General features: G+C 36.6%; 2 protein-coding genes across 2 annotated transcripts; both read right to left on the bottom strand.

The window, feature by feature from the left end:
* Window positions 1-33494: 33494 nt before the first annotated feature.
* Window positions 33495-37071, bottom strand: LOC128639686 (trypsin-like). The gene is made up of 5 exons (XM_053691808.1): window positions 36994-37071; window positions 34751-34904; window positions 34356-34609; window positions 34125-34261; window positions 33495-33771 (listed from the first exon to the last, which is right to left on the bottom strand). Exons 1-5 carry the CDS (start codon window positions 37031-37033, stop codon window positions 33622-33624), a joined length of 735 nt encoding a protein of 244 aa, XP_053547783.1. The 5' UTR covers window positions 37034-37071; the 3' UTR covers window positions 33495-33621.
* Window positions 37072-50090: 13019 nt separating this feature from the next.
* On the bottom strand, window positions 50091-54013 carry LOC128639685 (trypsin-like). The gene is made up of 5 exons (XM_053691807.1): window positions 53968-54013; window positions 51354-51507; window positions 50957-51210; window positions 50726-50862; window positions 50091-50372 (listed from the first exon to the last, which is right to left on the bottom strand). The coding sequence occupies exons 1-5, from the start codon at window positions 54005-54007 to the stop codon at window positions 50223-50225; spliced, it is 735 nt and encodes a 244-aa protein (XP_053547782.1). The 5' UTR covers window positions 54008-54013; the 3' UTR covers window positions 50091-50222.
* Window positions 54014-58726: the final 4713 nt, after the last annotated feature.

Below are 58726 nucleotides of genomic sequence, written 5' to 3'. Positions count from 1 at the left end.
AACAGTCTATGGTAGATGTAATGTATGGTAAGGTCTGAACATGTAAAAAGTTTTATAAAATAAAATATTTTTAATTCCTTTTCATCCATTTGATGCCAGAAAGAGATACAGGGCTCCATGTATGAAGCAGCGCAAGCTTTTTCAGAGCCCTTGCTGGGTAGCTTTGCACATGCGAGCCTGCTTCCCGCAATGTAAGAAGCTGCGGTCATTAGACCACTGTTTCTTACACTTTTTGCCACCTCTGAGGTGGCGAAGACAAATCACAGAGAGCTTGCTCACTTTCTGTGATTGACAGTCCTTTCTCTCACACGATTGGTCGCGAGAGTGAAGGGGCGGGCATTACACACTCAGAGGAGTGTGTAATGCTGCATATGGGCCAGCGGATGATAATATCAAGTTAAGAAGCCACACACCTTATAATACATGGGGCCCACAGTACAATGGTCTAGGACCATTAAGCACAGGAGAATAGCATAATAACAAGACAATGCAAAAGCACTTATTATACATTTTAAATGAATACTAGATTTTTTTCTAACTAATGTCAATGGCTAGATTATGAGTTGAGCGCTATGGTTTTAAAGCTGAAAAAATGTCAATTTCAGTGTAAAAACAGTAACACAGCCATTACGAGTCTTGTCGGTATAGCTATACCGCAAGCATTTTAGCCTGTAACGCAACGTCAATCCCGCACATTTAAAAAAATTAGGTTTTTGTGTGGGATTTCCATAGCACCAGTATTACAAGTTGTGCGGTGAGGCTAAAATGCTTGTGTTGGCTTAATTGTGAGAAAAGGTTTTAGTGCGCAAATCTTACCCCTGCATAAACACTACTCTGTTCCCAAAAAATACAGTGTAGAAAGGATATATTGATAGAAAAATGTGTAAATGTGCATAAACAGCCAGGGATGATTATAAATGTATTAACATACTATGTATGAATATAAATTAAAACCTTCCTAAATAGCTGTGAATTATATCTCCAAAAAGATGTACTATGTGCGAATATAATGATTTAGGCAAACCGAATTGGTTTAAATATATATTCTATGTTGGATATAAAGCTGAATTTCGCTATAGTGAACAATACAGACTGAGCATACTATGTATAAATATACTAGTAGCAAACACTTTCATAAAAATGACAATAAAGATAAAAATAAAAATAAAAATAAAAATAAGAATAGCGTACTTTGTATGCAAAATGTTTTTATCAAGCCTTAAATGGGTAGTTGAAACTACAAAGTCCTGCGTATCTATGATTTGAGTTCAGGCTGGATTCTAAATGGTGATATGTTATAACATAAGAAATAGCATACACTATATAATTGTTTGCTGGGTTAAATATGAAACAAAGTATAGCTATATCAATCGATGTATACTTATCATACTCTGTAGAAATACTCTGTAAGAATAAACTGTTGCGCTGTTCTAATTGAAATATATACTTTAAAATTATAAAAAGGTGGAAAATAAACACAATATTAAGCAGCTATATTAATACAATTTATTGCACATATACTCTGATGACATATAAATAAAACACTATGGTGACCGGTCACTTATTAAAAATATGTGTAGTTAAAAAATCTTTAAAAAATCTTAGAAAAAATTCCTTTTTGAACCTATATGACTAATTTCTATAAATGTTCCAATAAGAGAAGTGCTTGGGTTCTGCAGGAAGTATACTTTCGTTCCTGTTTGATAAAGTTATCGTAGGACTTTGGTGAGACTTTTTTCTTTCAATATGTGCCCAGTTCTTTAAATATTGTGATGAGCGTTAGATTTCTTGAAATGACTTAAAAATCTGATTTTCAGACCGTGTTAGTCTAACCACACTGCCGGACTGATACACTCTGGAGTGCTTACCTGTTCTTTGATTGTAACTTACTGTGGTAGCACTAGTGTCTCTACAGCTTGCGGCTAGTTGGTGATATCACACGCTACGTCTGAGGTTAGATGAAGTAGATCCGTCCGATATCCTTTGCTTCTTGCTTCTTAACTCTGCGCAGAGTGCTCAGCTTGTGGAAGTAGTCCCACTTGTATCCTTCGCAATCCTCCGTACCCGTTGGTATTAAAAACTGGGAATATCTGTTATTTTTTCTTTTGTATCACCATCAATGCGTTTCGCCACTCTTGGTGGCTTTATCAAGATGGTTTAGTAATGATGAATTACTTCTTTATAAATGCATTGGTAGATTTTCATTGGTTAGTGAAAAAAGCCTCATTTTCAACTCCTCTTTATTTAAGGTGGAATTTATAGGTGACTCTTAAGGTGGAATTATCATTGTTACACATCTTCCTCATAGTCCACATCTTTAAGGATAGCATGCAAATTAACGCATCTCTCTTATAACTAAAGAAAATTTAAGCATAAAATATAAAACATTGGTGTGTCTAATGTGCAACAGTCTATATTTAACATATTTAACTTTTTTTTTATCCCCAACATTTACCTAAAGCAATCTCAAGTTTTCCAATTGTAGATTGCTAATGGTAAAGGTAAATTCAAACGCTAACGATATAATGATACTCCATGTACCTGTGTTCTATACAACTTTTGGAAATACATAATGATACATATTAATTATGTGTAATAGAGGGGAATGATAACAGTATTATTATTAGTACAGTGATTTCCTGGATATAAGATTTAGTTCACATATTTAAAGGATCAAAAATTATACAACTTGGTTGTTAAATTGTTATTGGTCCTAAATAATATTCCTTATTATTTTATAACATAATCAAGTTGATAATTTCAACTTTCAAAACCAGGAGATTTTAATCTAAAATGAATGGACCTAGGTCTAGCTCTGAATTTAGACCTTTTGGGTATAACGTCTGCATTTCATATATGTATTCAACTTCTTTTCTTAGTAGTAGACGTTCATAGTCACCACCTCGCCATGGTTTTTTAATTTTACAAATCCCCCAATATCTTAGATCTTTTATATTATTTTTATGTTTTAGCCTGAGGTGTTCATACAATCTAGTATCCTGATCCCCTTTTTCAATTAGATTTAGATGTTCTCTAATCCTCGTTCTTAAGGTCCTGGTAGTCTCTCCTATGTATTGCTTCCCACAGGTGTACTGGATTAGATATATAATCCCCTTATCACTACACCTAATGGTGTCCCTTATATGGTACTTCCTATCTGTATTGGTAGATATGTATTCCTTGCATTTAGTGCTATGTTTGCAAGCTTTACAGCTATAGCAAGGATAATAGCCTCTTAATCTATTACCCATCAAATCTTGATCTTTTATTTTAAGTTGTTGTGTCTTCTTAGTGAAGTCACTTGGGGCTAAGATGTTCTTAATGTTTGTCGTTTTCCTAAAAATAATTTCTGGACCATCTGGGATTATATCTCCTATAATTGTATCTGATCTAATAAGATCCCAATATTTGTATATTATTTTCCTTAAGAGATTATGATGACAGCTATAATTGGTCACCAATGGTACTATTGAATTATCATTTTTGTTGACTTTGTTCTTTAATTTCTTTGAGAGAAGATCTTTTCTCTCTATATTTCTAACTTTAGATATATCAATCTCCAATTTTTCTAGTTCATAACCTTTCTCCAAAAATCTACTTTCCAATATCTTAACCTGTTGATCGTAATCTGAAATCTTTGAACAATTACGCCTAATTCTTAAAAATTGTCCCTTAGGGATATTGTCGATCCAACGTTTGAGGTGACAACTATGTGTGGGAATATAATTATTAGCGTCTATTGGCTTGAAATGATTTTTGGTTGCTATTTGTCCATTCTCTACATAGATGTCCAAGTCTAGGAAAGTGATCAATTCTTTACTTATAGTATAAGTAAATTTCAAATTTACCTCATTTTTATTCATATCCTCTAAAAAAGAAATTAGGGTTTCCTCTGTTCCCCTCCATACAATCAAAATGTCGTCGATGTATCTTTTGTAGAGCACGAGGTTTGCTCCCAGCTCATGCCCCTGGATATAGTGGTATTCCCACTTACCCATGAAGAGGTTGGCATAGCTGGGAGCAAACCTCGTGCCCATTGCAGTACCCTGTACCTGGATATAGATATTCTCATTGAAAGCAAATACATTATTCTTTAAGATAAACTCTATGCACTCTAAAATGAAGTTCTTTTGTCTTAACTGTTTCTCATTGTTACTCTTTAAGAACCAGTCTATCGCAGCCAGACCTTTGTCATGTTGAATACTGGTGTACAATGAACTGACATCACTTGTAGCTAAAACATAATTGTCTTGCCACTCTATATTTTTCAGGAGATTGAGAACCTCTGTTGTGTCTTTTAGATAAGATGGTAGTTTTTGTACATAATCCTGTAGGTGAGTGTCTACATAGAGAGAAAGGTTGGAAGAAATGGAAGATATCCCTGAGATTATAGGGCGTCCCGGGGGGTCTATTAGAGTCTTGTGAATTTTAGGTAAAAAATACAGCATCGACATTTTGGGATGTTTTTGATAAATGAAATTTAGTTCTTTGATATTAATTAATTCATTATCTTTTGCTTTTATTAATAATTCTTGTAAATTTTTATTGAGGGAAATGGAAGGGGAAAGAAATGCACAGTCCAAAGAGAAAATGAAATAGAACACATTGGCATATTTAATCTGAGTAAAAAGAAACTTAGCGAACAGGAACAGAAAGTATTGAAATTAGGTTTAACCTTTGCACCCACATCCAAATTAAACAAATTCGAAACTCATATTCACATAAAAAAAATTGTGAGAAATTTAACAATTAAAAGACACTTTATAAAAAATCCAATAGAGATACCACTATTACAAGGTGCCAGTTCCATTCAAGATATTACTCATACACAACTCAAACCTAGATCTTCCTTTTACCACTATCAGAGTAAAGGAAGTAATTTAGAAGTGTTCGAAAGATCAGTCTTATGTGATTTAGTGAAATTAAAAGTGGATGATAAAAGTAAAACTAAGTTTAACATGATAAAAAAAGAAAGAGAGACCCTAACCCATCTACAAAAAGATAAAAACATCACCATTAAACCGGCGGATAAGGGCGGGGGGTTGTCATTATGGACACATCAAAATATATTATTGAAGCGAACCGCCTATTAAATGATACAGACACATACAAAAAGTTAAAATTAAATCCAATGACCAAAATTAATAAAAAATTACAAGATTTATTAATAAAAGCAAAAGATAATGAATTAATTAATATCAAAGAACTAAATTTCATTTATCAAAAACATCCCAAAATGTCAATGCTGTATTTTTACCTAAAATTCACAAGACTCTAATAGACCCCCCGGGACGCCCTATAATCTCGGGGATATCTTCCATTTCTTCCAACCTTTCTCTCTACGTAGACACTCACCTACAGGATTATGTACAAAAACTACCATCTTATCTAAAAGACACAACAGAGGTTCTCAATCTCCTGAAAAATATAGAGTGGCAAGACAATTATGTTTTAGCTACAAGTGATGTCAGTTCATGGTACACCAGTATTCAACATGACAAAGGTCTGGCTGCGATAGACTGGTTCTTAAAGAGTAACAATGAGAAACAGTTAAGACAAAAGAACTTCATTTTAGAGTGCATAGAGTTTATCTTAAAGAATAATGTATTTGCTTTCAATGAGAATATCTATATCCAGGTACAGGGTACTGCAATGGGCACGAGGTTTGCTCCCAGCTATGCCAACCTCTTCATGGGTAAGTGGGAATACCACAATATCCAGGGGCATGAGCTGGGAGCAAACCTCGTGCTCTACAAAAGATACATCGACGACATTTTGATTGTATGGAGGGGAACAGAGGAAACCCTAATTTCTTTTTTAGAGGATATGAATAAAAATGAAGTAAATTTGAAATTTACTTATACTATAAGTAAAGAATTGATCACTTTCCTAGACTTGGACATCTATGTAGAGAATGGACAAATAGCAACCAAAAATCATTTCAAGCCAATAGACGCTAATAATTATATTCCCACACATAGTTGTCACCTCAAACGTTGGATCGACAATATCCCTAAGGGACAATTTTTAAGAATTAGGCGTAATTGTTAAAAGATTTCAGATTACGATCAACAGGTTAAGATGTTGGAAAGTAGATTTTTGGAGAAAGGTTATGAACCAGAAAAATTGGAGATTGATATATCTAAAGTTAGAAATATAGAGAGACAAGATCTTCTCTCAAAGAAATTAAAGAACAAAGTCAACAAAAATGATAATTCAATAGTACCATTGGTGACCAATTATAGCTGTCATCATAATCTCTTAAGGAAAATAATATACAAATATTGGGATCTTATTAGATCAGATACAATTATAGGAGATATAATCCCAGATGGTCCAGAAATTATTTTTAGGAAAACGACAAACATTAAGAACATCTTAGCCCCAAGTGACTTCACTAAGAAGACACAACAACTTAAAATAAAAGATCAAGACTTGATGGGTAATAGATTAAGAGGCTATTATCCTTGCTATAGCTGTAAAGCTTGCAAACATAGCACTAAATGCAAGGAATACATATCTACCAATACAGATAGGAAGTACCATATAAGGGACACCATTAGGTGTAGTGATAAGGGGATTATATATCTAATCCAGTGCACCTGTGGGAAGCAATACATAGGAGAGACTACCAGGACCTTAAGAACGAGGATTAGAGAACATCTAAATCTAATTGAAAAAGGGGATCAGGATACTAGATTGTATGAACACTTCAGGCTAAAACATAAAAATAATATAAAAGATCTAAGATGTTGGGGGATTTGTAAAATTAAAAAACCATGGCGAGGTGGTGACTATGAACGTCTACTACTAAGAAAAGAAGCTGAATACATATATGAAATGCAGACGTTATACCCAAAAGGTCTAAATTCAGAGCTAGACCTAGGTCCATTCATTTTAGATTAAAATCTCCTGGTTTTGAAAGTTGAAATTATCAACTAGATTATGTTATAAGATAATAAGGAATATTATTTAGGACCAATAACAATTTAACAACCAAGTTGTATAATTTTTGATCCTTTAAATATGTGAACTAAATCTTATATCCAGGAAATCACTATACTAATAATAATACTGTTATCATTCCCCTCTTTTACACATAATTAATATGTATCATTATGTGTTTCCAAAAGTTGTACAGAACACAGGTACATGGAGTATCATTATATCGTTAGCGTTTGAATTTACCTTTACCATTAGCAATCTACAATTGGAAAATCTGAGATTGCTTTAGGTAAATGTTGGGGATAAAAAAAAGTTAAATATGTTAAATATAGACTGTTGGGGGGGCGGAGCAAGCCTGGGCTCGGAACGGTCGCACTTCACTTCAGCTCTGCTGAAAATGATCATAATTTTCCTCTACAATGACCGTTAGCCCACTACAAGTTTGTATTATGGACACCACCAGTTACCAAGTAGAGGTAGAGAACCAGTGGGAAGCCTAATTATAATTGTGCAGCACAGAAAATAACTGTACAGAGCCCTGTCTAACGGCTAACCTGCAAAGAGGCTGCAGTCTTTTCTCCCACGTGGAAGCCCAGGAACATGGCGACTGATTGGGAAAAGGAGGTTAAAGACTTGCTAAATGCTCACTTTCAGAGATTGGAGTGTGAGTTAACCCTAGCATTTTCATCTCTGTGTGGAAGTCTATCTCCTGAAAAATCTCATCACACATCCCAGGCACACAGGCCCTCACAAACTATAACTAAGGAGCCCCAGATTGCCGCAAGACGACCGCTGCACCCGACACAAGCACCTAGAGTTTTTGGCTGGCCCAATATAGATGCAGACAGCGGTACAAGAGATGCGAAATTCTCGCATATTACATTGGCGTGTGGCGCGGTGGTGCATGGTGGAATCCAGCAAGAGTGGTCATGGCCTGATCGCATGACAGGAGGAAAGGTGCCTAAATGCTTACCGGCTAGCAGTCCGTGTTCTGAGACGCGGGCGAGCTTACTGATGTCAGGATTGAACAGAGTCTCCAGGTTACTGCCTCCACATACATACCTCCACACTCCGGAGCTGTCCCTGCGCGGATTCATCTGCAGCAGCGATCTGATCGCACTCCAGGTCACTCACTCAGAGCTCATTATCGCACTTCAGCCTAGCAGGAGGGTAACATGCAGCTGGCCGTCGCAGCCAGCCCAAGGAGCCTATCCAGCCCCACGATCTGGCATGGGATGAGTGTCTGTGTTTGGGCATGGGTTCAGAGACTCAGACGCTACACAATTTATTTCAAGTTTGCTTACACCTGGGGCTCACTAGCAGGTTCTTTAGAGGTTATAGTTGACACGTTGTCTATTGTTATTTGTTCTAGGCCTTATATATAGAGACTCTCTGTTACTATTGTTGGACTGTTAATAGATGTATACATGAACCAGGAATGTCTGCAAATGTTCCCATGATGGCTCGCTGTCACAGTAGGAAGGCTGGCAATAGATGGCTTTTAAGTCTACATATCTTTCCATAGCCCTTACCATGCTTTTCACATTATATACAGCGATTGATGTAAAACTGACTCAAAACTATGGAGTAATAGTCTCACTTTATAGACTTGGAGAAGCCTGTACAGGTCAATGTATTTTCATTCCAGGTCCATTGGTTGCTGAGTATATGGCACCTTGCTGATGTTCCCTAATCTCCAAATGTTATCCATATTAATACTTTTATATTTTTGAAAGTCAGCTTCTACACATGTTTCCCTCTCTCTGTATTATAGGTTTTCATCAATCAAGTATTTGTAGGCCTCTAAACACAACAACACCCATATGATATAGTTTGGTTTACTCAGACCATGCCATATTTATAGCTTAACCACGCTTCTGCATCACATTCCTGTAATCTACGACATAGGGCTATGAATCTTATATTTATACATGCATTTTTTGTTATCCTATAATAACATATACAGAAATGTAACTACTGTTATGCTCATGTGGATGCTCCCGTCCTGCATGTTTGAGGACCTTGTTTGTTAAAGTTCTTATATGTTATACTCCCCAGTAAGCCCGGGTATCATTACTATATATATATATATTTTGTAACTAAAGGCTGGGTTTAGGATCTAATTGGATGTTAGACTTATTATACCTTATATCTTTCTATAAGTGTGAGGGCCTATGCTCTTATCTAACTACTATGTGCGTATACATGATAATATTTATTATGACCCATCTATGGAGCAATCTTTGTCACAGGTTTGGATCTGTTATTAATACAATTTGAATACTTGAGTGGTATAGTTACTTCTATCCTTTAATCAGCCTAGGGAAGTCATGTATAACTCTCACACATTTTCACAATATGCTTTTGGATGGCAGGATCTGTCAGCGGCCGAGGCAGAGTTCTGTACGTCATTCCATTTCTCAATCTCTAGAATATATTATGCTGGCTCCCCAAACATCTGGCTAACATTTACCCTCTTTTCATATTTAAAATATCTGCCGTTAACCATTCGTCATTTGCTCCCCAGTTACTTTTCCAAACTGTTTTATAACTTAACGCCCACTATACATTTCCATAGACCCAGTACCTGTTTACTAATGTTGATTATTTATGAGCACTTGATGTGAGATGTAACTTTGATATACATCCAGTAGTCTATATGTTCTTGTGAAGGTATACATGTCTCTGCTACCCTGTAATACTGAAGCCAGTCTACTTAGTACACTAAGCACCTGTCACCTATTATATATGTTTGCCTGCCCTCCTTTTCATTCGCAACAAACCTCTAAGTCCTTAAGTTACTTACTTCATTTATATTACTTTTATTACCACCTCCTCCCCCCCCCCACCACCATAATGAACCTCCTTTTTCAGGAGTACTAACTACGCGGCTTGTCTTGTCTATGCCGCATCTCAATCATAGTTCTTTCCCAACAGCACCATATGTCTCTACTCAACAACAACCCTTAGCATACCGCACCCTAACTACCTTCTTTATGAGTATATCTTTCAATATAATATTACAGCAATCATTTTCCCACAGATAAATTGTCTTGAATGACAGCTAGGAGGGATTAAGCCTGGTTATTGCCTGTATGTTTTTCTTTTGATATAGTCCCTAACAGTGTGTTGATATAAAAATAACTTTAAAAATCTGAGGTAAACAGAATAAGATCCATGAGTGTTCTCCCACATTGCAGGTAGCCTCCTACTTTGGCAAAACTCTCACTTATTCAGGGGTCCAAGAGTGACCCTTTTAAGTAAGGAGGAAGGCTTAAATCATCATTGGCACGACTGTATTGTGTTCTTATAAAACTTCTTTAACTTTATTTCCCTTGTTAATTTGTTAGTTGATATCGCCGATAACACTTTGTAGCATACCTACTGTATGATGGACTTTGTACTATGTTGTTTGTGATGACGCTGGTGGAATGTTTTACATATCTTGTTTGTATGCCAAACTTTACCTCAATAAAAATATTTAAAAAAAAAAAAAAAAATATAGACTGTTGCACATTAGACACACCAATGTTTTATATTTTATGCTTAAATTTTCTTTAGTTATAAGAGAGATGCATTAATTTGCATGCTATCCTTAAAGATGTGGACTATGAGGAAGATGTGTAACAATGATAATTCCACCTTAAGAGTCACCTATAAATTCCACCTTAAATAAAGAGGAGTTGAAAATGAGGCTTTTTTCACTAACCAATGAAAATCTACCAATGCATTTATTAAGAAGTAATTCATCATAACTAAACCATCTTGATAAAGCCACCAAGAGTGGCGAAACGCGTTGATGGTGATACAAAAGAAAGAATAACAGATATTCCCAGTTTTTAATACCAACGGTTACAGAGGATTGCAAAGGATACAAGTGGGACTACTTCCACAAGCTGAGCACTCTGCGCAGAGTTTAGAAGCAAGAAGCAAGGATATCGGACGGATCTACTTCATCTAACCTCAGACGTAGCGTGTGATGTCACCAACTAGCCGCAAGGTGTAGAGACACTAGTGCTACCACAGTAAGTTACAATCAAAGAACAGGTAAGCACTCCAGAGTGTATCAGCCCGGCAGTGTGGTTAGACTAACACGGTCTGAAAATCAGACTTTTAAGTCATTTCAAGAAATCTAACGCTCATCACGATATTTAAAGAACTGGGCACATATAGAAAGAAAAAAGTCTCACCAAAGTCCTATGATAACTTTATCAAACAGGAACGAAAGTTTACTTCCTGCAGAACCCAAGCACTTCTCTTATTGGAACATTTATAGAAATTAGTCATATAGGTTCAAAAAGGAATTTTTTCTAAGATTTTTTAAAGATTTTTTAACTACACATATTTTTAATAAGTGACTGGTCACCATAGTGTTTTATTTATATGTCATCAGAGTATATGTGCAATAAATTGTATTAATATAGCTGCTTAATATTGTGTTTATTTTCCACCTTTTTATAATTTTAAAGTATATATTTCAATTAGAACAGCGCAACCGTTTATTCTTACAGAGTTTTTCTACAGAGTATGATAAGTATACATCGATTGATATAGCTATACTTTGTTTCATATTTAACCCAGCAAACAATTATATAGTGTATGCTATTTCTTATGTTATAACATATCACCATTTAGAATCCAGCCTGAACTCAAATCATAGATACCAGGACTTTGTAGTTTCAACTACCCATTTAAGGCTTGATAAAAACATTTTGCATACAAAGTACGCTATTCTTATTTTTATTTTTATTTTTATCTTTATTGTCATTTTTATGAAAGTGTTTGCTACTAGTATATTTATACATAGTATGCTCAGTCTGTATTGTTCACTATAGCGAAATTCAGCTTTATATCCAACATAGAATATATATTTAAACCAATTCGGTTTGCCTAAATCATTATATTCGCACATAGTACATCTTTTTGGAGATATAATTCACAGCTATTTAGGAAGGTTTTAATTTATATTCATACATAGTATGTTAATACATTTATAATCATCCCTGTGCTGTTTATGCCCATTTACACATTTTTCTATCAATATAAAATGCTTGTGTTGCAGCCTATACCCACACGATCCGTTCCGCTATCTGAGACCAGTAGTTATGAGTTTAGCGCAACAAAAATGTTTCATAAAATTCACAACTAAAGTGTTACAAAGTACACCCATAAACTACCTATTAACCTCTATTCCACCGCCCTCCCACATTGCAAACACTATTTAAAACAAGTTAACCCCAAACCTGCCGCTCCCGACATCACTGCCACTAATAAAAGTTATTAACCACTATTCCGCCGCTCCTCGACATCGCCGCCACTAAATAAAGTTATTAACCCCTAAACCTCTGGCCTCCCACTAAATAAACCTATTAATCCCTAAACAGCCAGCCCCCCACATCGCAAAATACTAAATTAAACTATTAACTCCTAAACCTAACAACCCTATAACTTTAAATTAAAATGACAATATCCCTATCTTAAAATAAATAAAAACTTACCTGTGAAATTAAAAAATCCTAAATTTAAACTAACAATTAACCTAACATAACTTTTATACTAAAATTAAAATAACTAACAATTAAATAAACTAAATTACACATTTAAAGGGACACTGAACCCAAATTATTTATTTTGTGATTCAGATAGAGCATGACATTTTAAGCAACTTTCTAATTTACTCCTATTATCAACATTTCTTCATTCTCTTGATATCTTTATTTGAAATGCAAGAATATGTTTAGATGCCGGCCCATTTTTGGTGAACAACCTGGGTTGTTCTTGCTGATTGGTGGATAAATTCATCCACCAATAAAAAAAGTGCTGTCCAGAGTCTGAAGCAAAAAAGTTTTGATGCCTTCTTTTTCAAATAAAGATAGCAAGAGAACAAAGAAAAATTGATAATATTAGTAAATTAGAAAGTTGCTTAAAATTGCATGCTCTATCTGAATCCCGAAAGAAAAAAAATCGGGTTCAGTGTCCCTTTAAAAAAATATTAACACTACTTAGAAAATTATAGTCTAAAATTACAAAAAATAAAATATACTAAATTAAAAAAATAACAAACACTAAATTACAAAAAATAACAAACACTAAATTATGAAAAATAACAAACGAAATTATCCAAAATAAAAACAATTACACCTAATCTAACAGCCCTATAAAAATAAAAAAGCCCCCCCCAAATAAAAAAAACTAGCCTACAATAAACTACCAATAGCCCTTAAAAGGGCCTTTTGTAGGGCGTTGCCCTATAGAAATCAGCTCTTTTACTTGTAAAAAAAATACAAAGATCCCCCAACAGTAAAACCCACCACCCAACCAACCCCCCAAACTCAAAAAACTAACTTTTAAAAAAATCTAAGCGACCCATTGCCCTGAAAAGGGCATTTGTATGGGCTTTATTAGTGTTAGGTTTTTTTTAATGTGTAATTTAGTTTATTTAATTTTAGTATAATAGTTTTCTGTTAATTGTTAGTTTAAACTTAGTTTTTTTTTTATTTCACAGGTAAGTTTTTATTTATTTTAAGATAGGGATATTGTAATTGTAATTTAAAGTTAGGGGTTTGTTAGGTTTAGGGGTTAATAGTTTAATTTAGTTTTTTTGTGATGTGGGGGACTGGCGGTTTATGGGTTAATAGGTTAATTTAGTGGCGGTGATGTGGGAGGCCAGAGGTTTAGGGGTTAATAACTTTATTTAGTGGCAGAGATGTCGGGGAGCAGCGGAATAGGGGTTAATAGCTTTATTATAGTGGCAGCAATGTTGGGGTTCGGGGGTATAGGGGTTAATAACTTTATTATAGTGGCAACAATGTCAGGGAGCGGTGGAATAGGGGTTAATAACTTTTATTAGTGGTGGCGATGTCGGGAGAGGAAGATTAGGGGTTAATAAAAAAATTCCGGTGTCGGCAATGTCGAGGGCTGCAGATTAGGTGTGACGTGCGGTTTATGTCAGGGTGTTAAGTTTAAAACGTAACTTTTTTCCCCATAGACATCAATGAGGTTGTGTTACGGCGATCGCCATTCCGGGCTTCAGGTGTTAGTTTTTTTTTTCTAACATGCTCTCTCTATTGTTGTCTATGGGGAAAGCGTGCACAAGCACGTATTCTCAGCCCTTGGCTTTTGTACGGTATGGAGCTTATCACCACCATATCGCACGCACAAGGCGACTTTTTAGAAACTTGTAATGGCAGCGCTACGGATGGTAGAATTACGCAACTTTTGTTGTGTTCGTTTCACACCCTCTATAGCGTAAAACTTGTAATCTAGGCGTAAGTTAGTTCGCATTTACTTCCCCTAAATCAGCCAATCACAAAATTCATACACGTTTCTACTGTGAATTCTGGCACATGCTCAGTAGGAACTTGTGCCTCAGTTCATTACACTTTAAAATGTTATTCTTTCTAACTTTGCTTGTAACAAAGGAGCATTTTCTTAATTCTAAAGCAGAAATGACACTTGATTTTGTTAAAAAATATATTTTTTAGCAATTCTGACGCAAGCTTTTTATGGTTCCCATTCTCTAAAGCAATCTGGTCTGGTGTAAGTTTCCCACCTGGCCGGTATTTTACAGACACAACCACTATTTTGATGTTTCCAGCCAGTGCCAGTATGGTGTTTATTCCGGCAATGTTAGGACCGATATATTTCAGGTAGCACACAGGTCAGTAGAAGTCTAGTGACACTTTTGGTGTGTTTAGCCAATCACAGCAGCCTAAAGAAGCAGAATGGAGGGACATTACTCACAAAGCAATCAGAAAAGCAGGAAGACTACAGGGGACCAAGACAACCATGATGTCAGGAATTTGGAAGATCTTTGAGCTGACTGAAAGCTGCACTGTCAAATTAGCGTAGCAGATAAACACACCCAAGTGCAAGGCACCTTGGAACCACAGCGTCTCTATCATGGAGTCTCACTGAGCTGACAGTTTACATCAATACCTCCCTGACAGGCAGTGTAGCTGTAGCACTCAGGGAAATAAATTAGAGAGGTAATTTGCCCCTTACTTTCACAGCAGCTGTGAGTACAGAGAATGAGTAATGCCTCTACTGCTTGTGTATTATTCTAAATATCTAGATATGTATAAGCTTTTTTCAGATTTTCTGAATTAAAGAAAAAACAAACAAAACAAATATTTATTTATATATTCATAACATTTTACTGATTTTGTATGTTAGACTTGTGCATTTATTTTGTTACGAATGCAAATTTATAATGAAAATGGATATTAATTTCCTTTTCACAAAACGAATATCTGAACAAAACGCAAAATGTGATCAAACTGGCATTATGTCTCATATTTCTGTTCGGGGAAACACCTTAAGCAACGTGGTGCCCACTGTCTGCAGTGTTAAATTATAGTGAATGAAAGTAGATTTTTAGATTGTTGAAAACTCCAACCTAGGCATCTAGAATAGGAGTAAAATGTTTCTTTGTTTAGTAACTACCCTGACTTTTTGCAATATCTTGATGCACCAACTCTAACTTGCAATGAATGCAGTTACTCTTATCCAGGGAGGTCCACCAACATCATGATTTGTGTGGGATATCTGGAAGGTGACAAAGACTCCTGCAAGGTAAATACTGATGGATTTTCTCAATATTTTTTTTTTGTTTTCTTTAAATTTTAAATCCATCAGTATTCAGTATTTACCTTGCAGGAGTCTTTGTCACCTTCCAGATAACCCACACAGATCATGATGTTGGTGGACCTCCCTGGATAAGAGTAACTGCATTCATTGCAAGTTAGAGTTGGTGCATCAAGATATTGCAAAAAGTCAGGGTAGTTACTAAACAAAGAAACATTTTACTCCTATTCTAGATGCCTAGGTTGGAGTTTTCAACAATCTACAAATCTACTTTCATTCACTATAATTTAACACTGCAGACAGTGGGCACCAGGTGTTTCCCCAGAACAGAAATATGACACATGGTGCCAGCTTGATCACATTTGGTGGGCAGGCTGATGGACTGGACTCACCAACTCAGTTTGGCTGACTGAGATAGTTTGATCAGCAAGATATCATTGTTAAAGAGAGACATGAAACCGAAAAATTTATTTTATAATTCAGATAGAGCATGGATTTTTAAACAACATTTTAATTTACTTCTATTATCAAATTTGCTTCATTCTCTTGGATTCCTTTGTTGAAAAAACTGCTATGCGCTACTGGGAGCTAGCTGAACACATCCGGTGAACTAATAAAAAGAGGCATTTGTGTGCAGCCACCAATCAGCAGCTAGCTCCCAGTAATGCTTTTCTGCTCCTCAGCCTACCTAGATATTCTTTTTATGTAAGAATACCAAGAGAATAAAGCAAGTTAGATAATATAAGTAAATATATAAGTAAATATAAGTAAATAGGAAAGTTGTTTAACCCTTTGAGTGCTAAGCACTTTCCCACTTGGGTGCTAGGCTGATTTGAGGGTTTTTTAATTTTTTAAAATATTTTTTTAACTTTTTTACTTCTTTCAGATCCCAAAGATCTATTGGAAAGGTTAGGCCATTACCTTTCCAATGGTAGGTCTTGGGTGTCTGTAGCTGCTTAGATGCCTGAGATACAGGCTTTTTAGCAGCATGCCCCCTTTCCCCTATACTTATTGTATTTGTTAATAAATTTGCGCGGTGACATCATCACGTGAAGCCCCGGCTATGCCTGTCACTGTACAGGCAAAATCTCCACGGTAGGAGTGGGTGGGAGCCCCCAGATCTCCCTTAAGGTGGGAGAGTGCTAGCGATGGCTCTGAGCCGTCGTTAGCACCAGAGTGGGAAACTCTGAGACAGCTCAGAGCCGTCGTTAGCACTCAAGGGGTTAAAATCACATGGTGGTCTGATGTTTGAAAAACAAATCAAGTTTCATATACCTTTCAGAAGATATGACATATACTTTGGGTGACATATTATTTTTACAAAGTCAATTAACTGCTCTTTTTCCACATTAAAGGGCCACTGTAAATATTTTCTATGCCTGTTACTAACTAACTACCCCAAATACGCTTTTTATCAATAGCATTTCATTAACATATCTCTACCGTATATCAGAAATCTTGTCTGCAAATTTAATTGTTTTCCAAACCCACTCCGTGGGTATCCTTTGCTCTGTACCAATCCGTTTACAATACCTAGGTTTCAAGGTGGCGCTTTAAACACAAAGTTATTGGTTTAAGTATTTTGAACACGCAGTGCTGAAAATAGTGGGCAGGATAACGTGACATCATCGGTGAATAAATGATATAACTTTTAGAACGTTATGAAACTTCGTTTTGGAGAAAATATAGGTCAGTAGGTTTTAATTAATGTTTATTAACGTTAATATGTTAGTTGTTTAGCTTAAAAATTATAACAGAAAGTAATCCTTTAATGTTATATTCTCCCTGTCTGACTTGGATTCTCCTAAAGTACATTGAAGAAAAAATATAAGATTAATTTGAATAGTGCAAAATGTGTTCTTCAAAGTTACACAGGATTAGACAATAATAAGTAATACATCGAATCCAGTGTTCATGACTTTGTTCTTATTTCTATAGGTAAAATATTGTAATTTAGCATGTATCACCATTCTTCAAAACACTCACGATTTGTAACAGTGAACAGCAGAGACCCACAAAATGTTAATCAGGGACCCTCCACAGAAATGGTAACCAGAGTTCAGGAACACGGTGTAAGGTACAGAGTTAACCGGTCACTACCTACGATTTTATCATCATCAATGTAGTATGCTGCTAAAAAAGAAAACAGCAATTAATAGTAACATAGTAGATGAGGTTGAAAAAAGACAGAAGTCCATCGAGTTCAACTTATACAAATTTAATATACTTACAAAAAGCTCCAGTCGATCATAAATTAATCCCATTAAAAAGGTGACCCATTTAACACAAGCTATCATATGCATGAATTCTGTTTCTAGCCAGAAATGTATCTAAACCATTTTTAAATGTATCTTAGGTATTGGCATTTGCTACCTCCTTAGGTAATGAGTTCCACAATTTTATTGCTCTTAAAGTGAAAAAACGTTTAGGTTGCAGGAGATTAAATCTCCTTTCCTCCATTCTTAAATTGTGACCTCTTGTCACAAAAATTTTCTTGAAAAAATAGAGTTTTTGCCCTCCCTATATATGGGCCTTGAGTATATTTATATACATTAATCATGTCACCTCTCAAGCGCCTTTTTTCTATTGAAAACAGAACCATTTTGGCTAACCTCTCCTCATATTCACCATTCCCCTTATATGCCTTTTGGTCCTTCTCTAAACTATTTCTAAGTCAGAATTTTTTTTCTTTTAGATCTGTCCCCAGAACTGCACTTCATACTCAAGTTGAGGCCTTACCAGAGATTTATATAGTGATGAGAATTATGCTTTCTTTCCTTGCATCAATGCCTCTTTTAATACATACTGCTATCTTAGCCTTAGAAGCCACTGCCCTGCATTGTGCACAAATATTTAGCTTGATTTCTACTACTCCCAAATCCTTTTTCTCCTCTGTTTTGATAATTCTAGTCACATTTAAAGTTAGGTTGCCTGCTTATTTTTGCTTCCTAACTGTAGAATCTTGCATTTTCCTGTATTAAATCTTATTTTCAATTTACCTACCCATTCTTCTAGTTTTTGTAGATCCCCTGGTAAAGCAAGTTCATCCTGCCCTGACCTAATGACCTCACACAACTTTATATCATCTGCAAAAATAGAGATATTGCTTTTTAATCCTTGCTCCAAGTCATTAATGAAAATATTAAAAAGAACAGGGCCCAGTACTAATCCCTAGGGGACTGCACTAATTACTTTTGTCCAATCTGAGTATGATTTGTTTACTGCTACTTATTGTTCCCTGTCTTTTATCCAGTTATTTATCCATAAGATAACATTTTCAGATATTTCTAGTCCCTTAATTTTGTACATTAATCTCTCATGTGGCACAGTAAAAAATGTGTTGCAAAATCCAAGTATTTCACATCAACTGATTCCCTTTTATCTATATTTTTACTTGCTTCCTCATAGAATCTATTTAGATTAGTTTGACATGAAACCATGCTAATTTGAACTGATAATCTGGTTTACAAGAATATACTCTTCACTATAATCCCTTCAAGTATCTTCTCCACTATTGATGTCAGACTAACTGGTCTATAGCTCCCTGGGCCAGTCCTTCTTCCCTTTTTGAACAGTGGCACTACATGAGCTTTACACCAGTGCTGGGGTTCTATGCCTGAGGATAATGATTCTTGAAAAATTAAGTAAATGTTTGACATAAACTGTGCTAAATTTCCATAAAACCCTTGGGTGTATTCCATCTGAGACTAGAATTTTATTTACCTTAATATTATCCAGTTTTGTTCATGATATCATCTAGAGATAACTCAGTTAATGGTATGGGCTGGCATGTTCTAGTTGGCTTCAAAGTATCTCCCTTTGGTTCCTCTCTTGTGTATACTGAAGAAAAGAACTGGTTTAGTACATCAACCTTCTCCCTGTCAGTGTTAATCATGCTACCCTTGAGACATTTTAATGTACCTATTATTGCCTTCTTTAGATTTTTTGCCATTCATTTATGTAATCTTTAAGGGTTTGACTTACAATTATTTGCACCACAAAAGGACTGTTTAATCTTAACACACATATTGTGGGAGTGCTACCAAAGTGACCAAAACAATTACAAAACAAAAAATATTGGTGCACATCCAACCACTTAAGTCCACTCTTTCATTGAGTATATTTATCAGGAACACACCTGGGCTGGGTGGCGTGCAGTAACCAAAAGGGGAGCGATTTTTTTTTTTTTTTTTTTTTTTTAAAGCAAAAAAAAAAAAAATTTTTTGCAGCATAAATATAAGTCAATATTATTGCAAGATGTTAATCCCAATTTTATTTGAACTATGTAAGTATATTTGGCAGACAGAAGCATATACAAATATGCCATGAAAGAGTGGACTTAAGTGGTTGGATGTCGCCAATATTTTTTGTTTTGTAATTGTTTTGGTCACTTTGGTAGCACTCCCACAATATGTGTGTTAAGATTAAACAGATTAAACAGTCCTTTTGTGGTGTGCGTAACCAAAAAAAACCTTTGTTGTATTTCTTAAATAGGGAGCTGACCAAATCCCTCCCCTTTTGGTTACTGCACGCCACCCAGCCCAGGTGTGTTCCTGATAAATATACTCAATAAGCTAGAAAGCTTCACACTGTGTAGACATGACTTGCTGCAGTGTGGAAACTTGTTAGTATAGGACCAGTCTTTATGGGACACCTTGTAAGTGGTGACTGGCTTAGCAGAATATGATCATATTGTGTGACTAAGATCCCATTTCATTTAAAGGCATTTTTTTAAAGCAAAAAAATTTTTTTGCAGCATAAATATAAGTCAATATTATTGCAAGATGTTAATCCCAATTTTATTTGACCTATGTAAGTATATTTAGCAGATAGAAGTATATTTGTTTTTGCAGCACAAATATAAGCTCATATTATTGCGAGATGTTTATCCCAATCTTATTAGAAGCTATGTAAGTATATTTGGCAGACAGAAGCATATACAAATATGCCATGAAAGAGTGGACTTAAGTGGTTGGATGTGCACCAATATTTTTTGTTTTTTTACAATTATTTGCAACTGATCTTTTATTTTTCACTTTGGCTAATTTTATCATTTTTTGCATGCTTTGTTACATTCCTTATATATTTTGTATGTTGAATCTGTAATATTTTTTTTTTTAATAATTTAAATGTGATACGTTTTTTCCTAATTTCTTTTAGCACATTTTTATTCAGCCACATTGGCTTGGATTTATTTATTTTACTTTTATAACCATTGATGATGCACACCAGTCTGGCCATAAAAGGAAGTGCAGGAAATGAGCAGCATCCCCCACAATGCACCAGAGTCAGGAAGAGAGGTGAGTAAAATTGCTGCCAGCAGCACATGGCAAACACAAAAGGGAAAAAACCCGGACAGACGGTTTTCATAAATTAAGCTGCATAGTTATATATTTATGTAAGAAGTCCAGAAAATTTTCTTTCTCTTGGATCAAGTAAAACACAAAAAGGTCTATTAAATTTAAATTATTTATATTACTTGTTAAGAAATAATAAGTTGACACAGGTAGATAGATAGATAGATAGATAGATAGATAGATAGATAGATAGATAGATGATAGATGATGATGATATATATATATATATATATATATATATAGATAAATAGATAGATAGATGGATGATAGATATATAGATAGATAGATTAATAGATAGATGATAGATATAAATATAGATAGATGATTGATATATAAATAGATAGATTGATTGATAGATAGATAGATAGATAGATAGATAGATAGATAGATAGATAGATAGATAGATAGATAGATAGATAGATAGATTGATAGATGATAGGGCCATGTTCTATTTAATCAGAATGCTTGTGATTTTCCCCAGAAAACTTTGAAGTTAATAAAACTAAGTAATTCCAATTTTTTAGAAATTGTTTAATATTCAGATTTTGCAAGCAAATATTTTCTGTATATCAAATTTAACATTCTATTTAAAAAAAAAAAACACAACCAAGATGACAAAATTACAAAATTAACAATTATATTTTCTTGCAGACTGTTACTGTCTATGAAAATCAGCTTTCTTATGTTCTGTGTTTTGACATTTTCTAACAAATGATATGTTTTCTATTCAGGTGTTACATTCTGTACTTTTGTAAAATATACATTTATTCCATAGAAACTGGCAAAGAAAATGTTAATCCCAAATTTTGTTTTGCTGTTTAGATATCAAAATATTTGTACCTATTCTTAGAGTTGTTGCACAATCACTTCCAAAAGAGACAAAAACTAAACAGAAAATAAAAAATGAAGTCCACAAAAAGCAAATTACCAATTCATTGCCTGTTTCTTATGTCATTTAAAAAGAAACATATAGGGGCCGAATTATCAAGCTGCGACCGCTTCTCCTTAACTCATCCATTGCCTCTGAGGTGGCGGACAGCAATCAGCCTGATCATATACGATCTAGTTGATTGACACCCGCTGGCTGAGACTCTGCGGGGGGGGCGGCATTGCACAAGCAGTTCACAAGCTGTCGGCATTTATCGATGTCTGGCGGACATGATCGCTACAGAGGATCATGTCCGCCAGACACTTGATTTATCGGCCCCATAAATTATTGTGTTATATATGTGAACATCTCAGGTAGATAAAACTGTACAAAAATATTTGTATAGTGTTTCAATTTTACAAATGTTTAGATAAATTGTTTGAAATTTGTAAAGCCTTTGGTTATTGAAGGTGCTGAAAAATGATAAAGATGTAACAGAATAAAGAGTTGTCAAGCTTTTGTAAGGATCAATAAAAACAATTTTGGACCTTAAAGATCAATAATAATAAATAATAATAATAATAAAATAATAATAATAACAAAAAATATATAATAATAATAACAACAATAAATATAAAAACAATAATAATAAATAATAATAATTATAATAATAATAACAATAATAATACATAATAATAATATAATAATAATAATATAATAATAATAATAATATAATAATAACAATAATAAATACAATAACAATAATAATAAATAATAATAATAATAATAATATAATATTAGAATAATAATAATAATAATAATAATACATTATAATAATATAATAATAATAATAATAATAACAATAAATATAAAAACAATAATCATAAATAATAATAATTATAATAATAATAACAATAATAATACATAATAATAATAATAATATAATAATAATAATAATAATAACAATAATATAATAATAATAACAATAATAAATACAATAATAATAAATATAATAATAATAATATTAATAATAATAATAATATAATGATAATAATAACAATATTAATACATATTAATAATATAATAATAACAATAATAATAATAATAATAATATGATAATAATAACAATAATAATAGATAATAATAAAGAATCTTGATCCACATTCTCTGTACTTGACTGTTGCTGTTTTTTACTTCTGATAAAACTTTGAAATAGATATTATGAGGAGTATATTTGTGATTATTTTTAAAGCTTTAAATATTAAAGATAAAGGGGGACGTACAAGTTAAAGAAACACTAAAGTGAAAATTAATCTTTCATTATTCAGATAGAGCACAAAATTGCAAACAATTTTCCATTTTACTCCCATTATCAAAATACGCACAATCTTTTTACTTGCCCACTTCCTGGGGCATCAGCTCCTACTAAGCATGTGCATGAACTCACAGTTTATACGTATATTCATTTTGTGATTGGCTGATGGCTGTCACATGATGCAGTGAGAAGGAAAATTTAACTAACTTACAGGTAGATTACAAGTTATGCGCGATAGAGGGTATTTAACAAATGCAACAAAAGTTCCGTTATTTCACCCTCTATAGCGCTGCCATTACCTGTACAAGTTTTTAAACAGCTGGCTTGTGAGTGCAATATGGTTGCGTTGAGCTCCATACCGTACAAAATACAAGCGCTGTTTTGACGTGCTTGCGCACGCTTTACTTATAGAAAAAAAACTAACACAGCACCATTGATGTCTATGGGGAAAAAAAGTTACTATTAAACCTAACAACCTAACATAAAAACCACGTCTAAACACCCCTAATCCGCCTCCCCTGACATTGCCGACACCTAAATAAATTTATTCACCCCTAATCTGCCTCTCCCGACATTGCCGCTACTATGAAAATTTATTAATCCCTATTCCGCCGCTCCCCGACACCGCCGCCACTATAATAAAACAATTAACCCCTAAAACACAAGTCCCCCACAAATATACGAAATTAAACTATTAACCCCTTAGGTTTATTATAGTGGTGGCAGTGGCGGGGAGTGGCAGAATAGGGGTTAATGAATTTTCATAGTGGCGGCGATGTCAGGAGCAGCAGATAAGGGGTTAATAATATTTAAATAGTGTTTTATGATGTGGGAGGGTGGCGGTCTGGGGCTAATAGGTAGTTTATGTCTAGGGGCTAATAGGTAGTTTATGGGTGTTAGTGTACTTTGTATCATTTTAGTTATGAGTTTTATGTAACAGTTTTGTTGCGTAAAACTCATAACTACTGCTCTCAGATGGTGGTACGGATCTTGTCATTATAGGGTGTAACGCAAGCTTTTTAGCCTCACCGCAAAACTTGTAATGGCAGCGCTATGGAAATCCCATGAAAAAATTTAATTTTTACGAGTGCGGGACTGACGTTGGCGTTACAGGATAAAAGGCTTGCGGTTCAGCTATACCGACAAGACTTGTAATGGCTGCATTGCTGTTTTAATGCTGAAATGACCATTTTTTCAGTGTTAAAAGATGAACGCACAACTCATAATCTACCACTCATTTCAAATTCAGACTAAGGACTGATATAACAAAGCTGGGATGGACAAGGTTTACTTCCGCTGCTTCTTAAAGAGACATTGTACACTAAATGTTTCTATGTTTTGTAGATGATCCATTTATATAGCCCATCTGGGTGTGTTTTAGTAATAATGTATAATAATAATTAAAAAAAAAATATTACTTGAGAGAACATTATTGAAAGCATATAAGACTTGGTGGGACAAGAGAGCCCTTGAAAAGTACTACTTGATCTAATCCCTAGGGGGCTAAGGCTGAACAAATACCCCACTTTCTAAGTGGAAGACCAGGACTTTATCACTACCTGGAATGACATACTCAGTGATTGCTCTAAAAAACTAATGCTGCTGATAATTAAATACAAAACAGCACAGCTCACTAAGATAAGAACAGAATTAGAGCTTATACAAACACAATTAAATTGTTTCACAGATAATCCTAAGTATAATGACTTAAATAAACTGTTATGTGAAACTGTTTCAAAATTTAGAATTGAGTTAGATAACTTTAAGTTAGGAAAATTGAATAGAGATAATGATGATTATAACAATAATAGAGTATACACATGGCAGTTTAGAAGCCAGAAAGGGTATAGGTCCAGAAGGTATAAGTCTAAGCTCATTAACAATACTTCTTCCTCAGAGAATAAAAAGAAAGTTACATTTTCATATACTGAGGGTACAGATGATGAGGCAGTTATACAGTCAACTAGAAGAGATTCTAGTGGCGAGGAAGAGTTTACACCGATCCCTAAGGGTATTATTCAGAAATCCAGCAATAGGACCCCTAGATCTAACTCTATTATGACCAGGCAGCAGAGTCGAGGTACCAAAAGTAATACACAAATCCTCCCATCTAACCCACGTAAAGCTGAATTCTTATGTGACAATGAGGGTGGCTTTAGATCTAATAGTACTATTATGTCCACAGACACACAGATCTCTGGAGAGCAGGTTTTTCATCAGGACCTACATCAAAAAGAAAGGGGAAGCGCCCTAGGAAGAGGTTGCAACACAAGGGGTCAAAGGGGTCGCACATACCGCAACAAATATCAGACATAAAGATAATTAATTTATCTGGTAGGGTCTTAACACCCTTTGGATTAGAGATCTTAAGTATGTGCCTGGGCTATGTCCCTACCAGATCCTTTAATCTCTTTGACACTGTCACAGATGTTAATAGATTTGTGAGGTACCTCACTCTTAAGAAATTCTTTTGGACAAAGATACTAATTCCACTCCCAGTACAGAGGTGACTACAGATATAAGTGTTGATGTTACTAGTGTGCTACCAAGTATTTCCAATATCTTTGATTTTGAAGAAGGAAGGGACTTTTACAGTTTGCAGAATCTAGGAGGTCAATCTTTGATGGATCCTGCATATTTAAAAAGTTCCCACGGACAGTTTAAACCGAAGTCTATCTTCTACCCTGTGAGGGAAAGAGGCTCCTTTTGGAGGCCTTTAACCACAGGGTCGAGGAAGACTTGATCAAACTCCCAAAAAGTCATATTAGAAGCCAACCTAACTTGCAACCTGAATTACGACAAGCTTTGGCCAAATTACAAACATATGATGACATAGTCATCAAAAGGGCAGATAAGGGGGGCAGTATTGTGACACTTGATAGAGCAGCATACATGAGGCAATGAGACAATTAAATGACAGAGAAGTGTATGTCAGACTATTATGAAATCCAACTGAAAGCATCAGACAGGAGCTTTTAGATTTACTAGATGATGGTGTTCAGTAGGGAATCCTTGACTCAGACACATATAATTATCTATTGGTATCCAATCCAGTACTCCTGATTTTTCACCACTTCCCCAAGGTTCATAAATCCTTGGAGGAGGTGAGGAGGTGAGGGGGAGACCTATTGTGTTGAGCATTGGTTCCCTATTTGAACACCTCTCTAGTTGGGTCGAATCACTACTACAACCTTTGGTTTTTCAGCTCCCCTCTTATCTATGTGACACCAAACATTTGGTGTCTAACTTAGATAAGTTAAGATGGGATAACTCCAGCTCATGGATTACAATAGATGTGGTGGGCCTTTATTCAGCTATCCCACATAATCTAGGGTTAGAGGCAGTAGCTGACTCACTAGAGTATTATAGTAATTATGATCTTTCACTCAGGATGTTCATATGTAGAACCTTGGATTTTATTCTTACACACAAATATTTTCTGTTTTGAAAGTGATTTTTATCTCCAAAGATGTGGGATCGTGATGGGTGCGAAATTCGCACCAGCATATGCCAACATATATATGGGATGGTGTGAGCGGCACTACGTCTTTGGAGATTTGGGTCCATTTAGGGACAAGATTAAAATGTATAAACATTTCATTGATGACCTCCTCCTCATTTGGACAGTTACTGAGGAGGAGGCTGTCCAATATGTTGATGCCATCAATATAAATGAAGTAGGTCTACAGTTTACCTATCAATTTGACAAATCTAAAATTCCCTATTTGGATATACAGGGAGTGCAGAATTATTAGGCAAATGAGTATTTTGACCACATCATCCTCTTTATGCATGTTGTCTTACTCCAAGCTGTATAGGCTCGAAAGCCTACTACCAATTAAGCATATTAGGTGATGTGCATCTCTGTAATGAGAAGGGGTGTGGTCAAATGACATCAACAACCTATATCAGGTGTGCATAATTATTAGGCAACTTCCTTTCCTTTGGCAAAATGGGTCAAAAGAAGGACTTGACAGGCTCAGAAAAGTAAAAAATAGTGAGATATCTTGCAGAGGGATGCAGCACTCTTAAAATTGCAAAGCTTCTGAAGCGTGATCATCAAACAATCAAGCGTTTCATTCAAAATAGTCAACAGGGTCGCAAGAAGCGTGTGGAAAAACCAAGGCGCAAAATAACTGCCCATGAACTGAGAAATGTCAAGCGTGCAGCTGCCAAGATGCCACTTGCCACCAGTTTGGCCATATTTCAGAGCTGCAACATCACTGGAGTGCCCAAAAGCACAAGGTGTGCAATACTCAGAGACATGGCCAAGGTAAGAAAGGCTGAAAGACGACCACCACTGAACAAGACACACAAGCTGAAACGTCAAGACTGGGCCAAGAAATATCTCAAGACTGATTTTTCTAAGGTTTTATGGACTGATGAAATGAGAGTGAGTCTTGATGGGCCAGATGGATGGGCCCGTGGCTGGATTGGTAAAGGGCAGAGAGCTCCAGTCCGACTCAGACGCCAGCAAGGTGGAGGTGGAGTACTGGTTTGGGCTGGTATCATCAAAGATGAGCTTGTGGGGCCTTTTCGGGTTGAGGATGGAGTCAAGCTCAACTCCCAGTCCTACTGCCAGTTTCTGGAAGACACCTTCTTCAAGCAGTGGTACAGGAAGAAGTCTGCATCCTTCAAGAAAAACATGATTTTCATGCAGGACAATGCTCCATCACACGCGTCCAAGTACTCCACAGCGTGGCTGGCAAGAAAGGGTATAAAAGAAGAAAATCTAATGACATGGCCTCCTTGTTCACCTGATCTGAACCCCATTGAGAACCTGTGGTCCATCATCAAATGTGAGATTTACAAGGAGGGAAAACAGTACACCTCTCTGAACAGTGTCTGGGAGGCTGTGGTTGCTGCTGCACGCAATGTTGATGGTGAACAGATCAAAACACTGACAGAATCCATGGATGGCAGGCTTTTTAGTGTCCTTGCAAAGAAAGGTGGCTATATTGGTCACTGATTTGTTTTTGTTTTGTTTTTGAATGTCAGAAATGTATATTTGTGAATGTTGAGATGTTATATTGGTTTCACTGGTAAAAATAAATAATTGAAATGGGTATATATTTGTTTTTTGTTAAGTTGCTTAATAATTATGCACGGTAATAGTCACCTGCACACACAGATATCCCCCTAAAATAGCTATAACTAAAAACAAACTAAAAACTACTTCCAAAACTATTCAGCTTTGATATTAATGAGTTTTTTGGGTTAATTGAGAACATGGTTGTTGTTCAATAATAAAATTAATCCTCAAAAATACAACTTGCCTAATAATTCTGCACTCCCTGTAGTTTTGAAAGGGGTCCCTGAAACACATGTGATTAAAACTACTCTCTACAGAAAACTGATTATGTCAAATACAATTCTCCATGCCAGAAGTAGCCACCCAAAACATACTGGGTTTGGTGTGGCAAAAGGGCAGTTTATGCGTATTAAATGCAACTGTACTGACAATTCTGATTTTCTGATAGAGAGTGAAAAGTTTAGACAATTTTTATTACAGAGAGGGTATCATTCTAAAACCATTAATCGAGCCCTTTTGGAGGTTACTCGTATGGACAGGGCATCCCTGATTTGTGATAAAATCCCAGGTAAATGTAACAGATTCGATTCATCCAGACCAGTCTTCTTGACCACTTTCAGTCCTCAATTTGACCAAATCTGCAGCATAATTAAAAAGCATTTGCCAATAGTCACGGCTGAGGATAGTCTAAAGGACTACATTGATGGCGGATGCAATTTTGTATCAAAAAGGGGGTGTACCCTAGGCAACATTTTGTCCCCTAGTCAATTGAAAAAAGTAGAAACACATACAAGGAGTTGGCTAACAGTGAAGGGGCATTTCAAATGTAATTTTAGCAATTGTATTGCCTGCTCTCATGCAGGTATTGGTTCTACTTTTCAGTCCAGAACCACAAATAGAGTATATCAACACGAGAGTTGCAGTACCTGCCGTAATACCTATGTAGTCTATTTAATAGAATGTGTAAGCTGCAAGCTTTAATATACCGGGTGCACTACTAGGGAGGCTAGGACAGGTATTAGGGAACACCTAAACAATATTAAAAACAATATTAAGTGTTCTGATCTATCACGTTATTTTATTCATTATCATAACCAAGATGTTTATTTTTGAGCTGGAAGGTTATAGAGATAGTGCACCCCAAGCAAAGAGGAGGTGATAGAAACAGTCGGCTTCTATATAGAGAAGCATTCTGGATTTTCCAGTTGCAAACAAGAAGGCCACAGGGACTAAATATTGAGGGGGATATAATACATTTTTGGAAACTTAATTAAATTAATAATGGGCCCCCATTATCTTGGTCCCTATGTGACTTTGCTGTATATATAGCTTTTCCTTCCCCCGGATTTGGGACACACCCTCTTATACATTGAATATAACCTGTTATATGATTATTATGTTGTTTTTTTTAGCAATATATGTGCAATAATGGCTATAACTGAAACAGTATACAAAGCATATTGTAAAGAGTAGAGATATTCTATCATTACATTTAAGGATAAAAGTCCAGAAGGTGATTAGGCTATTGTTTTCCTTCTTCACCCTTAAACCCTTTGTAGCAAATAATTTATATAGTCTGCTCATTTTTGACTGGTTAATGATACAATAAAATACAATTGGGTTTCTGTTATGGTTGTTTGGTAAATGTAATGTATAGTATTAGCAAGACCCATTTTCATGCTAATCACTTATTGCTGGTCAGCTAAAAGTTAAACTTCTAACACAGTTCCAATTAGTGTAAATTAAGGAGCAGCAAATAGTAACCCAGCTTTTTCCGTAGCCAATTAGGCAATAGTGTATTTAAAGAAGGCAGCTATGGTTTCTTACTATATCTATGAATAAGGTCAGGGGGGGCCGAAACTCGTAGGACATATATGGATTAGCTGAGATCCTTTTTGCAATTTCTGAGGATTTTATTTTGCTTGTGTGTATCCATAAAATAAATAACTTTTTATTTAAAGCGCTTATGCCTTGACTCGCTGGTGTTCTATGGAATTTAATGTATAATGTTGCTTATTTTTAAATAACATTGTGCTGATTTTCAGACTACTAACCAAGCCCCAAAGTTTTAGATGTATAATGATGTTTACAGACTCCTGTTTTTGTAATGGGTCTTTTCATATGCAGGAAAGGGGGGAGTGTCTCTCTGTTTCTGCTTCCCAGCCCCTTTCACTGGGTGTCCCAGCCTAACCTCATCAACAGTGCTAAACTGGGAGCTTCAAAGTAAGTTTTTAAAAGGTTTTATTCTTTATTTTTATATCAGTATCTGTGCATATACTTCTTTATAGTAGTGTCTATAACATGCAGTTAAATAAAAATTATTGTATACTGTCCCTTTAACTTTAGGCTGCAGGCTTGCTCATGCCAGCCTGCAGCAAATACCCCCAAATCTGCATACACACCTTGACAAAAGGAGCCCTAACTGCTTCTTCATTCTCCTGTTATCATTCAAATGTTGATTATGCAATTCTAATTTTCTAGTAGCTATTAACTACATAAGTACATATGTGAAGCGGGTGTGACTGGATGTTGGATCAGACGTGCTGCAGGCAATGTTGTAAGGATATAAGAAGAGCATGGAGCATTAATTATAGAGTAAAGCAAAATATTTACATTTTGAATTTGGAACATTTTATTTTCCAGTATTTAGTCATTTTTTAAGTTGAGCTCTTTAGTGAATAACCTGCCTGTATGGTGTAGAATAACCTGCATGTATGGTTTATAATAACCTGTGTGTATGGTGTAGAATAACCTGTGTGTATGGTGTAGAATAACCTGCGTGTATGGTGTAGAATAACCTGTGCGTATGGTGTAGAATAACCTGCGTGTATGGTGTAGAATAACCTGTGTGTATGGTGTAGAATAACCTGCGTGTATGGTGTAGAATAACCTGTGTGTATGGTGTAGAATAACCTGTGTGTATGGTGTAGAATAACCTGCGTGTATGGTGTAGAACAACCTGTGTGTATGGTGTAGAATAACCTGCGTGTATGGTGTAGAATAACCTGTGTGTATGGTGTAGAATAACCTGTGTGTATGGTGTAGAATAACCTGCGTGTATGGTGTAGAATAACCTGTGTGTATGGTGTAGAATAACCTGTGTGTATGGTGTAGAATAACCTGTGTGTATGGTGTAGAATAACCTGTGTGTATGGTGTCGAATAACCTGTGTGTATGGTGTAGAATAACCTGCCTGTATGGTGTAGAATAACCTGCGTGTATGGTGTAGAATAAACTGCCTGTATGGTGTAGAATAACCTGCGTGTATAGTGTAGAATAACCTGCGTGTATGGTGTAGAATAACCTGTGTGTATGGTGTAGAATAACCTGCGTGTATGGTGTAGAATAACCTGTGTGTTTGGTGTAGAATAACCTGTGTGCATGGTGTAGAATAACCTGCGTGTATGGTGTAGAATAACCTGCGTGTATGGTGTAGAATAACCTGCGTGTATGTGTAGAATAACCTGCCTGTATGGTGTAGAATAACCTGTGTGTATGGTGTAGAATAACCTGCCTGTATGGTGTAGAATAACCTGCGTGTATGGTGAAGAATAACCTGCGTGTATGGTGTAGAATAACCTGTGTGTATGGTGTAGAATAACCTGCGTGTATGGTGTAGAATAACCTGCGTGTATGGTGTTGAATAACCTGTGTGTATGGTGTAGAATAACCTGCGTGTATGGTGTAGAATAACCTGTGTGTATGGTGTAGAATAACCTGCATGTATGGTGTAGAATAACCTGTGTGTATGGTGTAGAATAACCTGCGTGTATTGTGTAGAATAACCTGTGTGTATGGTGTAGAATAACCTGCGTGTATGGTGTAGAATAACCTCTGATTGAGGTTTCAACTAGTAAAAATAATAAAAACCCAAATATGATTCAGAGTAGCAATTAATACAGATATTCAAACACAATACATAGAAACACACTTACAAGAAGTACAATTCGAGAAGAAGAAAGAAGCCCCTAAAAACTCTGTACAGCTCTATTTTTACCTTTGATAAAGTCTGCACACTACAGCATACAGGGTTTACTGATTTTCTATTGGTGGAATGTGGGAAATTTATTTACATCATTACAGTCATATTATTTTACTCACAATTAGCATAAAATAATTTCTGTTGGATGTGGTTTGAATGAGAACTAGTGTACCAGTTAGGCAGGTGTCCCTCTAAGGCAAGTTTTGTATGTGGCCCAGCAGAGAAACAGTTAATAAGAGAACCACACCTTGCAGTCTGCATTATGCAGTGCTTGCTAATTGCAGGGTGCGGTTACCTAATTAACTGTTTTACTGCTGGGCCGCACATAAAACTGGCCTTAGAAGGGGCACTGCAGTTGAGCCTTTTCCAGCCCCTTATCTGGCATGGCACAGTGAATTTATATAATTGGGTAAATTATTATTGTATGTTTTAGATTAAGGGTACAATTAAATAAATTAAGCTCTCTATCTATCATCTACTGTATCTAACTGCATGTCTGTTTACCTATTAGTTGATTAATGAAATATATTTATTAATTAATTTCAGATTCCACGTTAACAAGAATTCTGTTTATCTGCTTTATCAAGCAAGTCTATTTCTCTCTTGTTGAAAAACTTCAAGCCCATGGTCTTTGGTCTTGTCCAGAGATCAGAATAATTATAGAATTTCCTAAGAAAAATAAACTATATCTATCTATCTATAATCTATCTATCTATCTATCTATCTATCTATCTATCTATCATCTATCTATCTATCTATCTATCTATCTATCTATCTATCTATCTATCTATCTATCTAATATATATATATATATATATATATATATATCAATATCATCTATCTTTCTCTATATCTCTCTATTTAGCTATCATCTATCTATCTATAATCTATCTATCTTTCTATCTATCTATCTATCTATCTATCTATCTATCATCTATCTATCTATCTATCTATCTATCAATATATATATATATATATATATATATATATATATATATATATATATATATATATATATATATATATATATATATATATATATATATCATCTATCTATCTCTATATCTCTCTATCTAGCTATCATCTATCTATCTATATATCTATCTATCTATCATCTATCTATCTATCTATCTAACATCTATATCTATCATCTATCTATCTATTATCTATCTATCATCAATCTATCTATCTATCTATCTATCATCTATCTATCTATCTATCTATCTATCTATCATCTATCTATCAATATATATATATATATATATATATTTATCATCTATCTTTCTCTATATCTCTCTATCTAGCTATCATCTATCTATCATTATTATTATCGTTTAAAATCTATTGATTAGTAGCTTTACTGTCCCCATCTGACCTGCCCATTTCAAAGAAAACACAGAAGGGTTGAATTGAATTTAGCAATTTATTAGAGTATCAGAAACACAGATCACTAAAAGGAGCCAAGATAATTAAGTGTTTGTTCATAATGGGAGCTTGATTTAAATAATTCTGTAGATTAGAGAGAAGAATAACACTTTAGTTGGCAGCCATGGTGTTCTTGATCCAGGAGTTGTAATTGCAGACTTTTGTGTAGACACCAGGATAGTTTCGTTGGGCGCATCCGTAACCCCACGAGACAACACCCTGCAGCTGGCCATTACATACTACAGGTCCTCCAGAGTCACCCTAAAATGTGGAAGATTATTATAACAGAGAACCAAACTCTTTATTAGCACATACATCATATTATATTTGCTAATATATAGAAAAATTATACATATATGTGCAAAGTTTCAAATTGTTATATATGATAAGAAAACAATTTAGTGCACACATTGACAATAGCAGTTATAGTTTTCTTTTGGATAATATATTTAATGATGTTTTAATAATATTGTGAGAAAATGGAAGTTATAGCAATTATAGAGAGGTCTTTTATTTTCTCACTACAGCTTCCGGTGGGCACATCATTTGATATTGAAAATAATATATGGAAGAACTAAAAGAGAATATTTAACTAATAAATATTAAGAAGTTACCTGGCAAGAATCTTTTCCTCCAGCCAAGTACCCAGCGCAGAACATGTTTTTGGTAATCTCTCCAGGATAGGAGCCACTGCACTGACTGTCACTTAAAATAGGAGCACTGAGACATTGCAGGAGATCTGGGTAATTAGCTAGAGAGACAACCAGGAAAAAACAGTTATTGTGAACCTTAATTAGAGATGGAATAATAGTGTTAATTTAAAAGTTACTAAAGTGTTTACTCACTGCCACTGCTGAGTGTGTTTCCCCAGCCAGAGATCAGACAGCTGGTGCCAGCGGCGGCACATCCAGAGGGCAAAGCTACAGCCTTCACATAGGAGTTGAGAGTAGCAGGAGAGGCGAGCTTGATGAGCATGATGTCATTGTCCAGGGTCCTGGAGTTGTAGCTGGCATGTCTGATGACCTTGGCAGAGTTGATGAACTGCTCTGTGCCCTCATTGTTAAAAATATTGTGCTCTCCCAGTCTAACTTGAATGCTCCTACAATATATGAGTATTATCAGAAAGGAATGTTTAAAGTATAGAGACATAACAATAAAAGAGAAGCATATACCAAGCCACTGCGATAAAAAAATAAAAAAATAGTTCCACTTCAAAAAACGTCTTTTTTTTATAACTTACGATTTGTAGCAGTGAGCAGCAGACACAACCCATTGGCTGGCTATCAGGGACCCCCCACAGAAATGGTAACCGGAGTTCAGAGACACCTGATATGGGACAGAGTTCTTGCTGCAGGTGTAACCTCCTACAATCTTATCATCATCATCAAATGCAGCTGTAGAGGAAGACATTTAAATAGATATTTTTAGGGGTTAATAAAGTATAAATTCTCACTAAGTTACTAACTATCAAAAACTTGCTGGCATTGAGAGCAATCACACAAACCCTTTCTTTAGTATTATATTGTAATGTAAGTGTAATTCCTTCACATCTGTAACCTTGCATGCTGCACAACTATTCTTCTATTCTACCAGAAACACTTACAATAAATCCACTTTGGATATGCTAGTAATAATATCATCTGCATTGTGTAATGGATGTAATAATCTCTGTGTCACCTCCACTCATACTTGCTCACAATTAAATCATTAACACCATTTCCAAGTATAGATTTTATGTGCAGCGCTACTTAGGAAAAGTTCTAGAGATATAGGCGCCTATTTATTATGGTGCTAGCGGACATGATCCGATATTGTGGATCATGCCTGCTGCACATCGACAAATGCTGACAGCATACACTCTCTGCATTTATCTAGTGAACTGCTGGTGCAATTCCACCCCCTGCAGATTCGCGGCCAATCGGCCGCTAGCAGGGGGTTTCAATCAACCCGATCGTATTCCATATTACAAAATTATAGCTTTACAAAAAGGGTTTAACTCTAACACATCCACTAAATGTATCCTATATCTCTGGTGTGTGTGCACTAAACCCCATTCTACCCTTCTGGTATGTCTGTTGGTGTATGTGAGTGCACGTGTGTTTTATAACTCATCAGTGTGTGTATACCTATCAAAATTGATCCTAACTCTTCTATATCCCTCTCAGCTGGCTCTATTGTCACCTGAGATATTTTTTAGACAAGCTGACATTGTTTGGAGGAGTAAATTACTTCCTTTGCATATTTCTTTGTTGTTCGTTTATTGCTTCCTATTCGTCCTACGACCTGTGTCAATTACATCTTTGCTTAGAATATAAACTTTTGTTACACATACACACAGGCATGCATATTTTATATCAGATATAGGTCTATGTATATAAATATATCTACTAGCATTGCAGAGCAAGTCAAAAAGCTCTGAAGCTAAAATCTGCCTATCTAAAATTCTTTGAGGAAGCTTGCAGTACTGACCGGACTTTTTACAAAGTCTCACAAGACCATAAAGCTTTAAATAATTGGGTCCGAAATGATCTAATCTAGATAACTGGTTGGAATTAAGCTACAGTTAATCTAAGAAACAACGCACAATAGGGCCTATTTATCAAAAGTCTTGCGGACCTGATCTGACAGTGCGGATCAGGTCTGCAAGACATCGGTGAATGCGGAGTGCAATACGCTCTCCGTATTCAGCATAGCACCAGCAGCTCACAAGAGCTGCTGGTGCAATGCCGCCCCCTGCAGACTCGGGCCGCCAACAGGGGGTGTCAATCAACCCGATTGTACTCGATTGGGTTGAATTCCGGCAATTCCTGTCCGCCTCCTCAGAGCAGGCGGACAGGGTTATGGAGCCTGCTGCTCCATAACTTGTGTTTCTGCCGAGTCTGAAGACTCGCCAGAAACACGGGCCGTCAAGCTCTGTTCGGAGTTGATAGATAGGCCCCAATGGGCTAAATTACAAGTAGCATGCAAACTTAGCTAGAAGTAAACTTTTAACATGAAAGGGTTAGCCCATGTATTACAAGTTGAAAGTAAAAGTTTGTGCTATGAAATACATAATAGCCCTTTTCAGTTAAATACCTTATATATCATATACCTTAAAAAAAAAATTATATTTATAAAAAATATCTTAACAGAAAGTGTAAATATGAGTGTAGCACTTTATTTTAATGTATTTTTGTTGTGTTTGGTGCAATTTTTTTTAACCCTTACACTTTACGCAAGGTCTTCAGTCACTCTAACCTGCAGAGCGCAAATTTCTTATGCGCTTGAGCACACTGTTTACTTTCAACTTATACTATGCAATATGCAAGTTGCAATGTTGTTTTTTTGCGTCCCGCACTAATACCCTTTGTAATCTATCCCACTATGTTACTGTTACTAAATGTGAATTACTAACTTTGCACAAACTTTCAGTTTTATAAACTATTTATTCATATTTGATCAATAAAATGTTATAGAGGTAAAAAGAGAACAACAACAACTTACCAGCCGCTCCAAGCAAAACGGCAATGAGTAAGAACTTCATGTCTGCTCTCTGTATTGTACAGATATTACTGTGCTGGATAGCACATTTATATATTGCTTCAGATGCCCAACTCAAGGACATCAGCCTCATTAGGGATAAATAGCTGCAGATAAAGAACTGGCATATATCTGGATGAAACTGTGCCCAACCCCCAGATGTTCCCTTTTCTTCATGTGTTAAAATATTCCCATATAATAAGTAATTCCACTGTACGTACACGTACTCGGTATCCCCTTTTATGTTAACCAATTAATGGAGATGTGTAGCCAAGTAAAATTGATTTGGATACATTTTTTTGTATTGGTATTCAGGGAAATTAATTTCCCTGAATATTTAGTGGCTGCACTATTTGGTATTCGTTTAGTTTAAAACTAAACGAATAGTGAATTTTCATTAAATATTTACATTAGTTTTCCTTAAAATTAATGTAATTGTTTCAAAGCTACAAATGGAAAGTTCACCTGTAGCTACAAAACTTACCTTAGTGTTCTCTGCAGATCATTTAGAGTGTGCTAAGGTAAGTATCACCTGTAGCTACAAAACTTACCTTAGTGTTTTCTGCAGATCATGGAGAGCGTGCTAAGGTAAGTATCACCTGTAGCTACAATACTTACCTTAGTGCTCTCTGCAGATCATGGAGAGTGCGCTAAGGTAAGAATCACCTGTAGCTACAATACTTACCTTAGTGTTTTCTGCAGATCATGGAGAGTGCGCTAAGGTAAGTATCACCTGTAGCTACAATACTTACCTTAGTGCTCTCTGCAGATCATGGAGAGTGCGCTAAGGTAAGAATCACCTGTAGCTACAATACTTACCTTAGTGTTCTCTGCAGATCATAGAGAGTGCGCTAAGGTAAGTATCACCTGTAGCTACAATACTTACCTTAGTGTTCGCTGCAGATCATGGAGAGTGAGCTAAGGTAAGTATCACCTGTAGCTACAATACTTACCTTAGTGTTCTCTGCAGATCATGGAGAGCGTGCTAAGGTAAGTATCGCCTGTAGCTACAATACTTACCTTAGTGTTCGCTGCAGATAATGGAGAGTGCGCTAAGGTAAGTATCACCTGTAGCTACAATACTTACCTTAGTGTTCTCTGCAGATCATGGAGAGCGTGCTAAGGTAAGTATCGCCTGTAGCTACAATACTTACCTTAACCCTTTGACTACCAGGACATCCAGACAAACACTTGCCCAAAATACCAGAGCATTTTTAGCATTTTTGCTATCACTCACTTTTTATTTACCTATCAAATCTATATATATTTTTTTAGTAGACAACCCAAGGTATTGATCTAGGCCAAATTTGGTATATTTAATGCCACCATTTAACTGCCAAATGTCATCAAATAAAAAAAATTGGTACGTTGGGTTTCTCACATAAATTATTTACACACTGCTTGTGCAATCATGGCACAAATGTTTGTAAAATTGTCTCTGAGATGCTCTTTGTTCTGAAATAACAGACATATATGGCTTTGCCATTGCTTTTTGGTAATTAGAAGGCCACTAATTGCAGCTGTGCACCAAACTTCTTATATTCCCAGCAGTGAAGGGGTTAATCAGGTATCTTAAAAGGTTAAGGTTAGCTTAAGTGTAGAGATTAGCTTAACTACCAGACACTCCCCACCCCCTGATCCCCCCAAAAAGCTCTCTTCCCTCCCCACACCCCACTGGTCACCCTCATCTTAAGTACTGGCAGACAGTCTGCCAATACAAAAAAATGAAAACTTTTTTTTATTAATACATTTTTATTTTTTTATTGTTTCTGCAGTGTAGGATTGTCCCAACCCTCAAACCTCCCTGATCCCCCCTAAAAAAATCTAAACCTCCCCTGCCCTAACTATAGACCCCATCTTAGCTACTGGCAGCTATCAGCCAGTACCTGAAAAACATAAAAAAAAAGATAATATTTTTTATTTTTACTGTTCCATAAGGTAGTGTCCCGTCCACCTAGCGATCTTTATTTTATAGGGTCCCCCACACACCCTTTTCCTTAGTGTAGTTGCCCATCCCTCCCTGTCCCTTTAAAAAAAATCCTAGCTTAGGGCCTCTCCCACTTCCTCCCACTCCCTCCCACCTCCCCTGTTGGGCCACCCACCCGCCTCCCGCCCACACCTCCCGTCGGCTCCAGCAGATGATTGTTACAGACTGTGACACACACAGTGTCACTGTCTGTAACAATCAGACATCTGCCGTCATATGGAGGCGAAGCACCGATCGTGCTCTGGCTCCATATGCGGGAGATGCCTCAAGCTTCAGGAGCTCCAGATCTCGGCTGTAACTTAACAGCTAAAAAGAGTGCTGGAGCATCCTGTATGCGACGATGTGTATATATATATAAATAGTAAAGAAGGGGAACCAGCCCTCCATACACAACAGCCTCCGGGGTGCACTTCTAATAAAAATCATATTCAAAGTTGCAGGGAAGGCACTCTCCGTTTCAAATAACTTTTATTAGGGTAAATATTTTCGGGGTCTCCCCCGTCCTCAGACCACTTCTGAGGACGGGGGAGACCCTGAAAACGTTTACCCTAATAAAAGTTATTTGAAACGGAGAGTGCCTTCCCTGCAACTTTGAATATAAATATGTGTGATTTAGAAAGAGCATGCAATTTAAAAAAAACTCCAATTTACTTCTATTATCTATTTTGCTTCATTCTCTTGATATCCTTTGCGGGAAAGCATATCTAGATAGGATTTGTAGTTGCTGATTGGTGGCTGCACAAAGATGCATTGTGTGATTGGCTCACCCATGTGCTTTGCTATTTCTTCAGCAAAGGATATCTTAAGAATGAAGCATATTAGAAAACAGAAGTAAATCGGAATGTTGTTTAAAATTGTATCATACACCTGAATCATGAAATGATTTTTTATTTTTTTTACCTATGATCTGGAGAGCATGGAGAGCTAGCTAAGGTAAGTTTCACATGTAGTTACAATACTTACCTTAGTGTGCTCTGAAGAGAATGGAGAGCGTGCTAATGTAAGTATCGCATGTAACTACAATACTTACCTTAGTGTGCTCTGGAGAGCATGGAGAGTGTGTTAATGTAAGTATCACATGTAACTACAATACTTACCTTAGTGTGCTCTGGAGAGCATGGAGAGCGAGCTAAGGTAAGTATCACCTGTAGCTACAATACTTACCTTAGTGTGCTCTGGAGAGCATGGAGAGCAAGCTAAGGTAAGTATCACCTGTAGCTGCAATACTCACCTTAGTGTGCTCTGGAGAGCATGGAGAGTGTGTTATGGTAAGTATCACCTATAGATATAATACTTACCTTAGTGTGCTCTGGAGAGCATGGAGAGCGCGCTAAGGTACGTATTACCTGCAGCTACAATACTCACCTTAGTGTGCTCTGGAGAGCATGGAGAGAGCGCTAATGTAAGTATCACATGTAACTACAATACTTACCTTAGTGTGCTCTGAAGAGCATGGAGAGCGCACTAAGCTAAGTATCCCCTGTAGCTACAATACTCACCTTAGTGTGCTCTGGAGAGCATGAAGAGCGAGCTAAGGTAAGTATCACCTGTAGCTACAATACTCAGCTTAGAGTGCTCTGGAGAGCATATAGAGCAAGCTAAGGTAAGTATCACCTGTAGCTACAATACTTACCTTAGTGTGCTCTGGAGAGCATGGAGAGCGTGTTATGGTAAGTATCACCTATAGCTATAATACTTACCTTAGCGTGCTCTGGAGAGCATGGAGAGCGCACTAAGGTAAGTACCACCTTCATGCTACAATACTCACCTTAGTGTGCTCTGGAGAGCATGGAGAGAGCGCTAATGTAAGTATCACATGTAACTACAATACTTACCTTAGTGTGCTCTGAAGAGCATGGAGAGCGCGCTAAGGTAAGTATCATCTGTAGCTACAATACTCACCTTAGTGTGCTCTGGAGAGCATGGAGAGCGAGCTAAGGTAAGTATCATCTGTAGCTACAATACTTACCTTAGTGTGCTCTGGAGAGCATGGAGAGCGTGTTATGGTAAGTATCACCTATAGCTATAATACTTAGCTTAGTGTGCTCTGGAGAGCATGGAGAGCGCGCTAAGGTAAGTATCACCTGTAGCTACAATACTCACCTTAGTGTTCTCTGAAGAGCATGGAGAGCGTGCTGAGGTAAATATCCCCTGTAGCTTTAATAGAGATAATGATGATTATAGCAATAATAGAGTATACACATGGCAGTTTAGAAGCCAGAAAGGGTATAGGTCCAGAAGGTATAAGTCTAAGCTCATTAACAAAACGTCTTCCTCAGATAATAAAAAGAAAGTTAGATTTTCAGATACTGAGGGTACAGATGATGAGGCAGTCATATAGTCAACTAGAAGCGATTCTAGTGGAGAGGAAGAGTTTACACCGATCCCTAAGGGTATTATTCAGAATTACAGCAATAGACCCGCAAGAAGTAGAGGGACCCCTAGATCTAACTCTATTATGACCAGGCAGCAGAGTCGAGGTACCAAAAGTAATACACAAATCCTCTCGTCTAACTCACGTAAAGCTGATTCTTAAGTGACAATGAGGGTGACTTTAGATCTAATAGCACTATTATGTCCACAGACACACAGATCTCTGGAAAGCAGGTTTTTCATCAGGACCTACATCAAAGAGAAGGGGGAGGCGCCCTAGGAAGAGGTTGCAACACAAGGGGTCAAAGGGGTTGCACATACCGCAACAAATATCAGACATAAAGATAATTAATTTATCTGGTAGGGTCTTAACACCCTTGGAATTAGAGATCTTAAGGATGTGCCTGGGCTTTGTCTCTACCAGATCCTTTAATCTCTTTGATACTTTAACAGATGTTAATAGATTGGTGAGGGACCTCACTGTTAAGAAATTATTTTGGACAAAGATACTAATACCACTCCCAGTACAGAGGTGACTACAGATATAAGTGTTGATGTCACTAGTGTGCTACCAAGTATTTCCAATATCTTTGATTTTGAAGAAGGAAGTGACTTTTACACTTTGCAGAATCTAGGAGCTCAATCTTTGAGGGATCCTGCATATTTAAAAAGTTCCCACGGACAGTTTAAACTGAAGTCTATCTTCTACCCTGTGAGGGAGAGGGTCTCCTTTTGGAGGCCTTTAACCACAGGGTTGAGGAAGACTTGATCAAACTCTCAAAAAGTCATATTAGAAGCCAACCTAACTTGCGACCTGAATTACGACAAGCTTTGGCCAAATTACAAACATATGATGATATAGTCATAAAACAGGCAGATAAGGGGGGCAATATTGTGACACTTGATAGACCAGCATACATGAGGCAATGAGACAATTAAATGAAAGAGAAGTGTATGTCAGACTAATACGAAATCCAACTGAAAGCTTCAGAAAGGAGCTTTTAGATTTACTAGATGATGGTGTTCAGGAGGGAATCCTTGGCACATATAATTATCTATTGGTATCCAATCCAGTACTCCTGATTTTTCACCACTTCCCCAAGGTTCATAAATTCTTGGAGGAGGTGAGGAGGTGAGGGGGAGACCTATTGTGTTGAGCATTGGTTCCCTATTTGAACACCTCTCTAGTTGGGTCGAATCACTACTACAACCTTTGGTTTTTCAGCTCCCCTCTTATCTACGCGACACCAAACATTTGGTGTCTAACTTAGATAAGTTAAGATGGGATAACTCCAGCTCATGGATCACAATGGATGTGGTGGGCCTTTATTCAGCTATCCCACATAATTATGATCTTTCACTCAGGATGTTCATATGTAGAACCTTGGATTTTCTTCTGACACACAAATATTTTCTGTTTTGAAAGTGATTTTTATCTCCAAAGATGTGGGATCATGATGGGTGCGAAATTCGCACCAGCATATGCCAACATATATATGGGATGGTGGGAGCGGCCCTACGTCTTTGGAGATTTGGGCCCATTTAGGGAAAAGATTAAAATGTATAAACGTTTCATTGATGACCTCCTCCTCATTTGGACAGTTACTGAGGAGGAGGCTGTCCAATATGTTGATGCCATCAATATAAATTAAGTAGGTCTACAGTTTACCTATCAATTTGATAAATCTAAATTTCCCTATTTGGATATAGTTTTGAAAGGGGTCCCTGAAACACATGTGATTAAAACTACTCTCTACAGAAAACTGATTATGTCAAATACGATTCTCCATGCCAGAAGTAGCCACCCAAAACATACTGGGTTTGGTGTGGCAAAAGGGCAGTTTATATGTATTAAACGCAACTGTACTGACAACTCTGATTTTCTGATAGAGAGTGAAAAGTTTAGACAATTTTTATTACAGATAGGGTATCGGTCTAAAACCATTAATTGAGCCCTTTTGGAAGTAACTCGTATGGACAGGGCATCCCTGATTTGTGATAAAATCCCAGGTAAATGTAACAGATTCGATTCAGCCAGACCAGTCTTCTTGACCACTTTCAGTCCTGAATTTGACCAAATCTGCAGCATAATTAAATAGCATTTGCCAATAGTCACGGCTGAGAATAGTCTAAAGGACTACATTGATGGCGGATGCAATTTTGTATCAAAAAGGGGGTGTACCCTAGGCAACATTTTGTCCCCTAATCAATTGAAAAAAGTAGAAACACATACAAGGAGTTGGCTAACAGTGAAGGGACATTTCAAATGTAATTTTAGCAATCATATTGCCTGCTCTCATGCAGGTATTGGTTCTACTTTTCAGTCCAGAACCACAAATACAGTATATCAACACGAGAGTTGTAGTACCTGCCATAATACCTATGTAGTCTATTTAATATAATGTGTAAGCTGCAAGCTTCAATATACCGCTTGCACTACTAGGGAGGCTAGGACACGTATTAGGGAACACCTAAACGATATTAAAAACAATATTAAGTGTCCTGATCTAGCACGTCATTTTATTCATTATCATAACCAAGATGTTTATTTTTTGAGCTGGAAGGTTATAGAGATAGTGCACCCCAAGCAAAGAGGAGGTGATAGAAACAGTTGACTTCTATATTTAGAAGCATTCTGGATTTTCCAGTTGCAAACAAGAAGGCCACAGGGACTAAATATTGAGGGGGATATAATACATTTTTGGAAACGTAATTAAATTAATAATGAGCCCCCTTATCTTGGTCCCTATGTGACTTTACTGTATATATAGCTTTTCCTTCCCCCGGATTTGGGGCACACCCTCTTATACATTGAATATAACCTGTTATATGCTTATTATGGTTTTTTTTTTAGCAATATATGTGCAATAATGGCTATAACTGAAACAGTATACAAAGCATATTGTAAAGAGTAGAGATATTCTATCATTACATTTAAGGATAAAAGTCCAGAAGGTGATTAGGCTATTGTTTTCTTTCTTCACCCTTAAACCCTTTGTAGCAAATAATTTATATAGTCTGTTCATTTTTGAATGGTTAATGATACAATAAAATACAATTGGGTTTCTGTTATGGTTGTTTGGTAAATGTAATGTATAGTATTAGCAAGACCCATTTTCATGCTAATCACTTATTGCTGGTCAGCTAAAAGTTAAACTTCTAACACAGTTCCAATTAGTGTAAATTAAGGAGCAGCAAATAGTAACCCAGCTTTTCCGTAGCCAATTAGGCAATAGTGTATTTAAAGAAGGCAGCTATGGTTTCTTACTATGTCTATGAATAAGACCAGGGGGTCTTATTCATATGTCCAATATGTTGATGCCATCAATATAAATTAAGTAGGTCTACAGTTTACCTATCAATTTGATAAATCTAAATTTCCCTATTTGGATATAGTTTTGAAAGGGGTCCCTGAAACACATGTGATTAAAACTACTCTCTACAGAAAACTGATTATGTCAAATACGATTCTCCATGCCAGAAGTAGCCACCCAAAACATACTGGGTTTGGTGTGGCAAAAGGGCAGTTTATATGTATTAAACGCAACTGTACTGACAACTCTGATTTTCTGATAGAGAGTGAAAAGTTTAGACAATTTTTATTACAGATAGGGTATCGGTCTAAAACCATTAATTGAGCCCTTTTGGAAGTAACTCGTATGGACAGGGCATCCCTGATTTGTGATAAAATCCCAGGTAAATGTAACAGATTTGATTCAGCCAGACCAGTCTTCTTGACCACTTTCAGTCCTGAATTTGACCAAATCTGCAGCATAATTAAATAGCATTTGCCAATAGTCACGGCTGAGAATAGTCTAAAGGACTACATTGATGGCGGATGCAATTTTGTATCAAAAAGGGGGTGTACCCTAGGCAACATTTTGTCCCCTAATCAATTGAAAAAAGTAAAAACACATACAAGGAGTTGGCTAACAGTGAAGGGACATTTCAAATGTAATTTTAGCAATCATATTGCCTGCTCTCATGCAGGTATTGGTTCTACTTTTCAGTCCAGAACCACAAATAGAGTATATCAACACGAGAGTTGTAGTACCTGCCATAATACCTATGTAGTCTATTTAATATAATGTGTAAGCTGCAAGCTTCAATATACCGCTTGCACTACTAGGGAGGCTAGGACACGTATTAGGGAACACCTAAACGATATTAAAAACAATATTAAGTGTCCTGATCTAGCACGTCATTTTATTCATTATCATAACCAAGATGTTTATTTTTTGAGCTGTAAGGTTATAGAGATAGTGCACCCCAAGCAAAGAGGAGGTGATAGAAACAGTTGACTTCTATATTTAGAAGCATTCTGGATTTTCCAGTTGCAAACAAGAAGGCCACAGGGACTAAATATTGAGGGGGATATAATACATTTTTGGAAACGTAATTAAATTAATAATGAGCCCCCTTATCTTGGTCCCTATGTGACTTTACTGTATATATAGCTTTTCCTTCCCCCGGATTTGGGGCACACCCTCTTATACATTGAATATAACCTGTTATATGCTTATTATGGTTTTTTTTTAGCAATATATGTGCAATAATGGCTATAACTGAAACAGTATACAAAGCATATTGTAAAGAGTAGAGATATTCTATCATTACATTTAAGGATAAAAGTCCAGAAGGTGATTAGGCTATTGTTTTCTTTCTTCACCCTTAAACCCTTTGTAGCAAATAATTTATATAGTCTGTTCATTTTTGAATGGTTAATGATTCAATAAAATACAATTGGGTTTCTTTTATGGTTGTTTGGTAAATGTAATGTATAGTATTAGCAAGACCCATTTTCATGCTAATCACTTATTGCTGGTCAGCTAAAAGTTAAACTTCTAACACAGTTCCAATTAGTGTAAATTAAGGAGCAGCAAATAGTAACCCAGCTTTTTCCGTAGCCAATTAGGCAATAGTGTATTTAAAGAAGGCAGCTATGGTTTCTTACTATATCTATGAATAAGGCCAGGGGGGGCCGAAACGCGTAGGACATATATGGATTAGCTGAGATCCTTTTTGCAATTTTTGAGGATTTTATTTTGCTTGTGTGTATCCATAAAATAAATAACTTTTTATTTAAAGCGCTTATGCCTTGACTCGCTGGTGTTCTATGGAATTTAATGTATGATGTTGCTTATTTTTAAATAACATTGTGCTGATTTTCAGACTACTAACCAAGCCCCAAAGTTTTAGATGTATACTGATGTTTACAGACTCCTGTTTGTGTAATGGGTCTTTTCATATGCAGGAAAGGGGGGAGTGTCTCTCTGTTTCTGCTTCCCAGCCCCTTTCACTGGGTGTCCCAGCCTAACCTCATCAACAGTGCTAAACTGGGAGCTTCAAAGTAAGTTTTTAAAAGGTTTTATTCTTTATTTTTATATCAGTATCTGTGCATATACTTCTTTATAGTAGTGTCTATAACATGCAGTTAAATAAAAATTATTGTATACTGTCCCTTTAACTTTTGGCTGCAGGCTTGCATTTTCTTTTTATCATTCAAATGTTGTTGATTATGCAATTCTAATTTTCTAGTAGCTATTAACTACATAAGTACATATGTGAAGTGGGTGTGACTGGATGTTGGATCAGACGTGCTGCAGGCAATGTTGTAAGGATATAAGAAGAGCATGGAGCATTCATTATAGAGTGAAGCAAAATATTTACATTTTGAATTTGGAACATTTTATTTTCCAGTATTTAGTCATTTTTTAAGTTGAGCTCTTTAGTGAATAACCTGCCTGTATGGTGTAGAATAACCTGCATGTATGGTGTATAATAACCTGCATGTATAGTGTAGAATAACCTGTGTGTATGGTGTAGAATAACCTGTGTGTATGGTGTAGAATAACCTGCGTGTATGGTGTAGAATAACCTGTGTGTATGGTGTAGAATAACCTGCGTGTATGGTGTAGAATAACCTGTGTGTATGGTGTAGAATAACCTGCGTGTATGGTGTAGAATAACCTGTGTGTATGGTGTAGAATAACCTGTGTGTATGGTGTAGAATAACCTGCGTGTATGGTGTAGAATAACCTGCGTGTATGGTGTAGAATAACCTGTGTGTATGGTGTAGAATAACCTGTGTGTATGGTGTCGAATAACCTGTGTGTATGGTGTAGAATAACCTGTGTGTATGGTGTAGAATAACCTGTGTGTATGGTGTAGAATAACCTGCCTGTATGGTGTAGAATAACCTGCGTGTATGGTGTAGAATAACCTGCCTGTATGGTGTAGAATAACCTGCATGTATAGTGTAGAATAACCTGCGTGTATGGTGTAGAATAACCTGTGTGTATGGTGTAGAATAACCTGTGTGTATGGTGTAGAATAACCTGCGTGTATGGTGTAGAATAACCTGCGTGTATGTGTAGAATAACCTGCGTGTATGGTGTAGAATAACCTGCGTGTATGGTGTAGAATAACCTGTGTGTATGGTGTAGAATAACCTGCGTGTTTGGTGTAGAATAACCTGCGTGTATGGTGTAGAATAACCTGTGTGTATGGTGTAGAATAACCTGCGTGTATGGTGTAGAATAACCTGTGTGTATGGTGTAGAATAACCTGCATGTATGGTGTAGAATAACCTGTGTGTATGGTGTAGAATAACCTGCGTGTATTGTGTAGAATAACCTGTGTGTATGGTGTAGAATAACCTGTGTGTATGGTGTAGAATAACCTGCGTGTATGGTGTAGAATAACCTGCGTGTATGGTGTAGAATAACCTGTGTGTATTGTGTAGAATAACCTGTGTGTATGGTGTAGAATAACCTGTGTGTATGGTGTAGAATAACCTGTGTGTATGGTGTAGAATAACCTGCGTGTATGGTGTAGAATAACCTGCGTGTATGGTGTAGAATAACCTGTGTGTATGGTGTAGAATAACCTGCATGTATGGTGTAGAATAACCTGTGTGTATGGTGTAGAATAACCTGCGTGTATTGTGTAGAATAACCTGTGTGTATGGTGTAGAATAACCTGTGTGTATGGTGTAGAATAACCTGCGTGTATGGTGTAGAATAACCTGCGTGTATGGTGTAGAATAACCTGTGTGTATGGTGTAGAATAACCTGCATGTATGGTGTAGAATAACCTGTGTGTATGGTGTAGAATAACCTGCGTGTATTGTGTAGAATAACCTGTGTGTATGGTGTAGAATAACCTGTGTGTATGGTGTAGAATAACCTGTGTGTATGGTGTAGAATAACCTCTGATTGAGGTTTCAACTAGTAAAAATAATAAAAACCCAAATATGATTCAGAGTAGCAATTAATACAGATATTCAAACACAATACATAGAAACACACTTACAAGAAGTACAATTCGAGAAGAAGAAAGAAGCCCCTAAAAACTCTGTACAGCTCTATTTTTACCTTTGATAAAGTCTGCACACTACAGCATACAGGGTTTACTGATTTTCTATTGGTGGAATGTGGGAAATTTATTTACATCATTACAGTCATATTATTTTACTCACAAATAGCATAAAATAATTTCTTTTGGATGTGGTTTGAATGAGAACTAGTGTACCAGTTAGGCAGGTGTCCCTCTAAGGCAAGTTTTGTATGTGGCCCAGCAGAGAAACAGTTAATAAGAGAACCACACCTTGCAGTCTGCATTATGCAGTGCTTGCTAATTGCAGGGTGCGGTTACCTAATTAACTGTTTTACTGCTGGGCCGCACATAAAACTGGCCTAAGAAGGGGCACTGCAGTTGAGCCTTTGCCAGCGCCTTATCTGGCATGGGACAGTGAATTTATATAATTGGGTAAATTATTATTGTATGTTTTAGATTAAGGGTACAATTAAATAAATTAAGCTATCTATCTATCATCTACTGTATCTAACTGCATGTCTGGTTACCTATTAGTTGATTAATGAAATATATTTATTAATTAATTTCAGATTCCACATTAACAAGAATTCTGTTTATCTGCTTTATCAAGTAAGTCTATTTCTCTCTTGTTGAAAAACTTCAAGCCCATGGTCTTTGGTCTTGTCCAGAGATCAGAATAATTATAGAATTTCCTAAGAAAAATAAACTATATCTATCTATCTATCTATCTATCTATCTATCTATAATCTATCTATCTATCTATCTATCTATCTATCTATCTATCTATCTATCTATCATCTATATATATAAATATATATATATATATATTTATCATCTATCTTTCTCTATATCTCTCTATTTAGCTATCATCTATCTATCTATAATCTATCTATCTATCTATCTATCTATCTATCTATCTATCTATCTATCTATCATCTATCTATCTATCTATCTATCTATCTATCTATATATATATATATATATATATTTATCATCTATCTATCTCTATATCTCTCTATCTAGCTATCATCTATCTATAAATCTATCTATCATTTATCTATCTATCCATCTATCTAACATCTATATCTATCATCTATCTATCTATTATCTATCTATCATCAATCAATCTATCATCTATCTATCTATCTATCTATCTATCTATCTATCTATCTATCTATCTATCTATCTATCTATCTATATATATATATATATATATATATATATATATTTATCATCTATCTTTCTCTATATCTCTCTATCTAGCTATCATCTATCTATCATTATTATTATCGTTTAAAATCTATTGATTAGTAGCTTTACTGTCCCCATCTGACCTGGACATTTCAAAGAAAACACAGAAGGGTTGAATTGACTTTAGCAATTTATTAGAGTATCAGAAACACAGATCACTAAAAGGAGCCAAGATAATTAAGTGTTTGTTCATAATGGGAGCTTGATTTAAATAATTCTGTAGATTAGAGAGAAGAATAACACTTTAGTTGGCAGCCATGGTGTTCTTGATCCAGGAGTTGTAATTGCAGACTTTTGTGTAGACACCAGGATAGTTTCGTTGGGCACATCCGTAACCCCACGAGACAACACCCTGCAGCTGGCCATTACATACTACAGGTCCTCCAGAGTCACCCTAAAATTTGGAAGATTATTATAACAGAGAACCAAACTCTTTATTAGCACATAAATCATATTATATTTGCTAATATATAGAAAAATTATACATATATGTGCAAAGTTTCAAATTGTTATATATGATAAGAAAACAATTTAGTGCACACATTGACAATAGCAGTTATAGTTTTCTTTTGGATAATATATTTAATGATGTTTTAATAATATTGTGAGAAAATGGAAGTTATAGCAATTATAGGGAGGTCTTTTATTTTCTCACTACAGCTTCCGGTGGGCACATCATTTGATATTGAAAATAATATATGGAAGAACTAAAAGAGAATATTTAACTAATAAATATTAAGAAGTTACCTGGCAAGAATCTTTTCCTCCAGCCAAGTACCCAGCGCAGAACATGTTTTTGGTAATCTCTCCAGGATAGGAGCCACTGCACTGACTGTCACTTAAAATAGGAGCACTCAGACATTGCAGGAGATCTGGGTAATTAGCTAGAGAGACAACCAGGAAAAAATAGTTATTGTGAACCTTAATTAGAGATGGAATAATAGTGTTAATTTAAAAGTTACTAAAGTGTTTACTCACTGCCACTGCTGAGTGTGTTTCCCCAGCCAGAGATCAGACAGCTGGTGCCAGCGGCGGCACATCCAGAGGGCAAAGCTACAGCCTTCACATAGGAGTTGAGAGTAGCAGGAGAGGCGAGCTTGATGAGCATGATGTCATTGTCCAGGGTCCTGGAGTTGTAGCTGGCATGTCTGATGACCTTGGCAGAGTTGATGAACTGCTCTGTGCCCTCATTGTTAAAAATATTGTGTTCTCCCAGCCTAACTTGAATGCTCCTACAATATATGAGTATTATCAGAAAGGAATGTTCAAAGTATAGAGACATAACAATAAAAGAGAAGCATATTACAAGCCACTGCGCTAAAAAAATAAAAAAAATAGTTCCACTTCAAAAAACGTCTTTTTTTTTATAACTTACGATTTGTAGCAGTGAGCAGCAGACACAACCCACTGGCTGGCTATCAGGGACCCCCCACAGAAATGGTAACCGGAGTTCAGAGACACCTGATATGGGACAGAGTTCTTGCTGCAGGTGTAACCTCCTACAATCTTATCATCATCATCAAATGCAGCTGTAGAGGAAGACATTTAAATAGATATTTTTAGGGGTTAATAAAGTATAAATTCTCACTAAGTTACTAACTATCAAAAACTTGCTGGCATTGAGAGCAATCACACAAACCCTTTCTTTAGTATTATATTGTAATGTAAGTGTAATTCCTTCACATCTGTAACCTTGCATGTTGCACAACTATTCTTCTATTCTACCAGAAACACTTACAATAAATCCACTTTGGATATGCTAGTAATAATATCCTCTGCATTGTGTAATGAATGTAATAATCTCTGTGTCACCTCCACTCATACTTGCTCACAATTAAATCATTAACACCAAGTATAGATTTTATGTGCAGCGCTACTTAGGAAAAGTTCTAGAAATATAGGCGCCTATTTATTATGGTCCTAGCGGACATGATCCGATATTGTGGATCATGCCTGCTGCACATCGACAAATGCTGACAGCATACACTCTCGGCTAGCAGGGGGTTTCAATCAACCCGATCGTATTCCATATTACAAAATTATAGCTTTACAAAAAGGGTTTAACTCTAACACATCCACTAAATGTATCCTATATCTCTGGTGTGTGTGCACTAAACCCCATTCTACCCTTCTGGTATGTCTGTTGGTGTATGTGAGTGCACGTGTGTTTTATAACTCATCAGTGTTTGTGTATACCTATCAAAATTGATCCTAACTCTTCTATATCCCTCTCAGCTGGCTCTATTGTCACCTGAGATATTTTTTAGACAAGCTGACATTGTTTGGAGGAGTAAATTACTTCCTTTGCATATTTCTTTGTTGTTCGTTTATTGCTTCCTATTTGTCCAACGACCAGTGTTTATTACATCTTTGCTTAGAATATAAACTTTTGTTACACATACACACAGACATGCATATTTTATATCAGATATAGGTCTATGTATATAAATATATCTACTAGCATTGCATAGCAAGTCAAAAAGCTCTGAAGCTAAAATCTGCCTATCTAAAATTCTTTGAGGAAGCTTGCAGTACTGACCGGACTTTTTACAAAATCTCACAAGACCATAAAGCTTTAAATAATAGGGTCCTAAATGATCTAATCTAGATAACTGGTTGGAATTAAGCTACAGTTAATCTAAGAGACAACACACAATGGGGCCTATTTATCAAAAGTCTTGCGGATCTGATCTGACAGTGCGGATCAGGTCTGCAAGACATCGCTGAATGCGGAAAGCAATACGCTCTCCGTATTCAGCATAGCACCAGCAGCTCACAAGAGCTGCTGGTGCAATGCCGCCCCCTGCAGACTCGGGGCCAATGGGCCGCCAACAGGGGGTGTCAATCAACCCGATTGTACTCGATTGGGTTGAATTCCGGCAATTCCTGTCTGCCTCCTCAGAGCAGGCGGAAAGGGTTATGGAGCCTGCTGCTCCATAACTTGTGTTTCTGCCGAGTCTGAAGACTCGCCAGAAACACGGGCCGTCAAGCTCTGTTCGGAGTTGATAGATAGGCCCCAATGGGCTAAATTACAAGTAGCACGCAAACTTAGCTAGAAGTAAACTTTTAACATGGTCGGGTTAGCCCATGTATTACAAGTTGAAAGTAAAAGTTTGTGCTATGAAATACATAATAGCCCTTTTCAGTTAAATACCTTGTCATATATCATATACCTACATTTTTTTTATTATATTTATAAAAAATATCTGGTGGTGCAATGCCGCCCCCTGCAGACTCGGGGCCAATGGGCCGCCAACAGGGGGTGTCAATCAACCCGATTGTACTCGATTGGGTTGAATTCCGGCAATTCCTGTCCGCCTCCTCAGAGCAGGCGGACAGGGTTATGGAGCCTGCTGCTCCATAACTTGTGTTTCTGCCGAGTCTGAAGACTCGCCAGAAACACGGGCCGTCAAGCTCTGTTCGGAGTTGATAGATAGGCCCCAATGGGCTAAATTACAAGTAGCATGCAAACTTAGCTAGAAGTAAACTTTTAACATGGAAGGGTTAGCCCATGTATTACAAGTTGAAAGTAAAAGTTTGTGCTATGAAATACATAATAGACCTTTTCAGTTAAATACCTTGTCATATATCATATACCTAAAAAAAAAATTTTATATTTATAAAAAATATCTTAACAGAAAGTGTAAATATGAGTGTAGCACTTTATTTTAATGTATTTTGTTGTGTTTGGTGCAATTTTTTTTAACCCTTACACTTTACGCAAGGTCTTCAGTCACTCTAACCTGCAGAGCGCAAATTTCTTATGCGCTTTAGCACACCGTTTACTTTCAACTTATACTATGCAATATGCAAGTTGCAATGTTGTTTTTTTGCGTCCCGCACTAATACCCTTTGTAATCTATCCCACTATGTTACTGTTACTAAATGTGAATTACTAACTTTGCACAAACTTTCAGTTTTATAAACTATTTATTCATATTTGATCAATAAAATGTTATAGAGGTAAAAAGAGAACAACAACAACTTACCAGCCGCTCCAAGCAAAACGGCAATGAGTAAGAACTTCATGTCTGCTCTCTGTATTGTACAGGTATTACTGTGCTGGATAGCACATTTATATATTGCTTCAGATGCCCAACTCAAGGACATCAGCCTCATTAGGGATAAATAGCTGCAGATAAAGAACTGGCATATATCTGGATGAAACTGTGCCCAACCCCCAGATGTTCCCTTTTCTTCATGTGTTAAAATATTCCCATATAATAAGTAATTCCACTGTACGTACACGTACTCGGTATCCCCTTTTATGTTAACCAATTAATGGAGATGTGTAGCCAAGTAAAATTGATTTGGATAATTTTTTTTGTATTGGTATTCAGGGAAATTAATTTCCCTGAATATTTAGTGGCTGCACTATTTGGTATTCGTTTAGTTTAAAACTAAACAAATAGTGAATTTTCATTAAATATTTACATTAGTTTTCCTTAAAATTAATGTAATTGTTTCAAAGCTACAAATGGAAAGTTCACCTGTAGCTACAAAACTTACCTTAGTGTTTTCTGCAGATCATGGAGAGCGCGCTAAGGTAAGTATCACCTGTAGCTACAATACTTACCTTAGTGTTCTCTGCAGATCATGGAGAGTGTGCTAAGGTAAGTATCACCTGTAGCTACAAAACTTACCTTAGTGTTTTCTGCAGATCATGGAGAGCGCGCTAAGGTAAGTATCACCTGTAGCTATAATACTTACCTTAGTGCTCTCTGCAGATCATGGAGAGTGCGCTAAGGTAAGAATCACCTGTAGCTACAATACTTACCTTAGTGTTCTCTGCAGATCATGGAGAGTGCGCTAAGGTAAGTATCACCTGTAGCTACAATACTTACCTTAGTGTTCGCTGCAGATCATGGAGAGTGAGCTAAGGTAAGTATCACCTGTAGCTACAATACTTACCTTAGTGTTCTCTGCAGATCATGGAGAGCGTGCTAAGGTAAGTATCGCCTGTAGCTACAATACTTACCTTAGTGTTCGCTGCAGATCATGGAGAGTGCGCTAAGGTAAGTATCACCTGTAGCTACAATACTTACCTTAGTGTTCTCTGCAGATCATGGAGAGCGTGCTAAGGTAAGTATCGCCTGTAGCTACAATACTTACCTTAACCCTTTGACTACCAGGACATCCAGATAAACACTTGCCCAAAATACCAGAGCATTTTTAGCATTTTTGCTATCACTCACTTTTTATTTACCTATCAAATCTATATATATTTTTTTAGTAGACAACCCAAGGTATTGATCTAGGCCAAATTTGGTATATTTAATGCCACCATTTAACCGCCAAATGTCATCAAATAAAAAAAATTGGTACGTTGGGTTTCTCACATAAATTATTTACATACTGCTTGTGCAATCATGGCACAAATGTTTGTTAAAGTGTCTCTGAGATGCTCTTTGTTCTGAAATAACAGACATATATGGCTTTGCCATTGCTTTTTGGTAATTAGAAGGCCACTAATTGCAACTGTGCACCAAACTTCTTATATTCCCAGCAGTGAAGGGGTTAATCAGGTATCTTAAAAGGTTAAGGTTAGCTTAAGTGTAGAGATTAGCTTAACTACCAGACACTCCCCACCCCCTGATCCCCCCAAAAAGCTCTCTTCCCTCCCCACACCCCACTGGTCACCCTCATCTTAAGTACTGGCAGACAGTCTGCCAATACAAAAAAATGAAAACTTTTTTTTATTAATACATTTTTATTTTTTTATTGTTTCTGCAGTGTAGGATTGTCCCAACCCTCAAACCTCCCTGATCCCCCCTAAAAAAATCTAAACCTCCCCTGCCCTAACTATAGACCCCATCTTAGGTACTGGCAGCTATCAGCCAGTACCTGAAAAACATAAAAAAAAAAGATAATATTTTTTATTTTTACTGTTCCATAAGGTAGTGTCCCGTCCACCTAGCGATCTTTATTTTATAGGGTCCCCCACACACCCTTTTCCTTAGTGTAGTTGCCCATCCCTCCCTGTCCCTTTAAAAAAAATCCTAGCTTAGGGCCTCTCCCACTTCCTCCCACTCCCTCCCTCCTCCCCTGTTGGGCCACCCACCCGCCTCCCGCCCACACCTCCCGCCGGCTCCAGCAGATGATTGTTACAGACTGTGACACACACAGTGTCACTGTCTGTAACAATCAGACATCTGCCGTCATATGGAGGCGAAGCACCGATCGTGCTCTGGCTCCATATGCGGGAGATGCCTCAAGCTTCAGGAGCTCCAGATCTCGGCTGTAACTTAACAGCTAAAAAGAGTGCTGGAGCATCCTGTATGCGACGATGTGTATATATATATAAATAGTAAAGAAGGGGAACCAGCCCTCCATACACAACAGCCTCCGGGGTGCACTTCTAATAAAAATCATATTCAAAGTTGCAGGGAAGGCACTCTCCGTTTCAAATAACTTTTATTAGGGTAAATATTTTCAGGGTCTCCCCCGTCCTCAGAAGTGGTCTGAGGACGGGGGAGACCCCGAAAATATCTACCCTAATAAAAGTTATTTGAAACGGAGAGTGCCTTCCCTGCAACTTTGAATATATATATGTGTGATTTAGAAAGAGCATGCAATTTAAAAAAAACTCCAATTTACTTCTATTATCTATTTTGCTTCATTCTCTTGATATCCTTTGCGGGAAAGCATATCTAGATAGGATTTGTAGTTGCTGATTGGTGGCTGCACAAAGATGCATTGTGTGATTGGCTCACCCATGTGCTTTGCTATTTCTTCAGCAAAGGATATCTTAAGAATGAAGCATATTAGAAAACAGAAGTAAATCGGAATGTTGTTTAAAATTGTATCATACACCTGAATCATGAAATGATTTTTTATTTTTTTTACCTGTGATCTGGAGAGCATGGAGAGCTAGCTAAGGTAAGTTTCACATGTAGTTACAATACTTACCTTAGTGTGCTCTGAAGAGAATGGAGAGCGTGCTAATGTAAGTATCGCATGTAACTACAATACTTACCTTAGTGTGCTCTGGAGAGCATGGAGAGTGTGCTAATGTAAGTATCACATGTAACTACAATACTTACCTTAGTGTGCTCTGGAGAGCATGGAGAGCGAGCTAAGGTAAGTATCACCTGTAGCTACAATACTTACCTTAGTGTGCTCTGGAGAGCATGGAGAGCAAGCTAAGGTAAGTATCACCTGTAGCTGCAATACTCACCTTAGTGTGCTCTGGAGAGCATGGAGAGTGTGTTATGGTAAGTATCACCTATAGATATAATACTTACCTTAGTGTGCTCTGGAGAGCATGGAGAGCGCGCTAAGGTACGTATTACCTGCAGCTACAATACTCACCTTAGTGTGCTCTGGAGAGCATGGAGAGAGCGCTAATGTAAGTATCACATGTAACTACAATACTTACCTTAGTGTGCTCTGAAGAGCATGGAGAGCGCACTAAGCTAAGTATCCCCTGTAGCTACAATACTCACCTTAGTGTGCTCTGGAGAGCATGAAGAGCGAGCTAAGGTAAGTATCACCTGTAGCTACAATACTCAGCTTAGAGTGCTCTGGAGAGCATATAGAGCAAGCTAAGGTAAGTATCACCTGTAGCTACAATACTTACCTTAGTGTGCTCTGGAGAGCATGGAGAGCGTGTAATGGTAAGTATCACCTATAGCTATAATACTTACCTTAGCGTGCTCTGGAGAGAATGGAGAGCGCACTAAGGTAAGTATCACCTTCATGCTACAATACTCACCTTAGTGTGCTCTGGAGAGCATGGAGAGAGCGCTAATGTAAGTATCACATGTAACTTCCCTTTAACGTCATTTGTTTGATCCAGTGAGGCCGTCCTCAGTTCTGAATCTGCAGCACAGAACTTTTGGATTTGGGAGCCTAGGATCTCATTCACTTATTTGCCAGATAAGGTACTACATCGCCATTATTTATACCATTGATACGGACTTTGCTACCGTTGCCAGCCTGGTTTCTGGCACTCTTTGGGAACTTATGCCGGTTGCCTGTTTGCTTCCTCCCTGGAGCGAATGAGGATATACACCTGTCCTGCCTTTTCCTGGAACTCCTTTCTGGACACACTTGAAGAGGGGATAAGTTGCTAAGTGTTATTGATACACTATATGCCATTTTATGTTATATACTTTGTGAGTTGCCACTTGTCTTTGTTTACACTATTAAATTTTGTTATACCCTGCATTTGAGTCTGCGCTCCTCTCCTCTATCTTTGTAGATCGTTTTGCTTACAATACTTACCTTAGTGTGCTCTGAAGAGCATGGAGAGCGCGCTAAGGTAAGTATCATCTGTAGCTACAATACTCACCTTAGTGTGCTCTGGAGAGCATGGAGAGCGAGCTAAGGTAAGTATCATCTGTAGCTACAATACTTACCTTAGTGTGCTCTGGAGAGCATGGAGAGCGTGTTATGGTAAGTATCACCTATAGCTATAATACTTACCTTAGTGTGCTCTGGAGAGCATGGAGAGCGCGCTAAGGTAAGTATCACCTGTAGCTACAATACTCACCTTAGTGTTCTCTGAAGAGCATGGAGAGCGTGCTGAGGTAAATATCCCCTGTAGCTTTAATAGAGATAATGATGATTATAGCAATAATAGAGTATACACATGGCAGTTTAGAAGCCAGAAAGGGTATAGGTCCAGAAGGTATAAGTCTAAGCTCATTAACAAAACGTCTTCCTCAGATAATAAAAAGAAAGTTAGATTTTCAGATACTGAGGGTACAGATGATGAGGCAGTCATATAGTCAACTAGAAGCGATT

This window comes from Bombina bombina, chromosome 9 (genome assembly GCF_027579735.1).
Source record: "Bombina bombina isolate aBomBom1 chromosome 9, aBomBom1.pri, whole genome shotgun sequence".
Classification (NCBI taxonomy): domain Eukaryota; kingdom Metazoa; phylum Chordata; class Amphibia; order Anura; family Bombinatoridae; genus Bombina; species Bombina bombina.
Note: the sequence above shows the minus strand (reverse complement) of the source record. Positions and strands in the feature narration are given on the sequence as shown.

Excerpts from the sequence above, each read along its gene's own strand:
- LOC128639686 (XM_053691808.1), bottom strand. The coding sequence starts at position 37,033 with ATGAAGTTCTTACTCATTGCCGTTTTGCTTGGAGCGGCTG. Across the intron at positions 34,905-36,993 it reads CGTTTTGCTTGGAGCGGCTG|CTGCATTTGATGATGATGAT; the intron begins GTAAGTTGTTGT and ends CTTCCTCTACAG. Across the intron at positions 34,262-34,355 it reads AAACACACTCAGCAGTGGCA|CTAATTACCCAGATCTCCTG; the intron begins GTGAGTAAACAC and ends TTGTCTCTCTAG.
- LOC128639685 (XM_053691807.1), bottom strand. The coding sequence starts at position 54,007 with ATGAAGTTCTTACTCATTGCCGTTTTGCTTGGAGCGGCTG. Across the intron at positions 50,863-50,956 it reads AAACACACTCAGCAGTGGCA|CTAATTACCCAGATCTCCTG; the intron begins GTGAGTAAACAC and ends TTGTCTCTCTAG. Across the intron at positions 50,373-50,725 it reads GAGGAAAAGATTCTTGCCAG|GGTGACTCTGGAGGACCTGT; the intron begins GTAACTTCTTAA and ends TCCAAATTTTAG.